The sequence below is a fragment of the Musa acuminata genome, chromosome BXJ1-4 (genome assembly GCF_036884655.1).
Source record: "Musa acuminata AAA Group cultivar baxijiao chromosome BXJ1-4, Cavendish_Baxijiao_AAA, whole genome shotgun sequence".
Classification (NCBI taxonomy): domain Eukaryota; kingdom Viridiplantae; phylum Streptophyta; class Magnoliopsida; order Zingiberales; family Musaceae; genus Musa; species Musa acuminata.
Genome location: NC_088330.1, coordinates 32156168 through 32226030, shown reverse-complemented (window position 1 = coordinate 32226030; position 69863 = coordinate 32156168). Strand labels below are relative to the sequence as shown.

The 69863-nt window shown below is 38.2% G+C and overlaps 9 protein-coding genes, 1 non-coding gene and 1 pseudogene across 11 annotated transcripts in view; 6 read left to right on the top strand and 5 right to left on the bottom strand.

Moving 5' to 3' along the window:
• The first annotated feature begins 911 nt into the window (after positions 1–911).
• Positions 912–3881, top strand: LOC135653281 (thioredoxin-like protein YLS8). The gene is made up of 2 exons (XM_065175090.1): positions 912–1086; positions 3402–3881. The coding sequence occupies exons 1-2, from the start codon at positions 967–969 to the stop codon at positions 3708–3710; spliced, it is 429 nt and encodes a 142-aa protein (XP_065031162.1). The 5' UTR covers positions 912–966; the 3' UTR covers positions 3711–3881.
• Positions 3882–4133: 252 nt separating this feature from the next.
• Positions 4134–4654, top strand: LOC103989975 (uncharacterized). The gene is made up of 2 exons (XM_009408999.3): positions 4134–4338; positions 4431–4654. Exons 1-2 carry the CDS (start codon positions 4134–4136, stop codon positions 4652–4654), a joined length of 429 nt encoding a protein of 142 aa, XP_009407274.2.
• A 379-nt stretch (positions 4655–5033) lies between these two features.
• Positions 5034–13089, bottom strand: LOC135653277 (probable rRNA-processing protein EBP2 homolog; annotated as a pseudogene).
• Positions 13090–14104: 1015 nt separating this feature from the next.
• LOC135653275 (prefoldin subunit 5-like) lies at positions 14105–17285 on the bottom strand. Its single transcript, XM_065175071.1, has 4 exons — positions 17044–17285; positions 16857–16960; positions 14913–14990; positions 14105–14329 (listed from the first exon to the last, which is right to left on the bottom strand). The coding sequence occupies exons 1-4, from the start codon at positions 17198–17200 to the stop codon at positions 14246–14248; spliced, it is 423 nt and encodes a 140-aa protein (XP_065031143.1). The 5' UTR covers positions 17201–17285; the 3' UTR covers positions 14105–14245.
• Positions 17286–17509: 224 nt separating this feature from the next.
• Positions 17510–17582, bottom strand: TRNAF-GAA (transfer RNA phenylalanine (anticodon GAA)). Its single transcript has one exon. It is a non-coding gene; the product is annotated as a tRNA-Phe (tRNA).
• Positions 17583–23072: 5490 nt separating this feature from the next.
• LOC135653266 (DEAD-box ATP-dependent RNA helicase 47B-like) lies at positions 23073–25536 on the bottom strand. 2 transcript variants are annotated; one of them, XR_010502382.1, is made up of 3 exons: positions 23719–25536; positions 23523–23604; positions 23073–23436 (listed from the first exon to the last, which is right to left on the bottom strand). XR_010502382.1 is itself a non-coding variant. In XM_065175061.1 (2 exons), the coding sequence occupies exon 1, from the start codon at positions 25408–25410 to the stop codon at positions 23740–23742; it is 1671 nt and encodes a 556-aa protein (XP_065031133.1). In that variant the 5' UTR covers positions 25411–25536; the 3' UTR covers positions 23073–23436; positions 23719–23739. The 2 variants fall into 2 exon arrangements, 1 of the variants encoding a protein (XP_065031133.1); XM_065175061.1 differs by lacking the exon at positions 23523–23604.
• A 6165-nt stretch (positions 25537–31701) lies between these two features.
• LOC103989574 (myosin-1) lies at positions 31702–50427 on the top strand. Its single transcript, XM_009408496.3, has 23 exons — positions 31702–32599; positions 33979–34080; positions 34190–34333; positions 34434–34584; positions 34675–34702; positions 35750–35915; positions 36132–36195; positions 36318–36331; positions 36408–36492; positions 38169–38272; positions 38359–38497; positions 39455–39573; positions 39649–39801; positions 39878–39967; positions 41939–42016; positions 43336–43494; positions 43581–43784; positions 46795–47000; positions 47085–47220; positions 47792–47921; positions 48062–48208; positions 48295–48374; positions 49425–50427. The coding sequence occupies exons 1-23, from the start codon at positions 32105–32107 to the stop codon at positions 50097–50099; spliced, it is 3669 nt and encodes a 1222-aa protein (XP_009406771.2). The 5' UTR covers positions 31702–32104; the 3' UTR covers positions 50100–50427.
• Positions 50428–51563: 1136 nt separating this feature from the next.
• On the top strand, positions 51564–52263 carry LOC135653254 (miraculin-like). Its single transcript, XM_065175043.1, has one exon. It carries the CDS (start codon positions 51592–51594, stop codon positions 52192–52194), a length of 603 nt encoding a protein of 200 aa, XP_065031115.1. The 5' UTR covers positions 51564–51591; the 3' UTR covers positions 52195–52263.
• A 3713-nt stretch (positions 52264–55976) lies between these two features.
• Positions 55977–57891, top strand: LOC135587082 (glutathione transferase GST 23-like). The gene is made up of 2 exons (XM_065175034.1): positions 55977–57296; positions 57381–57891. The coding sequence occupies exons 1-2, from the start codon at positions 56973–56975 to the stop codon at positions 57753–57755; spliced, it is 699 nt and encodes a 232-aa protein (XP_065031106.1). The 5' UTR covers positions 55977–56972; the 3' UTR covers positions 57756–57891.
• Positions 57892–63491: 5600 nt separating this feature from the next.
• Positions 63492–67209, top strand: LOC103983387 (alpha-galactosidase). The gene is made up of 15 exons (XM_009404362.3): positions 63492–63670; positions 64023–64081; positions 64511–64567; positions 64694–64728; positions 65127–65230; positions 65383–65458; positions 65548–65606; positions 65748–65813; positions 65944–66027; positions 66092–66156; positions 66231–66313; positions 66383–66473; positions 66537–66586; positions 66677–66817; positions 66886–67209. The coding sequence occupies exons 1-15, from the start codon at positions 63525–63527 to the stop codon at positions 66970–66972; spliced, it is 1203 nt and encodes a 400-aa protein (XP_009402637.2). The 5' UTR covers positions 63492–63524; the 3' UTR covers positions 66973–67209.
• A 1138-nt stretch (positions 67210–68347) lies between these two features.
• LOC135653245 (WAT1-related protein At3g02690, chloroplastic-like) overlaps positions 68348–69863 on the bottom strand; it is a 6229-nt gene continuing 4713 nt past the window's right edge. The window contains exons 5-7 of the mRNA XM_065175015.1: positions 69416–69587; positions 69136–69196; positions 68348–68923 (exon numbers count right to left, since the gene is read on the bottom strand). Of these exons, the coding sequence (XP_065031087.1) occupies positions 68815–68923; positions 69136–69196; positions 69416–69587 (342 nt within the window). The 3' untranslated portion in view covers positions 68348–68814. The remainder of the gene's footprint in view (positions 68924–69135; positions 69197–69415; positions 69588–69863) is intronic.

The following is a 69863-nucleotide window of genomic DNA, read 5'->3' as shown; positions in this document are numbered from 1 at the left end:
AGCATTCATGACAAAGGAAAATGCTTCTTCTTCACTGACACTCGTAAAATGGAACCTAAGAACATCAAGTCTTAATTGCAGAGGCCAATTTGCTATTCCTCGAGTCCCCAGTTGGCGTGGGGTTTTCTTACACTAATACGACCTCTGATCTACGCAATGAAATGTTCAGATCAACTTCTTGTCCGATGCAACTGTTTGTAGCTGAGGACTCCTACATATTTCTTCTCAACTGGTTCAAGAGGTTCCCACAGTTCAAATCTCATGACTTCTACATCGCTGGAGAAAGCTACGCAGGTAATCGACATATGGTGGTGATAAGGGTGAGAGAGTCTTAGATTATGATATTATTATTGAATATTGGGGAGGACACTCATGTTATAAGGGAGAATCCTCCGAAGTAGAAAGAGAGGAGTTTCTTATGACAATGAGAGGGTGGAGGAAGAGGAATTGATGAGAAGGGCGATGAGAGAGGCAAATTTTGGGACTTCTATATTATTATTATTATTTAAAAAATATATTATCTATTTTTGTCTGGCATTTGATATGTAAAAATAATTAAAATCCAATTAGAAATTGACACGTAGCTCTCGGGCGGTGACAAATTAACATCATCAATCTCATCGTTTTCCTCTCTTTGCTACCTGGATTGTAACTGGAGGATTTAAAGTGGACCCCAAAGCGTTGGACTATCTGGCGGCCCGAAAGGAACTAATTGGTGGCGTCAATTAGCAAGAAAGCGAATGATACGTTTGGGAGATTGAATGGACGATCATAGCCATTAATTCGGACAAGATTGATATATCTGACGGCTGCGATTGTCTGGGAGCTTCGGTGGGCCCACGCTCTCCCTCATTGCTAGATGATTCTAAAGTTAAAAATATTATTATTTTATTTATATGCTGCTTTCTCTGCTCGTTTGGTTCTGTTTTCGCAGAGAGAGAGAGAGATAGACGGCGAGCGAGGGAGATGTCGTACCTTTTGCCGCACCTGCACTCAGGGTGGGCGGTGGATCAGGCGATCCTGGCGGAGGAGGAGCGCCTGGTCGTCATCCGCTTCGGCCATGACTGGGACGAGACCTGCATGCAGGTAACCCGGTCTTTATTCTCCTCTTTCTTGATTCTCTTGATCTGGGTCCCTTTTATTTCTCGCTTCTGTTCTTGGTCGGAATCGGCCATCAATTAGGGTTTGCGTGCGAAATCGTATGACTCGTCCGTTATATTTCTGAAATCCACTTGAAGTTACAATCTTTTCTTTTTCTGTTTTGGACTAACCCTAAGTAGCAGCATTCGTTTGCCGTTGTAGTAGTCTTTACCTGATTTCTATAATTGGTTGACTAAATGTCAGTCAAGAATGGTTCCCTGCTGATCTCCGCCATGCTTGGCAGTGTGGTTGGACATGCAACCGATTTGGGTCAGGGATTAGAGTTTGGACACATTCGATTGTACGGACTTCGATCAAACAAAGTTTCAGATTTGTACGTAGGGGAGTTTATGCTGAGTTCAATTGGAATAGATTGGCGTTCACATATAATGAATGAGAATAAATAAGCATCTTTCTTATCATCTTGTTTGCATTATTCTCTTGTATCACAAGATGACTGTAAAATTATCCCTCTGCTTCATCAATATATTCATTGTATTATAACAACTTATTCTTAATCCATGTGAAATCCCATGGATTTTTAATCAGACTTCCGAAAAAAGGTTCTTATTCCGAGAATGAGAATAAATAATCATCTTTCTCATCATCTTGCTTGCATTATTCTCTTGCATCACAAGGTGACTGTAAAATTATCCCTCTGCTTCATCAATATATTCATTGTATTATAAGAATTTATTCTTAATCCAGGTGAAATCCCATGGATTTTTAATCAGTCTTCCGAAAAAAGGGTCTTATTCCGAGATGAGTTTGGATTGCTACAATTTGGAAGAGATTATCTTTAAGTTGGTGCCATATTCCACTCTAAGAGATTAATAGTGTGAGTTATTATTTATTCTTTAGTAGCTCAGTGATGTATCGTTGGTATCTTGATGTAAGTGAATAGTGAGGGTTCAGGTCAACTCAATCGGGTTTATTGGATTGAAAAAAGAGTATTGTTTCTGGGAATATATTAAAAGCATAAATCAGCAGCCAGAGGATTTATGAGAGAACAGGCAAGAGAATTCGAAAGTGAAGTTTAACTGGACAATCAGATGCCATTACTTCCCAAAATTACTTAGAGAGTTCTATTTTCTGTAGGCATATAGCTCAAACTTGAAGTCCCAATAGACAAGTAACCATTATCTTTCTCTGTTTTGGGTTAGCTGGATTTTAGCTTGGTTTAATAAGGATGAATGGCTTCTTTAAAAAAGAGAGATAGGCAAACTGCTGAACTTTGTTGCTTAATTTGGCTTCTTCTTGGACTTGTGTACTATGAAAACAAATAAGAAAATAGTAGTCATTGAAGAAATCACATGATCTTTTTTTTTATACTTCATAATTATTTGTTATTTGAAATAGTAGCTGACTGAACTCCTACAATCACATACCTACTCATAATCTAGCACGACTCAATTTTTAATCTAGTTGATTTTTTAATGGCATACCTGAAATCCATGACAAAGAACATGCTGGAACCATTTAAGGATAGAAAACAAAATTTATATGCCTGAACCTAGTTTATCCAATCAAAGGCTAAGTCATAAACCTAACACATCTGAGCTAACTGAATATTAATTTAAACTAAAATGTGCACTATATCAGTAGCTTCTATCATATCCAGCTTGGCCGGAGGCTGAGATGTGCCAGTTCAGTAATCCCAACTTCAAGGTCTGATGATAGAAGCCAACACAATATTTTAATTTTCTTGATCGGCAAATTGAAGAGGTTTTTTTATAGATCTTCTAATATGAGTTACTTGCAAAATTGTTGATGATTTCCTTTATATCTGAAAACCCCTAGAACAACATAAAGGAGTGTTCATGCATATGTTTCAGAGATATATAGGAATATCTGGTGACTTTATATATTAAAACATAAATATATGCTCAATTTATACTGAATATATTCAAAGTTAACTTATGAATGTTATGGTTAGATAGAGTGAGTTGATTAGGATTAGTGGTGTGAGGAAATGCAAACAGAAATAGTAAGTCTTTACTAGAAATAATAAAAATATATTTGAATACTCTTTAATCTAATGACAGATATTGTCATACATAGAGTGTGCATGCAGCTAACTCCAAATAATTAGAACCTAATGGCTTGCTTTTTGTTCCTCGGTAGTGTATAATTGATTTCAGGGCATGCACAACACTTTGACGTAAAGGGATTAATACAAAATTTTGAAAACTTGGCATGCATGTATCTGTCATATGTAGTCACCCAATGGAACTTAGGGTATCTGATATTTTTGTCTGCAGATGGATGAAGTGCTGGCTTCTGTTGCAGAAACCATAAAGAACTTTGCAGTGATCTACCTGGTTGATATCACCGAGGTGCCGGACTTCAATACCATGTACGAGCTGTATGATCCCTCGACCGTGATGTTCTTCTTCAGGAACAAGCATATTATGATCGATCTCGGGACAGGGAACAACAACAAGATTAATTGGGCCCTCAAGGATAAGCAGGAATTCATCGACATCGTGGAGACTGTGTACAGGGGTGCAAGGAAAGGCCGTGGTCTGGTGATTGCTCCAAAAGACTACTCCACCAAGTATCGCTACTGATGGATATATATTACTTCCTTGTAACTAAACATTGCATTAAGGTAATGTTGCAATGACGGTAATGCTGCAATGCTCATGTCTGGTCCTCGAAATTATTATGAATATTTATTCTGGTTCCAAAACTTGAGATGTTGGAGGATAATTTTTTAATGAATGCTGTATTGGAACTCATATTCAAGTTTTTGAAGCAACGAGGGCATAATAGTCTATTGATTTCGTCCATCACTCGTGGTATAAGAAAGTGGAACACAATTGGTGTTGGATGGTTGTCACACCGCGAAGCTTCCGCTCCAATTCCAACCAGGTGTGATATGACAGCAACCCCCTTGCGGTCTCCTCCTCTACTTGCTATAAACAAAAAGTATAAGCAAAGCAAAGAGAAAAGATGGTCACTGTGACAAGTCTTTTGGTGTTACCCTCATGATGGTGTACGAGTCGTGGTTGGTGGAGAGGGCGAAGGAGGAGCTGGAGATGCTGGAATCGCAGCATCCCACCCGCTTCCACCATCTCAAGCTCGATCTCAAATCGTTCATCTCCCAACCCAACTCCGGCGCTCAACTCTTCCCCCGTGCTGTCGACGATGACGCCTTCGGTCCTCCTCTGGCTTCTGCTGCTGTTCCCACACAAAGTATCTTATTCCCCTCTTTTCTCCATTCCGACCGGTTGTTCATACATCGTCTACCACATCGATTGTTCTTTCTCTGCTCTCTTTCCTCGCAGCGTCATCTACTCGAAAGAGGAAGACTGAGACCGAGCGGCGGAGCCTGCAACAGAAGAACAAGGCACAGAAGTCGTCATCAGCATCAAGACAAACCGGTGGTCGTGATGGGAGCCGGAAGAAGAGCGACAGCAGCGTGGAGGCAGCCATAAGGCGTGCTCAAGCTTGCCTCAGGAGGATTCAACAGGTTAAGCAAAGCTTGCTTTTTGCTAGCAAAGGCCAGTAAAGGTGACATGATAGGCCAGCCGGGGTTGTTCTTTTACGATGTTTTGGAGTGTCACATTCTTTGTAACGTTTTAAATGGTTCATGAAAGTGTATATATATATATATATATATAAGGGTTAAACAACAATTATTTCAGCTTCACAATCCACATTGTTCGAAAGAAAGAAGACAATCAAATCAAACCCGAATTGTTCACAGCTTGGCTGCCTGACAGTCTAAATGAGATTATATCTTCTACAAGAGCCTGAAGAGGGGAAACATACATACCTTTGGCTTGACACCAATAGATGATAGATGATGATGTGTACTTTCTCAATCAGATAGCTCGCGAGGAATATTTTTCAGATTCAGACAGCACGAGTTGCTCTACACTGAAGAAAAACACATCATTAAGGCATATCAAGCGGAAAGCATAGAATTTGTGTATGGTAGATTGCAATGGAGCACTTCCAAATGGAGTAACAAGTGCCTTAAAAGTTTCATCCTACTCAGAAAGCCGATATATGATGAGAAATTTTAATGAAAATGAGCTAAAAAGTAGTTTTTTCACTTCTCACATACAAAAATGGGATTGCATTTTCTAGTAATTCCAAGTGCCAAAACGATAAACCGATCTCGCTAAATTTCAGAGCTCATACCAAGCAGAAGGGTTAGATGATATCTATATCACTTTTTCTTCCTTTTGCTTTCACGGAATTTGTCCTTGTTGAAGCCTCTTAAGTCATTGGTTGACACAGCAGTATTTTGTTTTTTCATACCTTTCCTACCTCCATGACCAAACTTGGCTTCTCTGAATTCCCTTTTCTTCCTACCCTTCTCATTGCCTACTTTCCTTTTGAACCCCCAAGTCCTGTCACAAGGAGCCACCCCGGTGCGCCTTTTCTTCGACCTCTCAAAACCTTTTTCCTCGTCTAGTGGCAAATCCAGTTCCTCGTTGTTCCCTCTAGCAAATCCACTTTGCTGCCGTTGTTTCCTCCAATTTTTTAACTGATTCAATGTCCTCTTTCTTGCGCTTAGCCCTCTCTTTAGTCTTCTGGGCCTGGACCTCCTTTGCCAATTTCTTCGAGTCCCTTGCTTTCTTCCTCTCTTCGTCTCTCTTCTTCTTCTCTACTAAGAGCTTGCCTTTAACCTTCAACATGTGAGAATCACTCTTGACCATCTCCGCATAGTAGTCTGGAGGCCTAAGAAATGGAATCCCCACGGCCTGTAATTTTTCAAAGGCCTGCCGAGTGCCATCTAATGCTTGGGTATAAAATGTCAACTCTCATGCCAGGTCATCATTTACATCAATCTCTTGCTCCTGAGCATGATCAATGGTTAGCTTGTGAATCCATTCAACATTTTCCGGCCAAGTTATATCATTAAGCTTCTCAAGAAGAGCCTCCTTGTTGTAAACAGCATTCTTTGAAGGTTCACTCAGTGCCACTTCCTCAGGTTCAGATTCTGATCCGGACTCAGATTCCTCACCAACATTGTCATCCTCCAGTATTAATTCATCTGGCAGAAGTTCTGCACCCCTGAGTGCAACCATTATGGACTGTCCATGAGAAACACAGTCACACCATATAATTTTTTTAGTTTTATATATGAAACAATTTAGCTGCATTAGTTTCCAAGTTCTCAGCTTTTGAAACACAGGATGAAAATTAAGTTACTAACTGGAGAAAGAAGAAAAGACAACAAAACCAATCATTCAGTAATTGTCCACATAACAATAACAAGATAAGCAATGGAAACATGGAAAGATAATCGACAGTAAAAACTAAAGAAAAGATGAAACAGATGGATTTGTATCTAAGTAACACATCTTGCCAAACCATCCTTTAAGAAGAACAAACTGAAGGTACAAATAGAGAGAATTAAAAGGAAGCGAAAAATCATAGGAGGAAAAACAAAGAGGGAAAATGGAGAAAACATTCTTGGGCACTAGCATTTCATGATGGATAGCATTAGATAAACATCTACCAGAAGTTAGAAAATGTACAAGACACCAAAAGGTACATACATTATAAACAGCAGCAGGCAAAATATAGAAAATAAAATTAAAGCACCGATATGATGATGCTCTAGTCGTAATTCCCCTAAACACAGATAAATTTATTGAAACTTATTTTGAAAGCAGAACATATAAACCTAAAAAAGGGTCATAAAGTTAACAATTAAGCTGTTGTGCAGAATGATATGAAACTGGAGCCATAGTTTTAGATTACACATCTTCCTCCGAGAATTCACTTCTCAAGCTTGTTGGACCGCAAAACATATTTTTCTGGACTTACATTAAACAAGCAAAATTTAAAATTCTCCTATTCACTTTCGTATCTCCCGACTCAAGTATCTTTACAATCTTTACTATCAAGTTTATAACCTAAACAAAATCGTCATTCGACGACATAAAAGATGTAATCAGAAAAGTGGCAAAAAAAGTGCAAAAATCTCAAAAACCTTCATTTCCATATATCCCCTAGTTAGTACACAAGACACAATAATGTCTGACACTAAGTGAACGATCTAGGGTTCATCTAATCTAATAGAGTATAAAGGCCCATCCAAACCGGTGAGAAACTTGTAGCTGCTTTCTAGAAATTTCGATTTTCATAGGCAGATGTAGCACAAATTGTTTTGTGGAAGCGAATATTGTTGAGAGGAAATGCCTAAAAAGGTGAGAGACTATTAGGAAAATAAGTGAGATGAAGATCAAACAAGCTGATAACGTCTAAAATCTGAAGAGCAGCATACCCAATCCAAACTCAAAAGAACAATGATACAACACGAAGCAAACACAAAATCACACGGGAATATCTAATTTGCTACAGTCTGTTCATATGGACCATGCTGATAATATGATATTTTTCTTCGGCCAATAATATTGCCACATAATCTTCAACTCAGCCTACTCAGATACGACAACTCATCAGGATATTCCCTGCATAAATGAATACATTAATGGAGTTGGTTGGCAGCTGTAAAGTTGCATCATGGTGCTTTTCTTCATGGCTAAGGAATACATTAATGGAGTTGGTTGGCAGCTGTAAAGCTCTTAATTTCGAAATTTCCTATGCATGAAGGGTTGTTTCATGCAATAGTATTTATTTTGGGGTTTAGGTCTTAGATATGACTTTAGAAAACTAAGGATATTGGCAGAAGCTCTCTTGGAGTGCTCTTTTAAACTCTGTATCTCTTGGATGCGTCCTTGAGTGGTGAGTCTTTTGCTTTCAGTTCTGTATCCTTGTTTATTATCATTAGGGTGGTGATCTTCTGTATCCCTTTTGATTTTTAAACTTGGTGGTGAGCTATATTTCGTTTTACCGAAGTTTCGTCAAGAGTTCGTTCATTGCCTTCTGTGATATTTTCTATCTGAACAACTGTTCTATCGGTGTTCTTTCGAAATCCATTCTGCATTTTTACCCTCCCCGGTATCAGTTTGGTATCAGAGCTAAAGGCTAGAGATTATGGCAAGGCGAAATGGAAAATATGTAGTTGGTGAAGGTAGCGACCATGAAGATGACGCTGAGTCGTTGAGGCTGCAGCTACGAAAATTGCTGCGTAGCCTACAAGAAAAGAATGAAATAATCGACGAACTTCAAAGTAGACATAACCAACATGAAAATGAAGCTCGAGAGTTTTCTTCAGATGATGATACACCTCTTCCAAGGGAGTCGAAAAGATGTCGGAGAAGAAATGAAGTCCAAGATGAGTGGCAGAATAAATATAACCCCAGATTAGATATTCCAGAATTTGAAGGTAAAATAGATGTTGATGACTTTATCGATTGGCTTAATACAGTAGAAAGAATTTTCGATTTTCATGAACCACCAGAACAAAAGAAAGTCAAACTTGTGGCAGTCAAACTCAGGCGGAATGCATTTTTTAGTGGGAAAATCTGAAGAAACAAAGAGAACGTGAGGGGAAGAGTAAGATCGTTACATGGGAGAAAATGAAAAGGGAGTTGAAGAGAAAATATTTACCTCATAATTATAGGCAAGAGATCTTTCTCAAAATACATGATTTCAAACAAAAAGATCTTAGTGTGGAGGAGTATACTACAGAATTTGATAATTTAATGTTAAAAAGAGAACTTGTGGAACCGGAAGAGCAAACAATTGCAAAATACTTGGGAGTTCTGAAGTATGAGATTGCTAAAGTTGTTCAGTTACAGTCATATTGGTCTTTAAATGATGTGAGCAAGCTGGCATTAAAAGTTGAAAAGCAACAGAAGTTTGAAAAGAGTTTTCGGTATGACTCAAAAGAAGGCTACACAAAAGGAGGAAGTTCCAAGCCTACTGTCCAAAGCAAGGTGATATCGAAGGTGCAAGAAAAGGGTGAAGAATCTGCTGGCAGCAAAAAAACACCTAATTCTTCTACCCCAAGTGGCCGAAAATGCTTCAAATGTCATGGTTTTGGGCATATTGCTTCGGATTGTCCAAATAGGAGGATTGTAACTTTGGTTGAAGATCATAGTGATGGAGGAGAAGATGAAGCTGACGACGAACCAAAATACGATGATGATGAGGAAGAGATTACTTATGCTGATCATGGTTTGTCTATTGTATTGCAACGTAGTTTACAAGTGTCATATGTGGCCGACGATGAAAGTTGGGTGAGAAAAAATGTGTTTCACACTAAATGCACTTCTCTTGGCAAAGTGTGCTTGGTGATCATCGACAGCAGCAGCTTTGAGAATGTGGTATCTTTGGAGATGGTGCAGAAGCTAAAGTTGGATACCATCCCTCATCCACATCCATACCAGTTATGTTGGCTGCAAAAAGGAAATGACATCAATGTAACTAAAAGATGTTTAGTTTCATTTTCTATTGGCAAGTATTATAAAGATGAAGTATGGTATGATGTTGCTCCTATGGATGCTTGTCATTTGCTGTTGGGAAGACCTTGGCATTATGATAAAAGGGTGTTGTATGACGGCTACAAACGTACTTATTCTTTTAAGGTGAATGAAAAGAAGATTATTTTAGCTCCATTACAACCATCCGAAATCAGTGCACCAAAGAAGAAAGTTAACGCTTTTATGTCGTATGGTGAATGCAAAGGTGAATTAGACAATGGTGGTCATGTTATGGCTCTACTAGTAGTAGAAGAAAATGAACAACACGAGACACCAGAAATCATGAAACAAATCTTTGAAGAGTTTGAAGATGTTATACCAGAAGAGATTCCACATGGCCTTCCACCCTTGAGAGATATCCAGCATCACATTGATCTTATTCCGGGGGCTGTTCTACCTAATAAGGCAGCATATAGAATAAGTCCCAAGGAGCATGAAGAACTTCACAGGCTTGATGAATTGGTTAAAAAATGGTTAATCCGGGAGAGCATGAGTCCTTGTGCGGTTCCTGCCTTGTTAGTGCCTAAGAAGGATGGTTCTTGGAGAATATGCGTGGACAGTCGCACCATCAACAAAATCACAGTGGACTATCACTTTCCTATTCCAAGGTTAGATGATTTACTTGATCAATTGTGTTGTGCTTGTATTTTCTCAAAAATTGATTTGAGGAGTGGCTATCACCAAATAAGAATGAGGCCTGGAGATGAGTGGAAAACAACATTTAAAACTAGAGAAGGTTTATATGAATGGTTAGTTATGTCATTTGGCCTATCTAATGCTCCTAGCACATTCATGAGATTTATGAATCACATACTTAAGTCATGCATTAGAATATTTGTTGTAGTTTATTTTGACGATATATTGGTATACAGCAAGAGTGAAGAGGAGCATATGAATCATCTGAAAGAGATCTTTCTTATTTTGAGGCATAAAAAACTTTATGCTAATCTAAAGAAGTGTGATTTCTTTACTACTAGTGTGGTGTTTCTGGGGTATGTTGTTTCAAGAGATGGAATCATGATGGATCAAAGTAAGGTAGAGGCTATTCTAAGTTGGCCAACACCTGCTTCATTGCATGATGTGAGGAGTCTCTCCAGTCACCGAATGTCTGAAATGTGATAAAGTCAAATGGACTAGTGAAGCTAATGATGCTTTTGAGCTTTTGAAAAGAAAAGTGACTGAAGCTCCAATATTAGTTCTACCAAATTTTGATAATGTGTTTGAAGTTGAATGTGATGCATCTAATGTGGGAATTGGTGCTGTTTTGAGCCAAGATGGAAAGCCCATTGCATTTTTTAGTGAAAAGCTAAATGATACGAGAAAGAAATACTCTACTTATGATAAGGAGTTTTACGCGATTTATCGAGCTTTGTCTCATTGGAGTCAATATCTTCTTGCCAAGCCATTTGTTCTATATTCTGATCATGAAGCACTAAAGTTCATTAATCACCAGCACAAGCTAAACAAGAGGCATGCAGCTTGGGTGGAGTTTTTACAATCTTACAACTTTACAATCAAGCACAAATCTGGTATTCAAAATGTAGTTGCTGACGCATTGAGCAGAAAGCATTCTTTATTATCAGCAATGGAAGTCAAAGTGCTTGGATTTGAAACATTCAAAGATCTATATGAGAATGATGTGTATTTCGGCTCGATATGGCAGAATTGTAAATCAGGTTCCTTTCAACAATTTTTTTATCTTTGATGGTTTTCTTTTTCGAGCTAATGCTTTGTGTGTTCCATCTTGTTCTTTGAGACAAGTAATTCTAGCTGAAGCTCATGGTGGTGTTTTGGGAGGACATTTCGGTAGGGACAAGACTCTAGCTCTTGTTCAATCAAATTTCTACTAGCCTAAAATGTTCAGAGATGTGGATAGACATGTGAAGCAATGCCGATTATGTCATTTGGCAAAAACAAGAAGTCAAAATTCTGGTTTGTACACTCCATTGCCAGTGTCAAATGCTCCATGGGAGGATATGTGAGTCTTGATTTCATTTTGGGACTGCCAAGAACTCAAAGGAACAAGGATTCTATCATGGTTGTTGTTGACAGATTTTCAAAAATGTCTCACTTTGTTCCATGCAATAAATCAAATGATGCATCTCATATTGCTGATTTATATTTTAAGGAGATTGTTAGATTGCATGGTATTCCAAGAACTATGGTGTCTGATAGAGATTCGAAATTTGTTAGTCATTTTTGGAGAACTCTTTGGAGGAAGCTGAGTACTTCTTTGAATTTCAGTAGCTCGCATCATCTACAAACCGATGGGCAAACTGAGGTAACAAACAGAAGCTTGGGAAATTTGCTTAGAAGCTATGTTGGCAAGAATATTAAGCAGTGTGATATCATTCTTCCACAAATTGAGTTTGCCTATAATCGTTCTATGCATCATAGTATTGGTAAGAGTCCTTTTGAGGTAGTTTATGGTACTAATCCTACTGGTCCTTTGGACTTAATCCCTCATTCTACAACAAAGCAATTTAGTGGAGATGCTGATGAAAGAGCTAAGCAGATAAGGAAGCTGCATGAGGGTGTGAAAGCAACCATTGAGAAACAAAATGAGAGGTACATGAAAGCTGATAACAAACACAGAAAACATGTGGAGTTTAATGTAGGTGATTTGGTCTGGATTCATTTAAGGAAGGAGAGGTTTCCACCGGGCAAATTTAGAAAACTGAAACCAAAGGCTGATGGTCCATTCACAGTGCTTAAGAAAATTGGCAAAAATGCTTATGAGATTGAGCTACCTAAAGATTACGGAGTATCCCCAATATTTAATGTGGCTGATTTGAGTCCTTTTTATAATCATGATGACGAAACAAACACGGACTTGAGGACAAGTCTTTTTCAACCAGGGGAGATTGACACGGGAGTATCTAATTTGCTACAATCTGTTCATATGGACCATGCTGATAATATGATATTTTTCTTCAGCCAATAATATTGCCACATAATCTTCAACTCAGCCTACTCAGATACGACAACTCATCAGGATATTCCCTGCACAAAGGAATACATTAATGGAGTTGGTTGGCAGCTCTTAATTTTGAAATTTCCTATGCATGAAGGGTTGTTTCATGCAATAGTATTTATTTTGGGGTTTAGGTCTTAGAAAGGACTTTAGAAAACTGAGGATATTGGCAGAAGCTCTCTTGGAGTGCTCTTTTGAACTCTGTATCTCTTGGATGCGTCCTTGAGTGGGGAGTCTTTTGCTTTCAGTTCTGTATCCTTGTTTATTATCATTAGGGTGGTGATCTTCTGTATCCCTTTTGATTTTTAAACTTGGTGGTGAGCTATATTTCGTTTTACCGAAGTTTCGTCAAGAATTCGTTCATTGCCTTATGTGATATTTTCTATCTGAATAACTGTTCTATCGGTATTTTTTCGAAATCCATTCTACATTTTTACCCTCCCCGGTATCAAAATCTACCATCAAGAACTACGTGAGACGGTAAACGACTTAGTGAAGATGCTGAAATAGAAGAAAAGGGCGGAAGATTACCAGCAAGGCGTATACCTGGGCGTGATGGATCGGCGGTTTCCGCTGGGAATGTCGCTGAAGAAGAACGAAAGGACCGTCGGGAGAGGGTACGGTTTTACGGCCTCTGGAACTATATAACGCCCGTCACAACGACCTCATAATGAAATAAGACCAATCTCGGATAAGTTATGTATGTATCGTTTTGATATATAGCAGTATGCCGATATGCAATTATCATGACCCGTTACAAGTACTCGTAATGGGCCTGCAACAGACACTCGGCCCATTTAGACTCCATGGGCGAACTATAACTAGTGGATCAGGAAAAATTATTTTACGTATATACACCCTTTCTTAACCATACCTTTAGGTATGGTTTTGTGGATTATATTTCCTTATTTACTTTTTAAAGATTATAAAAAGAAAAGAAATATAAGTTTGAGTTTATCTTTGGTTTTGAGGATTATATTTTACTATACTACCTATTTATTCGACCTTTTTATTCTTAATTTTATCTTAATATTAAGAATGTGTTTAGGCGAGTTTGCTCACAAGCATATACATTTGCATCTAGTATTGCGAGATATGTCTCTGTTGTGTGTGTCACTCACAGAAGATCGAATTTACAGATAACAAATTCACGGAAACCCACTGCTTCAGTCGAACCAAATACCACATCTCAAGAACACGTGAATCTGTTCGGTAGAGGATGAATCATGCTTCAGAATCATATTCCCAACATTTAAAGGCGTAGTCCATGGTAGCACAAAATCATGACACCATACTTGAGAATTCATACATTCTTTTGTCAACACTGATCATTTACCACCTCACAGTGTGACTTCTGCAGATATATCGTAAACTTGTTTCCATGTCTTGACTGTAACAGCTGAAATCAATTCACCCTCTTTGGCTGGCTGCAGTGGCAAAAGGCTGGATTTATATCTGGATTCAAAACTTTGTTTTGCAAGGAATCTCGTCCAGAGCCAATCACTTTGTTTTGCGACTTCAATGATAGTTGAGCCTCGACTATTGGTTTCGATTGAAACCCAGTGTAAGTAAATAAATAAGAACATGTAGATAAGAAACTTGTCGTAAAAAGTAAACACAACACAACACCAGAGAGTAGAAAAGTCAGTTTTGCTGATCAAATAACTACCGGAAAGAACAACCTATGTGTTTGCCTATCTTGAGCAAAATACATTGCAAAATGAAGGTGCAGTTCTTAAAAAGTCCTGGTGACAAAAAGTGTTGAAACAATCTGAACTTATGTACTTGTGGATGCCTGCCTGAGTTTTGCTTGTAACAATAGACCAGCTTCATCTGCCATGTGTTTCTTCTTGGTAGTCATCTGCATATCAGGAAATGAGGGTTACGTGGTGGAGGGGATAGAAACATGCAACCGTATATGCAAAACTTCCAAATTCTAAAAGGAAAAAAACTTGTAACAGAGAAAAGATGCTAGAGAGCTGAGGCTAATGACCTAAAAGGTACATGTGATGTAGGCCTACCACCAATAAAAATGTTGAACAGGAGAATGATACTTGCCGATGATGACATCATAAAAGATTCAACAAGAAAGTAGATCCACAAACAAAATATCATATCAATTGCATGAGGATCTTTGGACATGTAAGGTAACGTCAAATTGCAAAGTGTTGAACATAGAGGGGAAAAAAGAGTTCAATCCTAATATTGGCTTAACTAGGCTAATTTTGTATCTACAAGCCACTTATTTCACGCAAACACAACTTGTAGACAGCTTTATTTCAAACCTAAACCAATGAACACTACACGAAAGACAAAACATGTTTGGTTTGATTTGATTTCAGTCTAAATGGATTTGCTTTTGCCAAATTGAATGATGACCTTGACGATTCTAGTCAATTTTCAAGAAGCATATAGACAATAAATTTTTTTAGATAAGAACATACCTCCGTGAGTTCATCATGGTTTGATTTTAGCAAGGAAAGTTTTCGTTCACAATAGTCTTTGCCCTCAACCATGGTTTTCTGCTATGAATAAAGTGACACCAATTAGAAAGGCATCACAAGGAAGATCATGTAAAAATCCACAATATACAAAACAGACAATGTATGTAACAGTTCTTAGTTAAAATAGAAATATGGATGATGAGCAAGGCATACTAGCAAAATATGTTTCATCAAGTGATCTAGATCAGCCTAATGTACACAAAAGATGGAATCATATGGAAGCTGGATGAGTTTTCTACTCTTCAAAACCCTTTAGTGGTGATCCCTTCCCTAAACTCAAAAGTCATCTACCATGAATATTGACAGCTATATACACATTCCCTTTGTCATTGGAAACAAAGATCCCTTCCCTAATATCACGCAACTTGCATCATTGTGATATCATCAGAACATGAACATTAACAAAGCAATTAAACTATGATTACCTTATCAACTCCAGGAAGTAGAGCTAAGCGGTGTTAACAATAATAAAAGCTTCCATGCACCAGATGACGTTCCCTCTTCCCATCAATTGTAATTTCTGAAGTGATGTTCACTGAATAGAAGATTCAGCTTTAAAAAAGGTTTTCCTAAAATCCTTGGTGTGAATCAGAATTCTCGCTACATGTCCAATAATTTACTAAACTATTCTTTTCACAGAGTATATAGAAGTTAGGCTGCGTACATTGACCCTTCCCAGACCTCACATTGGCAGGAGCTTCGTGTATATGTCATTTTTGTATATATCTTCAAAATGATGGATACTTCATGGACACTTCTTCAGTAGATTGTTGACACTTTGACGTTAATTTTTTTGATAAAGGATAAGATAGGCTTATGTTATGGATATATTGTTTGATGTTGTTTATATTCCATATCAGAATATGAATAATCAACTCTAAATGTTAATGTCATCTTACTTTGTCATTATGAGGGTTTGCTTCCTCATATTTTTTTGTTAAATTATTAGACCCAACTTCGTTCCTAATGATAGTCTATAATGAATGATATTTACTTGTAATCATTTATCGATATCCATAACTACATATTTGAGTGTTATACGTAAGTAACAATTTTGTCATATAAAACCAATGTGTTTGAAATATTTCTAGTTGTCATATTTATGCTATGCCATATGTTAGATCCTTAAGATCTCATGATTTGGCACACCAATCTACGTAATCAAACCATTCCACAAGCCCAAAATCTCTCCAATTCCACTTCTCAGTCTTTTATTTTGCAATTTCCATGTCCATCAACAAGTCGAAGCAAATGATCCATCTAAATCTTTTCATGTCATGCTCTCTTATTAACCCTAGCTTCATCTTCCATTACAGAAACTGTCCACTGGTAGGTGTAAATGCCAATCGAAGTGTATTAAAGTGACATTGCATTTCAAATCATGATAATGCAGAGAGAGAAACAGGATCTTAAAACTTGGTAATCCAACAAATTCCGTATAGACTGGAGGACACTACCATTAGCTCATCCATTCAGATGTTGGGACTTAAACAAGAAAGAAAATCTTACTTCGCAAGTAGTAAAAAATGTTGGTTTCTTTGCATGCCAAATAGATAGGCAGAAGATGGGTTTCTTCAACACAATTCCATGGAATGCCGGTGTTTTCTCGACTGAGATCAAATTATTGTTCAGGTCTCCAACTCAAATAGGACGCAGAAAGGAACCAGCCTGAAGACTAACTATTTGATTATGCTTGTGTTTTAACTTTGTTTCAGGACTCTAGGCAACAACAAACAAATTTTTGGCAGAGGCATAGCAGTAGGATAAAACGGCTTCCCAACAACCCAGTAGTGGCGCCAAAAAAATACAATCTTTACATAATAAAGAGCAAGAAAGCAGTTGAAAGATTGCATCTTTATCTATTAGCAGGAGAACAGGAAGAACCTCGATGAAGTATCCAGTCCCGACGTCGACAAGAACCTTCTCGGCATCATCGAACTTACCAGGAACATAAAGAGACGCCGTGAGCGGGACCAGCAACTTCTTCCCTACGTTGCGAAAAGACGGGTCTCGCTTCAGAACGATATGGGAACGGAAACAAAGAGAGAAGGATACATAGAGGCAGCGGTACCTCGAGGTCGAAGGGAGAGGTCGTGGAGGGCCGCGGCGGCATTCTCGAGGCGGGCGGCGGCAGTGCGGATCTTGGTGAGGCTGTCCTGGAGGAGATTGACCTCGAGATCGGACTGCTCCTTGAGGGATCTGAGCTGCTCCAGGCTCAGCTTCTCCATGTCGGAAGCCCTAATCGTGGTACCCGCTGCCGCGGCTCCCTTCGAGCCTCCGCTCGACCTGGTAGAACGCTCTCAAGTATCGAGAGAGGAGGCACGATCGAACGGTCCCAAATTAGGGATGTTATCGGGTCGGATCCGGCTTTGGCTCCATTACATTGTATAATGATAATTTTAAAACCATTCAGTTAAAAAATGATTTACTTTTATTCGAAAGGTATATTAAATACAGAAAAGTAAAATTATATATAAATATATTTTGATTAAAAAATTATATAATTTTAATGTTTTTTAAACTTAAAAGAATTTAAATGCGGTGAGCGTGGATCGAACACGCGACCTTCAGATCTTCAGTCTGACGCTCTCCCAACTGAGCTATCCCCGCAATGTAAATGTTTTTTGATATAATGATATATAATGTAAGTTAGATAGGTGTCTTCAAATGAAAAGCTTACATTACACTCGAATCATTTACCCTACTGGGCCTGTACACTGCAATACTGCAGCTCCAGAAGGAGAAGAATAGGGGGGAGGACTTCAGCAAGGCCAGTGTTGAAAGCAGCACAAGCAGTATCTGAGTAGGGCAGCCAGAGCTGCAATCCCAGTGAAACATCCGCAGAACACCCCCTCCCTCACAACGCCCGGCGGCGTCGGCACTCCGAACAGGGGTGAAGGTACCAGGTACTGTTGGTACGAAGCGGGGGCGCCAGAATGAGCCGCCGACGTCAAGATGGACGTGAGGTCCAGCGGCGGCGCCACGCCAGGAGCTCGGAGCGCCTCGGTCGCGCGAGCTGCGGGGTCGAGCTCCGCCCACGGCAGCGGCAGCGGCAGCAGCAGCGGAGCGGTGGGCTGCCTGGCCGAGCAAGAGCAGCGGTGGCCGGAGTGCGGGCCTTGCTGAGTCGTGTTGGCCGGCCGTCGTCTCTTCTTCAGCATGGACCAGATCTTAAGCTTCTTCAGAGATCTTATCATCTGTACAAGCTCTGGTGAGAGACTTGGAAAGAAATGACTCGAGAACAGACGATATAAAGACGATTCAAAGCTAGAAATGCTTCCCACATGGCGTTTTCAAAGCAAAGGGAACGTTGCATCGCAGACCGTTGGCTTTTGTCTCCCTCACATGGTCGGACACTGTGGCTTCTGACTTGGCCGTGAAAGGGAAATGAGGCTCACTGACCAAAAGCCACCGTTTGCAGTGTATCATGTCACCTTTCATGTTCTAAGAAGCAAGCAGAAACTTTTCGTAATAATTATATTTTTACTTGCATTCACGTTGTGCATTTTAACTAAAAGTTTTCTCTTTTAGCCAATGACACCCTCGTAATTAGATTTTTACTTAGGCATCCAATTTTTTTAAAAAAATAATAAATGGGCAAAAAGGTAAATCATAAATTATATTGATTAAGCATAACCCTAGTGTATAAGGTGGCGACGAGATCCTCTCTTTGATGATTTATACATGATAACGATATTCTTCGATGATGAGTTCTCCTCGATATTACGAGACATTTCTTTTCTCGATAATTTGTATTCGACAACAATATTCCTTGACGATGATTATTTCTTAAGAAGTAACTATGTTCTCTTCCTTCGTGATGGTGGCCGGTGGCTACGTATTGTTCACAACGACTATGATGACAGTAACTCTCGATGGTTCCTTCCCTTCCTCGATGGCATCGCTTTTCGATCTTTGGTAACCTTTGATGGTAACATCTTCTAAGATTTCCATTATCAATGATAACTTCTCTTCGACGATTTGTAAGTGAGCATCTCATCCTTTATGATTCATCAGAGGAGACCAAGTTGAAACAATTTGATTGTTAACCATAAGGAGGTTGATTACATTCTCCTATATATATATATATATATATGGGCATTTTACCAAATGAAACAAGGGAGATCAATTGATAATAGTTTACCTAAAGTCATATTTTTTTTGTTAGCTAATAAATAGTTTTCTAATTATTTGTTCCTTATTAAAATTTGTAATGCTTAATTAATTTATAGTGAGTACCATTAAATTATATTAAGAAACTTACTTTATGATTTTTATTTCCTATAATGAAAATATTATTTTGCTCTTGTCCTATTGATAATATTTCTTTTGTATGCAAATAGAATGATTTTGTGTAGATCCCTTTGACTCCAAGGTGATAAAATAAATACAGATGAGAATTACAATATGTAATATATTTGATTACTCAATGATATATAGGAAGCATTATTATGTTATTTATAACTAATTTATTATATTTTTTTGCTAAATGTGAAGTCACTGATGCCGTTATCATCTCTCCTTCGCGGTTCATCACCCATCACCTCATACACCCAATAATATATAGGACATTGATTATTTTAGGATTTTTTTTCTGCACAAGTGGTAGGAGTATTAGATCATATGATCTTTGTCGCCGGGGTGGTGTTATGTAAATGTGTTTAAGATGACTTCATTTGGTCATATAGCACATATTTTTTATATTTAGACATATCAATATTTTTTTTTAGTATCATCGAATATTAGAGGAAGAGCTACATTTTTATATCCAATGTCTTAACTTTAACCCCATCAATGTAAATTTGATTTTTTTATGTTTCGAACCATAGATAAGTAATCAATATCAAAGATGCGGCGAATATATTCTTCAAATCACTGTACGATCTTCTGCATGATCTTCCTCTCGACATGCACCATGTGATCAAGAAGGGACCGACCCTTTTTGTTATCCACATACCCTAAACTAGGCTATCGGTTGAGGAGAAAATAGAGGGAGGAGAATATGAGGTGACAACCAAAAAGGGTCTACCCTATGCCCTTTTTATTCCCTCCTATTTCTAAAGGTCCTTATCTACTTAACTCTAATGGATCAAATCTTATTGGGTACTGAATCTCCATCCAACTACCCAAGCATATTGAATTAATGGATCTCTATCCAATAATCTCTTATTGCATCTTATTAGATCTCACCTAGAAGATCCAATAATTGAAAGATTTTGTGTATGACCCTTTAAGCCAGCTCACCCTATACATAGTGATTTTGACAATTATACATAATTATAATATCTAATCATATGTGTATGACCCTCTAAGCTCAATGATAGAGCTCACCCTATACATAGTGATTTCGACACTTATACATATCATATGTGTATGACCCTCTAAGCCCAATGATAAAGCTCACCATATACACAGTGATTTCGACACTTATACATAATTATAATATCTAACCAAAAGAAAAACACAATCACACGATATATCCAATGCTACATCGATCATCGTCTATATAGATTGCATTAGAATAGGCTCTCACGTGCTCACTTCTCTACCTAATCACTTGGATATGATACCTAATATATTTACTTATAAAATAAAATATATAATAAATAATCACTCAATCAGCATAAAACTTTATAGTTTTATTTAGATGAACATATATCATATCATATATACAATACTTTTAAATTATCAACATAAGATATAAGATATTTAACAGTAAATATTTCACCCTATAACTTTTTTTTAGTAAGCATAATTCTACAAGATAACATATGTAAAAATAAAAAGATAATTTTTTATATTAAAATAATTCAAAATACTTATATCTGACACCTCACACTTCATCTGATGATATGATTTGATGATGCAACGACGCATTTGTCGATACAACCGAGGGTTCAACAGAATAGTTTGGCAACAAGAACGACACTCCACAAACGCTTCGCGAATGCAATGGTGATGTAGCCTTGCATGTTATGAATGCAACGAAGGATTAGCTAATACAGTTGAGGCTTCATCAATGCTACTAAAAGAAAATTTGAGTTAACAATAATCTAAATGAGATCGGGCCGATTCAACAACAAAACAAAAAAACCTATAAATTGCTTTTTAGATAAACACCATAAGTAAAAATGAATTAGGGGATCATCATCCACTAAAAACTGAATAACAGAGACTTTTTCGATAAATTATCCATTCACTTTTCCTTAGTGGACGCTAATGATTTACATCTTTGGATTTTGACATAAAACAATAAATTAACATAGACATAACTACAGAAAAGAATTTAGCTGCTTTATGGAAGAACTTTTATGATGTACAATGTAGATAATTTTCACCAGTGGCTTTGCCAGCAGTTCACAATGATCACAACAAGAAAATATTACCAGCCCAAGCAGACAGATCTTGAAAAACTTGGATAAGCAACGTTGGTTCTTTAGGAGTAACATGGCTAAATTAAGATATAAGCAAATTTCTTTCTTGTCAAAATAGACCATGAGATCTCTTATGTGACCTTTTTCTGAATTTACCAGGAATCAGTGTCATGTACAAGCTGTAGCATTAAAATTCATGTGGTATGTTGACATCCAGGGGAAACATCTCACAGGCAACACGCGATAACAAACTAGAATTACATGAAATGCAAAAAGTCTTGAAAGGCAAAGAAGTTTGAGAGCATAACTAATTATATAAAGACCTCAAAGTCACCTTCTTGAACAAAAAGGACAGTTATAAGTAGATCATAACATTTATGCTGCCGCTGTGATAAATAGACCAAGACAGAGTCCAATATGGATTGATCATGCACCTTAACTGGGATAAAAGATACAGATTCAAAGAGAAGACATACACCTTAACTGGAATAAAAGATAGACAAAATGGCCATATCAATATGGATTGATCAAATTATGGCAGTAAAGTTGTCATGAGTTCAGAGTTAAATTTTGAAGTTATGTAAATACGACCTACTAGAAAAATGTAACTACTTGATCAGTATTCTAAGCAACATGGCAGTACTGGAAGAGTAACATAAAACCAAGGAAGACTAGTTCGATTTCTCTGCCTACAATTGATATAAAAGTATGCTTGTTTCATATCTACTCATGCGTTATAATGTGCTTAGCCAATGTAAGTAATCCATACAAATCTGTTTAGTGAAAGAAGTGTTTGCAAATGTAGCCATCGATATACTGTTGGTTTTATGATGCAATGTTATTTGAGAGGAAATAACTGATGCTACCTCTACAGAATATCCACAACTGATAACAGGCTACAACATGTCATCCGTCTATAAGCTGGAGTACAAGTATAGAAATGCCCATGCAAGCCGTGCAAAATAAAAAAAGGAACACTATAAATGCCTCCAATATCCCTACAGGTTTTATATTGACTACAAGTGTTTATATTGGCATTTGAGATTCAGACAATACAGAAGTTCCAATTTTCATTCACTGAGTTCTTTCATGGAGATAATTGATGCAACATATAAAAGATGCTTAGGTTTACAACTCTTCTTCTGAGCCTCTTTGCCCATTAAAGACCTTTAGATTGCCACACTTTTATATAAAAATCGACTGTTTCAGGGAGATGACTGATGCAACTTATTTAAGGCTTCTTAAAGCTTCAAACTTTTCTTGGACAATGCATCTTCACCAGTGCATTACTTTTCTTTTGTAGGCATACTGTATCAATTTACTGTGATAAATCATAAATGCCAATATTTAATCATCATATGATATATTGTGTCAATCTTTTTATTTCACAAATTTCTAATCTTGACACTAACTTATCTATAAAGTTCCTAATGCTGTATTTATTTTCCAGCCATCTGATAACTTCTTCATTTTGTCCTCTCTTCAAATTATTCTCTATTTTAAGTTTATCATTCATACACAACCAAATGTTGTGAAGAGGGTGGTGTAGAGATAGAGAATAATGCAACATATCCAGTGGATGTTTCATACTGATTTAAACACACTTAAAGCCTAACATATCATAATATCTATTCCATATTGTCTACGAAGCATAGGCAATTGTCTTTACCAACAACTCATAACTATTAGAAAGAATTTATAAAGGAACTACAATAAACAGCAAAAGTCATTTAGTTACTTTGGGTGGAAATTTATTATAGATGATATTAAAACAACATGTAGACCACTGAACAATAAGAGCAGAGAACTTATTATATAGTTATGTTACAAAAGGTGATGTCTTTCTAATTTCTAGCACTTTTCCCAAAAGCTGACTGCTCTTTCATTTGCAATCATTTGCCAAATCCATATCAACCTGCCGATATTGTGAAAACTTTACCATAAGTTCACCTTACAAGTTGGGAAGTCCTCACAGAAGTCTATAATTCACTGTAATGACATGTATCTTCCCCAAAGTTGGGTTGTGCAGAAGAAAATAGGAGATTCTCCATGCCAAGTCATGCATTCCCATTGCCAGTAAATCATTCAGTGTGCTGCATCAAAATGACAAGAACCGCAGTTAGTACCTGGGTGACCCAGAGAAGAAAAGGAGTTAGACCACAGGTACTTGCAACCAGACTTTTAGGAGTTCATGGACTGTTGCTTCTGGGTGAGGTAGTTAACAGTCTCATAGTGCCAGGAAGGTGCAAAGTACCAAACATCTAATACAGCATGAATAGCAAGATGAGAAACATAATGGTTGCATACAATGTTGAGTTCAGTAATAATTAACATAATATAGTAATTAATTAAGTCGAATTGAATGGTAATATTACCTCACTGCTCGGTAAATTGTCTTATTCTTCCTCCTCGGAAACAACAAGTTTACCTTCTGTAAATTCACAAGGTTGGATTCCTACACCTAGATGCCTCCTCAATTTTTTCACAACAAAAACCTCAGGTTCTTCACAAATAGTGACCACATTACCCTTGCGACCAAGGCGTCCAGTCCGACCTGCCCTATGAGCATAATGAATAGAGTCTGTTGGCAAATCCAGATTGACCACGAGGTCACATTCAGGCACATCTAGTCCCCTAGCAGACAACTCATTCGTCACCAGAACTCTGAGTTCACCTTCCTTGAATTTCTTCAAAGTTGTTGCTCTAGCAAGCTTGCTAAGATCGCCGTGTAGTTCTTCCGCTTTGATGCCACGAGCCTCCAGCTTAAAAACAACATCCTTTAATGGCTTGGTATTGTTCATGAACACAATCACAGTTTGTGCGTCCAGTGCATGGACACATCTCCTTAAGGTGTCAACTTTGTGTTGTATTTTAGAAACACAATAGTAATGTTTCAAGGATGGGGGCAAGCTTTCAGTTGCCCCTTGAGTTACTGAGCTAGTGGTAGAAGTCGTCTCGGAATCGGATGCTAAAACACCAGGACCTGGAGCAGGCAGTGAATCAAGAGGTACCACACTCTTGGCCCTGACAAGTAGAGGATCTCGTCCCCAGTTCCTAGCTGCCCGCACAACCGAAAATGGTATGGTTGCAGAAACCAAGATTGTCTGACGATCAGTTCGCCTAGCAAGCGGCCCCATTATTCCACTGGGTTTAGTTCCTGACTTTCTTCCCACATGCTCCAGAATTCTATGCATATCTTCACGGTAATTGAAAGACAACAGCTGGTCCACTTCATCCAAAACCAAAAACTGGCATCCATGAGTGTGTAGCTTCCCAGCTGCTGAAATCTCAGCGATACGGCCAGGCGTACCAACTACGATAATCGGCTTGTTCTTCTTTAGCGCCTCCTCCTGTCGTGACCGATTTGCACCCCCAACAAGCTGCTGAACGAGCTTCTTATCCGCAGGACCAAGCAACCTCTCCACCTCCCTCACTATTTGCATGCCTAACTCCCTCGAGGGGGCAACGATAACAGCATCGATTCCCGGTTTCTGTTCAGGCGTCATTCCATCATCGGACACCCTCTTCAACGGGCCTACTTCGGAGAGTATGGGGAGAAGGTAAGCCAATGTCTTGCCAGAGCCTGTGTACGACTGAACGACAACATCGTGCTTCTGCGCGATGGTAGGGATGGCAACAGACTGGACGTCGGTCGGAACGGTCAGGCCGGCCTCATTTAGCCGATCGATCAGCCGCGGCGACAGGCCAAGCTCGGCGAAGGACTTGGCCGAGAACAAAGACTCGTCAATCTGAAGCTTTGCCTTTCTGAGTTTGATCGGCTTGTCCCTCGCCGGAGAGACCTTCGTAGCGGCAGGTTTCAGCGTTCCAATATCAACAAAGCTTCGATCTTTCTTCCTTCCCGACTCGATTTGAGGTTTGAAACCAAGGCTTGAGAGGGCGAGGGAAGAGTCCGGGGCTTCGGTGCGGTTCTTGGGGTGGGCCGCTTTATGGAACCCCGTGGTGCGTAGCGCAGATAGACACCTCAACGCAAAGCGGCCGCCGAGGAGGGAGCGAGAAGACGCCAATGCAAGCACGCCGCTGTGACTTTGCCCGATGATGAGCTCCATTTGAGCCCTCTAACAGAGGAGCAGATACAGAGCGAGGAAATGGTGGCAGCAGCTTCCCGCGTGCGGAGATTGGGGCGTTAGGGTTTTAGGATAAGAGAAACCTGAATACGGTTCCAAGGAGCGGCGGTGAGATGGGACGGATGACGTCAGCTTAAATGAGCCCAAATTGTTGAGAGAAACAGACAGCTATGCTTTGCACTAAAGCCCAATTTTTTTGACCCATTTTATCAAACATGTAGTGGGCCTCTTAGGAGATGATAAACAATCATCTCACTTTCCTCTTCTTTTTTCTTAGTTATTTATTAGAGACAAGTGATGAGGCCCATTAGAGGACAGATTAGATTATGGCATTTAATCTTCTTATAGATCCACATGAATCTCCTCCATCAACAAGTAAATAAATGTGTATGATGCTGGAATCATTGCAACCATCAGGAATGGAGCATTTGAGACATTTATTAGGTGGACCAGAGGGGAAACATTTGGACAAAATCATCAAAATCTTCATAGATTTCTTCTTTTTTTTTCTAAAATAAAATATTTGATTTAAATATTTAATAGTCATATCTAAAAATACCCCATCTGAAATCAATTTGATACTATATTTGACAGTTAATCAGAATTATTGCAGTCATCGACAACGGAGCATTTGAGACGTATATTAGATATGAGTGGGGCAATATTTGAATAAAATCATCAAAATCTTCATAGATTTCTTTATTAAATTTAAAAAATTGATAGTTATAATTGAAAATAGCTTATTAGAAGCTGCTCTAATATGACTAGATTTGATAGGTACCGAAAGCTAAAACCACACCAATCAAGTTTCAACGTATGCATGTACTTAGACCTTTTTAGTATATCTATCCTTAAACTTAAAAATTTACAGTGAAATCTTTATAATTATAAAAATAAAATATTTAATCTTATTTATCCGAATGATGTTAGTTTTATTGATGAAAGATACAACATGTAATAGTAAATGCATGAATGACATGAAAATAACGAATAAAAAGATAATTTCAATAGTGGTGCGTGGCAGACTAATTATAAGTTATCCTTTATAGTTAGACTTCTTTAATATTCTGATTCCTATACTTAAAAATTTATATTAAAATTTAAAATAAAATATTTAATCTCATTTACCCTAACTTTACTGACTAAGGATATAATATGTGATAGCACATGTATTAAATAATTTATATTAAAATCTATATAGTTATAAATGTGAAATATTTAACCACATTTACCCTAATGTCGTTGGCTTTACCAACGAAAGATACATGATAGCATATGCATGAATGACACAAAAATGATGGGCAAAAAAATAATTTCAATAATGATGATGGATGGTGATAATGTGGGAGACTATTGTGGTGGTCTACTAGTCATATGTGCCCTGCATGCCAATCACGTGAGTGATGATACACACTCTTTTTATATATTATATTATTTGATATTTTATTATTTTATATTACTCGTTGCATAAATATATATTGTGATGTCCATTGATCTGTGCAATGAGAATCGGATTGTGATGAAATCACGATAATGAGACTGATTCACCTTTAAATATATACACTAAATAATCTTGGTCATAGGTTACTCGAGAGAGATATTGAGACAACCGAATAGACTAGTATACTATATACACGTCCATATGATGGAGGCAACTGGTCTTATAGTTGCTCATGTGAGGATACTAGGGATACAGTGTAGGTGTACTAGTTATAGATGCCCTACAAGCGAGTGATGATACATGTGACTTGATACATAATCTTTTTATTTATTATTATTATTTGATATTTTATCACTTTATATTACCTATTGTTTGAATATATTGTGATATTTATGGGTCTGTGTAATGAGAATTGAATCGTGATGAGATCACGATAATGAAACTGATTCGCCTTTAAACACATATCCTAAATAATCCCGGTGATAGGTTACTCGAAAGGGACATCGAGATAATCGGATAAATTGGTGTGTTGTATACCCGTTCATATGATGGATGCAGTTGGTCTTATAGCTACTCGTGTGAGGACATTAGGGATACACTACAAGTACTTATTGGAGAATGAGTTTACTGATTGATCTGCTTACGGAATACTAGATGACTGATGATGCCTTATTGTCAAACAGTGATTCTGTAGTCTCAATGATATATATGGTCCTTAGACTTGAGATACCAAGGATGTCTTGTATGAGTACTTTTGAAAGTTTCAAATCTAAAACAACTAGTTATTGGGAGTGACGACCAACCTTACAAGCGCTGCCCAAATCTCTTCCTCGTGCGCATCACGCAATGAAGAAGGGGCTACCCCTTATTGCTGTCCACATGCCCCAAATAGGGGCTACAATACGAGGAGGAGAGGGAGATAGGAGAATAGGAGTAGGTAACTAAAAAGAACCTAGCTCATGGCCCTTTGGTTTCCTCTTATTTATAGATGCCCCTTGTCAACTTAACCCTAATGGATCCTGTCATATTAGTTATTGGATCTCTATCCAACTACTTAAACCTCTACTTAATAATATCTTATTGGATCTCATCCATATGATCCAATACCGTGTGGATCACCACTAGAGAGGAGGATAGTTGACCTCATTTATCCTCTCCCACAAACTATAGGTTTTCAAGGATATACGATTTTCCTAGATAACACATCTTTCTTATATACGTAGTTTTTCAATTTTGTGGGTTTTATGTACTAATCTTTGTATGACAATGAAACCTTTATTTTTCTACAGGAATTTTGAGATTTTATTTTTTATTCTTCCGCTGCGCATATGATGTTGCCCTAGACTTCCTAACATGGTCAGTAATAACGACATGGTGGTCGGTTTTGTCGATGTCAATCTGAACATTGATTATGAGGAAAATGAGGAGTCAAAGTGATGAGACATGTCCATCGACATTGGAGGAGGAAGAGAAGAGAGGTGAAACATTTGCATCAACATCGCACCGCTTTGCCTCCTCTAGCGTCGCTTTACATCTGCGTTGGTGCCAGAGGAGGAGGAGGAGGTATATGAGGCATTTGTATTTGCCGATGAGGAGGGAGGGGGTAAGTGAGGCAGAGTAGTGCGATATCATTCATACATGTACTGTTACGTGTTATATCTTCCATCGGTAATGTTTCATTTTTATAACTATAGAAATTTGAATATAAAATTTTTAAGTCTAAATATCAAAACGTTTAAGAGGTCTAACAATATGAGATAATCTATAATTAGCTCACCAACATCGTTGAAATTATTTTTTTACATATTATTTTTGTGTCATTCATATACTGTCACGTGCTATATCTTCTATTAGTAAAACCGACGACATTAGGGTAAACGAGATTATATATTTCACTTTCATAACTATAAAGATCGTAATGTAAATTTTTTATATATTTCTATCTGTAAAGGATAATATGTAATTAGCTTCGTATATGATGGTTTCTAGGTTTACCTAGTCAACATGGCAATCATGTGATAGAGTCTATTCATGTCCAATCATTTTGAGATATTCCTCATTGATACACCAGCTTAGCTTATGACTATTAAAAGAAAAACCTGCCATAGTATATGTATTCGCGTTTAAACACTCACAATTACAATCATCATTTGAACTCATTACGGGCATTATCGAACATGATATAATTTGACATGATCCTCTAGCTCATGCTGATCTATCGTCATTAAGATAGGACGAGAAGGAATAATCAACTCAACCATCTCAAGAGGCATTTGGTTTTCGGACATAATAGCATTTGAAAACGGGTTAGGTCGATCAACTTTATCGTGTTGACACTAAGATGTTGCCGCTTTCTATTCGATGAAATGTTGCTTGCAGTTCCATAACTTGATGCTTCAAAGTAACTTGAGTTCTCGAGCGCAGCATGACTTCCTCACCCGCTGTATCATATCTCTGCTGATTGGATTGGATGTCGTCTTTATTACGAGCACATATATAAGAGAACAGTAATGGTGAAAAGCCAATGAGACGCATTTCCGACAACGAGTTAACAGAGAACCAACCTTCCATGGGCCAAACAAGGATCAGCTTGCCTTCTAAGGTTCTCAGGCAAGCAAACCACATGTTGTTGCCTGATCGCCATGATTTGGGGTGGCAAGTTGGCCACTCCACCTCGCTCTCCCCATCAGATGCGTTGTGCAGGTCGATACCCCCCGGGGTGTAGTGGCTTGAGGGCATCCCTTTTGGTGATGTGGTGTCTGCTTCACGTACATGGGAAGGCAGTGATGCAGCACACCCTTGCATTATTGCCTCGTGGCATGGGGTCACTCATGCCGAGACTCTGTGTCAGCTTAGCCCACTTTTCCTCCTCCCCTCCCTTTTTCTTCTGAATCTTCTTCTTCTTCCTCCCACCTCCTTCCCTTTTCAATTATGCAACTCATATGCTCACACATGGATGGGGCAGCTTCTTGTGCTCCCTCCTCCACTGTTCCCTGCCTTGTCACTGTTTGCTTTTATTCCATCGAGTTCGAGAACCATTTCCATGGTGTTACAGAAAAAGGCATGCGGCAAGCTGACGTATTTGACTATATTGTCTGATGCAGTCTTCTTCGTCAGGCCTGGACCTGGTCCAAAGTCTACTACGACCACAATACTTTTCTTGGTAGAACACAGCTAATGAACGTTATCACCACTTTAATCTGCCTCAACACCATGGTGCTTGCAGCGAGAGTCAAACTAAGCTGCCTGTCAGCTTTGCCTTGGCCTTTTGACAGGGCCAGCCAGAGGTTTGGGTGAGATAGCAGAGTTCTCTGCTATCACATGACCTTCGAGTCTTTTTCCCATCCATGCATGCATGTGTGGCTCATGGCAAAACACACAAGCGTTAAATGTGTATAGCTGAATGCAAGCCATCTGCTCTTTATGCCACAGATTTAAGTGGTGAAGGCGTTCCGAGGATAGACTGTCTCATTCAAGGCTGTGGTAATAATTGCCGGGTTGTTGTGGAGAAGAGGGTTTCATTGTCTCTAATTTATGTCAGCTTCAGTCCTCTTCTCCCACAAAAGGAGGAATAGAAAAAGTATGGGAATGACAAGAGCCTCCCTGTTCTTGAGAGACCTCAACTAACGAAAGAGCAAGACAACTCATTTGGACGTGGACACAACGGATTGAAGCAACTTACCCAACTGTGTTTAACCAGAAGAATAAACTCTTGATTTGATAGTTAAACTAAATCGAATGTGAGCTTCCGGAGAAATGGATGCATGGATCATAGATGCTGTCACTGACATCTGTCAGAAGGCAAACACTCATTGCTCTGTGTGCTCTGGTGCAGGCAAAATGGCCTCTCACTGGGTACAAGGATTACAGAGGAGACTTAATATTAAAACCTGGAGGTTTGGAGGACCATACCATTACAAAAGATGCACTTCTTTTGAAAGATGCCATGGTTTTTTATGCTTCTTGTTTGATTGGGTTTGTGTTCTATGTCATACAGACAACAATATATCCTGTTTCTTCTACATTCTTTCACATGAGAATGAATCAGTTTTGTCCAAGCTCAAATGATGTGTGTGATTAGGTGAAATCTCAATAATAAAATCCTTGCCTTTGAATCGTAGGAAGGCGAATACTCGATGTATAATCTACAGGTATGCGCGCATTTTAAAGCCTACTATCTACTCGGTGCTTGCTTAAATGACAAACGATGGGATGGGTATTTGGCAAGCATTAAAAGTCATTTTCTCACCCAAAAAGAGGAAGAAGCGGTGACGGAATCCGCTCCAAACGCGACGGCAACAGCGGACAATTCAAACGGTGGCAAAGCCTTCAGCAGGGCCACTTTTGCCGGCTTTCCATCAGAAAAGGCGGCAGCAGAGCCGTCCGATTCGAATCCAACGTCTGTCATTTAAAACGGGCCCGTGACGTTAGCCCGTCAGCTTCCTCTCTTCCCTCGCTTGCCTCTTTAGTCAAAGATGCGCTTTTGCCATATCCCTCGGATTACCCCTTTTATGCCCTTCTCTTTAAAGGAATAACATGATCGTTCCTTCTTTATGCTTTGGGATATTGGAGATAAGTAGGGGTATATCAGTCAATGTAGAGTAGCCGTTTAACTCCGTCACAAGCTCTCCAAGGGTTTTGTGGTCGGAGGCCGCGTTCGCCCGTTCCCATTGAGAGATCTCCATAAAAGTGAGCTTTTTTGGCAACAATTTAAACAATTATTATATCCACCGAACGAATTTTTCCCATATTTTATGGGGAAAAAGAAAAGAGAGACGGCGACAGCCATATGAATTTTATATGGTGGTTAAAAAATAATAGAAGAAGCAAACGATTCTGGTCTCACAGCGGAGGAAGAAAAGACCGCTTCTTCCCCCACCTCGACTTCCCCCTCTCTCTTTCCATCCGTTTGATCTCATCCAGTTCTTTTGTCATTGTTGTCTTGAAGACCACCGAGATCTTGCAAATTGCTCTTTTTTCCCTTTTTTTTTGCTTGGATTCTAGTCAAAAAGTTCATTTTTTGGTTGTTTCTTGGATTGTTTGTTCCTGGACGACGTTTTAGACTGAGGGATCGTCCGAGCTTGTTTGATTTGGATCTCTGGCTTCCTTTTTCCCTTTTAGGTTTTCTTGATTTTTTTAGGGGTTAGGATATGATGGACTGTGGTGAAGATTAAGTATTTCTGCTGGGTGGAAGCTTTCAAGATTTGTTCTTGGGATCCCTAGATCAGGCTAAAGATGGCGTCTGTGAGAATGTCGTCGCCCAGAACGCGGGAGCCGAAGAAGACGACCCGGCCGGAGCGGCCGAAGGTGAAGCCCCGCACGCCGATCTCGCTGCAGTCCGTGAAATCGCTGCCGCAAGATTTCAGGTTCACTAGCGGCTCGCCTTCAGCTTCCGAGGACAAGAAGGTCGACTCTGGTTCGAAACTTGCTGTCTTGAAAGAAAATGATAAGAAAGAGAAGGGTGCGGAGGATGCCACAGGGGAGGAGGATTCACCGTATAGCTCGAAGGCCAGTTCTCGTGAGGAGAGACCTCCGGAGGAAGCAACGGATGTTGAGGGGAACGATGATTCGCCGTACAGCTCTAAGACCAATTCTCGTGAGGAGAGACCTGACGAAGAGGAGAAAGGAGAAGTTATAATGTCCAAGTTATCGACTTCTAGAATGCCCCAGATATCGCCGTCGAGGTTTGAGTCTAACTGGGGAGATACCAGCTCTTACGTTGCAAAGAAGGTTGGTGTTATGCTTCTTTCTTTAGTTAATCATCTGTGATCATTGCATTCGATTCAGGATTATATATACACATTATGATTGTTGACCCTAGAATTGTTCTGCTTAAGAATAAAATGTCTGACTTTAGTCATTGTGGGTTATCATTTTTTTCCAACAATGTAACAAAGCACAGTGTAACTAATAACAGGTAGCTGGCACTTTTTTTTTTTTGCTTAATTATCAGAATGTTAAGCCAAGAAAATGTGAATGGATGGAAAGGACAACTGGAGTGATTTATGATTCTTTGTGTCTTACTTAGAACTCTGTGCTAGGATTCTCTAGTTCAAAAGTTTGAGCTATAGTTAGTTTGTAGTTGTGATGTTCCATATTTATATTGTTATCTTAAAACAGCGAATGTATACTGCATCAGGGTTTTGAATACCAATCCGTATTGGCGTATTGAGCTATGCTCGGTATGGTATGTACCGGTATATACCGTCAGTATGTCATGGCATACCGATAGTACACCGTAAAACCTTAAAAATGCCTTTACCTACCAGGTCGGTACACCTCGATAACGGTTGAAATTCGGGATGATACCAGTCAGTACACCTCGGTACCGATCGGTACGTCTCAATATCGATCAAAACACTAGTACCGCTCGGTAGAGGGCGGTCTTCATACCGGCATCTTCTCGGATTGGTACATACCGCCTATACCGGGCGGTACACATCGAATTGAGAACCCTGTACTGCATAATTACTCTGTGTCTAATATTTGGTAGTTCTCTCTCTCTCTCTCTCTCTCTCTCGCTCTCCTCTTTTAGGATTTCCTTTCTTTAGATACAGGGATTTTTATGCCTTGGCCTTTTATGATTTGAAAAATCTCACATGACAGGCTTCTTAGGAATAATATTACTGCTTATGATTTTAAAGTTCCCTTGGCCTTTAGGGAACTTAATACATCTCTTATTTTCTCAACTATGCTATGACATAGAAGTTGCTGGGATAATTTGCATCAAAATTATGTTACTTGATAAAAAAAATAAAGCTCCCATTTTGCATTTCAAATAGATCCATGCATAAGCATGTCCTCTGCCTTTGGTATCATAGACCAGAACAAGTTAATTAGAAATGTTTTACATGCATATTTGGACATTTTTTTAGATCAATGCTCTATGCAATATTGCTGTCTTAGTTTCTTAGATGGTCACCACCACTAAGTAAATGAAGCTGGCGGCTGATATCTCTGTTTCGGAATACCTGGAATGCATCATAATAGACATATCTGCTAAATACATTGATGCTGCCTCTCTAACTTCTATAATATTTGTTAGTATGACATGATCAACATGTCATCTATTGATTCAAATACCCACAAGTTCAAGTGTATTCTTTCAGAAACATCAAGCTTGGTGTCAACTTTCTAATGGTGACTGGGCACTAGGGACCATATTATCATCTTCTGGATCAGAGTCTGTCATATCACTTCCTCATGGTGGAGTAAGTATTTCAAATTCCATATCAGGAAAAATAAATTGTTCAAGCTTCTAGGTGTAATGCTCTATTATTTGTTCTGGATACTTGAATCAGGCAACTTCTTTATTTTCAGGTTATAAGTCTCAACACTGAAACATTGTTACCTTCCAACCCTGAAATACTTGATGGGGTTGATGATCTTATGCAACTTAGTTATTTAAATGAACCATCGGTCTTGTACAACCTGCAATTTAGATACTCCCGAGATATGATATACGTGAGTATTTACACTCAATTCTATCTGTCTCCATTACGAAGCAAAGCTTTATTGGGTTTCAAATTACCTCAATTTATTTTATCGTACACTTTCATGTTAGACTAGAGCAGGACCAGTTTTGGTTGCCATCAACCCATTTAAAGAAGTCAATCTTTATGGGAATGAGTACATTGAAGCATATAAGCATAAATCTATGAACAGCCCACATGTTTATGTGATAGCTGATACTGCCATCCGTGAAATGATACGAGGTACTCCTATCATGGTTACGATTTTCTTTGATGTATAATTCAGTTATGTACATTATTATCTGATTCATGCTTTTATTACTTGAATTGCAGATGAAGTCAATCAGTCAATTATAATCAGGTTGGTATTTATTTAGTTAATTAGAGCCTGGTAGTCCTAATTTATTATTCTTTAGGGATTGTTATTCTTTCAATTTTGTTCCTCTTATGTTCCATTGCACTGATGCAACATAGAAACACATGTCTATCTCAGAGAGCGAAATATTAAACTTTGCACTCATTATGTATTAAGCTGAACTCAACTACAAATTAGGTCCGTAGTGCTGTGCTACCTTTTGTAGCATTAAGTAACAACCACTGGTTAAGAAATAAAAAATTCAAGATAAAGCAGTTAGTCATTTTACCTTTTGATTTTTCCTTCCCTGTTAAGTAGCAACCAGTTAAGAAATAAAAATTGCAACCCTAAACAGTTAGTTCTTTCTCGTTTTAATTTGTACAGCTTCCTTCTGATTGAATCTTCTGTTTAACTATCTGGAGGAACTTTGTATCATACATGACTTGGACATTTGTTTACCTAATTGAAGGAATATTTGGCTGTTGAAGGAATTTTTCTCTAGCTTTTCCTACCAAAGGTGTTTCCTTCTTTTCATTGAAAGTGATGTTACATAAGAAGTTGCTAGAAGTATGCGGGTGTTTCATGCAATAAATATGAAGAATCTTCATCTTCAGTGCATCTAGCTAATTATTAGCTTATATATAAAGATTAAAAATCTTGACTTGCATTTTGTATTTTATTATTTAATCTTGAACCTTTACATCTGTTATATTCTTTTTATGTGTATTTTTCTTCCCATAGTAACTAGGGTTTTGTATTCTGATGCTGGGTGGTAAAGGGGAATAGTGAAATTGAAGGATGAATAATGTTATATTGTAACAAATTTGTTTTGTATGTATTGCTTTCCATGAGAGTTTTTTAAAACCTTGTCTTATATTTGGGTCAAAATTACATCAACCTTGATCAATCCTGAGAGTAATATAGAATCTTGTTATCTTCTTTCTTCATCAAAATTACATCAACCTTGACATATTCTTTCTAATTTGTAAATAAGTTATGAGGCAGCACATATTCTTGGGAAATGAAATTGACTAATTCTGATCGGCTTGGTAGTGGTGAAAGCGGGGCTGGGAAAACTGAAACGGCAAAGATAGCTATGCAATATCTGGCTGCCCTTGGAGGAGGTAGCGGCATCGAATATGAAATTCTACAGACAAATCCAATTCTTGAAGCATTTGGGAATGCAAGAACATTACGGAATGATAATTCCAGTCGCTTTGTAAGTTAATTAGTTCTTTATAGGCTGCTGTTTTCCATTTAAAAGATTCTTTTTTAAAGATTATGTTGGGAAACTTCTATTGTAACATAATTGAAAAATATAATGATTTCTGGAATGCACAAATCTGATTTTTATATTGCTTATTTTGGTTATGAAATTTCTATGAAACTCTTTCCCATCCAATATGTTTCACAAAATCGTGGTTTTTTATTACAGGGCAAGCTGATTGAAATTCATTTCAGTGTGACTGGAAAAATATCAGGTGCTTCAATTCAAACATGTAAGTGCAGTGGTTTGCTGTGATCTGTTAAGTTCCATTAAGAGAATTTGTTCTTTGCTCCTCCACACCGGTCTTATTAGTTTCATTCTTTCTGTTTCTTTCTTCTATGAACGTGTCGGCAGTTTTACTTGAGAAGGTACGCGATCTGCCTGCTTGCCCCTTTCCTTGATTTTGTTTACTGTTCATTTCTGAATTGCCTTACTATTATGCAGTCAAGAGTTGTACAATGTGCAGTGGGTGAGCGATCATATCATATATTTTATCATCTATGTGCTGGTGCTCCCCAATCTCTAAGAAGTATGCTACTTTGTCCAAAACTTTGCTTCTCATATCAGGAATCTTTTGTACTAGTAACCTTATATTCTTACTTAATGTTAGCTACAGGCAAGATGGTACATCTTTTAAAGTGCATAATACTAGATAGTCGTATAATAGTTAGCTATAATGTTGTCAGTCGTTTGGAAAAAAAGGAGAATATTGTTATATATGATTGGAGCATTTATGGCATAGAGTTTTACAAAAGCAGTCATTTTGAGATCCTTGAATGCTTAGGTTTGTTTATATTATACACTGCAAGAAATATAATCAATACAATTACAAGTTTGGATTAGTGTGTCTCATGTTTAACTATTTGGCAGTCTGTGAAATGTCAAGGATCCTTCACCAACAAAAAATGAGAAGTGGACTTGTATATACTATATAGTATATACAACTTCATACTAAGAATCCTGAGCTTAAACACTCTGGGCCACGTCGTTGAGGCTTATTTCATATAGTTATTAGCATTGTAGTTGATTTTGCTTGTGACAACTGGTCTTCTAGCAATTATTTGATTCTTCTATTAGAGCTGACAATGCCAAGATTGTCAAGGTTTCCCATACCTCATTGGATCCACAATTGGGGTTCCTTGTCCTATTAATTCTACTTCCTAGGATGCTATGGCATGTAATCCAAGGTATCAGACAATGACCCATAACACATAATGTTATCCTAGATTGATTCGGTATATCTTGTACCCACACCCATTCAGTGACCGTTTAAGGAACTGTGCTTTGGTTCTACATATTGTTGTGGTGGTTGAGCACTGGTATATAAGATTTCTCTTCTGGGACTTTGGTGTTAGTGTCTTTATTGTTGTAAATGAAATATTGACAAGTAGGGTGGAGGTTTCATACATTTGACTGTTTTGTAGCCCTTGCACTAGGGTAAACCTTGTGCACTTTGCTGATCTATTTATATTAGAGTTGTGTATGCATATCATCTATGTATGCAGACATCACAGCATGAGCTGTTATCCAAATATTTGTGTTTATTAATTTTATAATCTATAATTCTACATTTGGTACTTCTCCACAAAACTTCTCTCAATTGTCTGTTGAAACACATTTCAGCATGTCTGAAAATAGAGGCCCTTGTATTGTCCATGAAAGTTCTTATGTCCACTAGTCATATAGATGCCAATTTGTGCTCATCTTCCAGTAAGTCAGCTTAACACAAAATTATTGCTTATATTTTCTGCTATTTGTCGAGCCTCATTATTGACCCTTCATTAAATTATGTAATTAGATGAAAGGAAGAGATCATCTAACCCTATAATGATGATATCATACGCCCGATAAATTTCTTAAGTTATCTGTATAATCATTTACTGTTAAGTAATGTCTTCTGATGTTTCTGTAATTACTAATGGAATCTTCAATTTGCGTATTATACTGTGAGATTGGTTGCTTCTCATATAACTTAGATTTTACATTTGACTATAATCTTTATAATCAGCTTTCCTGCATATATATTGAATTGTGTTTTTACTACTGAGTAATAGGTATCCTGAAACCTTTGATTCATTTTTCACAGTTGGTCTTTTTTTTTCAGATTGCATTGTTTATGTATGCAGGGCATTTTGCTCAAATTTTATCTGCAGATACATTCTCATGCTATCATGTCTTGCTAATCTGTTGCATTTCTGGATTCAGCAAAATTGAATTTGAGGAAAGCAGATGAATATAAATATTTAAAACAGAGCAATTGCTATACTATTTCCAGCGTTGATGATGCTGAAAGGTTCCATGTTGTTAAGGTAAATCTTCCAATTGTTATAAAACTTATGTGTAATCTTACAAGGAACAGAGCTTCTTTGGCTAACGTGCTCACATATTGTTACAGAAAGCTATGGATGTTGTTCATATCAGCAAAGAAGATCAAGAAAGTGTATTTGCTATGCTTGCTGCAGTTTTATGGTTGGGTAACATCTCTTTTACGGTGATTGACAATGAAAATCATGTTGAAGTCGTTGCAGATGAAGGTAAGCCTTTTAGATTTAATAAAGTTAAATTAATTTATTTATTCTTTTTCTTGTTTTAGTTTTTGCTCGTTTTTAAAATTTTTAGTAGAAATGTTCCTTGTTATTCCTTTTTGCTTTATTTTCTTTCTGTTTTTTTTATAATTTATAGGAAACTACCAACCTGTATCCTTCAACCTCTTTTGGTCCTTTTAATTATTTGCTACTTATAATTTGGCCATGACAGTTGCCATTTACTAATTCCACTAACTTATACTTTAGACATTCCCCATGCTTTCATGTGTAATGCTGCATTGTAGTGATGGATTCTAGAGCATAGACTCCACAACATATTACACATTGTTACCCATTATACACGAGGCCATTTTTAATGGATGGTGCTTAATGAACTAATTGGGAGTTTAATGTATCTTTTTGACTTTTTTCTTTATATTGTCTAAGATTTCATATATTTGGTCATGACACTACTAATGTTAGTGTTTTATTATGAAACTTTTTTCCTTATATTGTCTAAGATTTCATATATTTCTCTTCTTAGAATTAAGGAAAACTCTGACGTTATTTACTTTTTTTCTTCCAATCTTATTACCATGCTAATTAATTTGAGATATCATTTATGAGGAGTTATTGTTTTATTATGAAACTTTTTATATAAATTTTCATTTTCTGAGATAAAGGCAATCAGGCATAATGTGAATTTATTGCTATTTTATGCTTTCTTCTTCCTAAATTTGTTCTCTTTTCTGCAGCTTTTTCAACTCTTAATATCTAGTTATTTATCCACATAAGTATCAATCTAAGTAATATTCAGCAATAAATGGGTTCAGTAGTCTTCTGCAGAAACTTCAATTTTTCTTCTCGCACCATCTGTTGAAGCCTCTGATAAGTGTAATGTTAAAATTTGTTACTTATGGTGTGACATTTTTCTTTCTTTTTTGATAACAATGAATGTTGATTTAGGTGCCCAAACGGTTGCTAAGCTCATCGGATGCACACTTTCTGAACTCAAGTTAGCCTTGTCAACACGGAAGATGAAGGTTGGAAATGATAACATTGTCCAGAAGCTTACACTTTCGCAGGTTTGTTGTACTCCTCTCTTTGAAGTGACATTTTCAACTATGGGTGACTCATTTGCTTCTCTGTCTGTTATGTAGGCAATTGATACAAGAGATGCACTGGCAAAATCATTATATGCTAGTCTGTTTGAATGGCTTGTAGAACAGATCAATAAATCACTTGGAATAGGAAAGCGTCGCACTGGCAGATCAATCAGTATTCTTGATATCTATGGTTTTGAATCCTTCGATGTAATGAACTTCTAACTTGTTGTACAGCTTCTGCTTACTGATTCAGCTGAACTCATAGTACATTATGTTCTTGCAGAAGAATAGTTTTGAACAATTTTGCATCAATTATGCTAATGAAAGATTGCAGCAGCATTTCAATCGCCATCTCTTCAAGCTGGAGCAAGAGGTATGTTTAATCAGATTGATAGATGATTTATTGTAGTGGAGTGTACACACAGAGGTAGGGTGTTATGTTTGATAACAGCTTGGCAGGTTAAGGCTGATACATTGACCTCAGTTTTCCTGTTACAGTTGAAAAACTCCATCCGATTTTCATAATTGTTCATCTTTTGCCCAAAGCCACCAATACTTATATATGAACTGATGAAGATGCTGTAGTAATCCTGATTATTCTGATTTTTTTTTCCTGTTAATCTAAGGAAAAAGATCTGGCATCATGTTTTTAGTGCTTGCTTGCAAAAATCATTGATTTTAATTAGGATGAATTGAAACCATATAAGCTGAAGTAATTTTAAATAACTGAAAAATGTGAAAATTGCAAAATAAATGAAATTTCTGAAACCAAAATGCTTCTGATGGGCCAAGAACCATGCAATTAAAATCATTTTATTAAACACCACTTTACAGTGGATGCTCTGCTCATCCACAATCTTAATTGCTTTGAGTTTCTTATATTTTCTAGTATAGTAATCCATTATGTGGTTCAGACTTGGTATGTTAGTAGTATCGTTGTCAAAGACCATTAGATCAAGCATTCCACGAAGGCTAATTCCTTTTATGGTACTAAAATCTTTTATCTTAAACCATTCAGTATGGTTTTTAGTTTTTACTACCATTTTATTTGTGGCTCCATGCCATGTTAAGACCATATTTACAATTACAAGTTGTTGAACAAAACTCTTGAAGACAATTCAGATGAGTAATATGCGATTGTGAGCATTTTGGAAACCTGATCATGTTGAGTAGAGAAACCTGTTTTTGCACATGTTCTGGTTCTACATTCTTTTTGCCAGAATTCCATTTGTAATGTTAGTTATCTTTCCTGTATGATTAGAACTATATTTAAACATGATCGAAACTAGTTTTTGAATGTTAGTATGTATTGTTAACATAATCATACATTGTATAGATTTTCTATTTCGGCAACCTGATCAAAGTTCCTTGAACCTAAACTGAAGTGATTCATCTGGCTTAATTATGAGGATTTGTTGTCAACCTTTTAAATTATGAAATCCTTTTCCTTGTTATGCCTATCACATAACCTCTATTATGTTGGAGTTCGAGTCAAATGCTATACCTTGAGAGGCAACTTTAGTGTATTCTCTACATATTTAACATGTGGGTGTCAATTTAATTATAGTTGAAGGCTGTCACTCTGCCACAGTCATCATGTGGCATTTCAGATGAAGCTGATGAACCACAAAGGATATTTTATTGTACTACCTTGCACGTTCTACATGAAGAGTTTGTTGAAATGCTTCAAACTTGGTAGTTCTCCTCTCCCACATACTCTGAGAGAAAAAAAGTTGACTTCCTGAATTAAAGTAAGGTGACCTGCTGTCTTGGTATCCAGACTGGATCATGTCCAATATGATTCTTCTAATTGCATGATTTAAACAAAACTTATCTCCAATTAAACAATGATATATTATGAAAAATCTATGTTTTGTTTTCGCTTATGTGATATATGCTAATATCATGTTTTGTAATAAGTTCATGTAAAGTGTTACCCCATTAATATTTTAAATTTTTAGCTCGCTGATACTGATGAAGCAGATAGAATGAAGCTGCAAGTGGCATAAGATGTTCATCATGTTATGCACATTCTGATTTGCGACTCATGTTATAGTTGGGCATCAATTTTAACCTAGTGCCAAGGCCTTTTTGCCACCTTACTGGCTCTGTACATTTCATTGGCAAATTCTGATCATACTACGTGCCAGGCATAACAAGTTTTGCATTTTGAAATTTAATTTAAAATTTCTTATGTGTTCTATATTTCTCGAGTGCTTGCTTTGTTATTTTTTCAACTATTATTAATTTCATTGACAAATTTAATATTATTACCCTTTTTTTGCATTGGGTTTAAGGTTCTTGGTCCTTGTGTATGTCCATATTTTTATGATTTCTTTACCAGGAATATATTCAAGATGGCATAGACTGGGCAAAAGTGGACTTCGAGGATAATCAAGACTGCTTAAATCTTTTTGAGAAAGTATGTGTTATTTCTTGTCTTCCTTAAGTCTCTCTATATATTTATTATTCTGTCACTACTAATAGATATCAAAGTAAGTTCCATTTCTGTTTGAACCATCACTGTCTTTCTGTGAATTATGACAGTCATAATATGGTCAAGGAAACCATGGAAGTAGAATTACTGTGGTAGCCTTCCTATTAAGAAGATTTTCTTTCATCTTTTTTTTATTATTTTATAGATGAAATGGAGGTAAATTAATTATTAGAAAATGGAGGGTTCAAACTTTTCACCCACTTGCAGTAATCATAGATGTATGATAGGTAATTCATAAAGATTCAAGGGCTAAAGGGGTTTAGAGAACTGTTCTTCTATGCTGTTTCTGTATGCTTTCTGGCAGAGCAGGATATTTAGTAGAAACAAGATACAAATGTGTCGAGTACAAACCAATCCTAGATTTTACATTTGACATGCAAATATAAAGAATGATGGAATCAAATTGGATATATCACATATTTGATGGGCTATTATTATGTAATTTAAAGATCTCAAATATAAAAAAAACACCCTCTTTTTGAATCTGGTTTTCACTTTATCATTATGTTTGTGATTGTATATCTTCATGCACTCTAGTTGTTTGATTATAATTTAGGTCATACTTGAGAATGCAATAGGCAAAGATATGAGGGGCTTTTATAATTTTATATGAAGAGCTTAAATATCAAAGAGAACCTCTTCGTTGGTTTTGGTCATAATTTGATCATTATTGTCTTTGTAATTTCTTATTGTAAGCAGATAGTTGATTGATTTTAACTACGAATGATCTTATCCTTGGGAATGCAGTACAGATCTTCAACATGACTTGAGATAAAATAACAATTGTTCTCTGAGCTTCTATCTTATTAGTTACAATAAACAATATTTTGGTAGGACAGTGTCATAATTTGATATGCTTTAGAAGTATCCATCTCATTTGAATTTTATCTCTTGTGTGATTTTTGAAACATGATAATTATTAGTATTGCATTCTAAGTTTAAAAGGCCTATAATATATTTTGTCACATGTTCTATTAGTTGTCCTAAGGGTCATGTTAGAAATATTATGTTAGATATTGCATTCTAAGTTTAGAAGGCCTATAACATATTTTCACATGTTCTATTTGTTGTCCTAAGGGTCATGTTAGAAATATCAAGTTAGATTATACAATCATGAGCCATGACAATATGTGACTGTGCTTGTTGCATCAGGAGTTCAACTATCTTTGCTTGCCATCTTTATTTCAAACACTTAATAAGACCATTGAATATTTTTCATTTTAAGATAATTCTACTTGTTGCAGAAACCACTCGGGTTGTTATCTCTTTTGGATGAGGAGTCCACTTTCCCAAATGGAACTGATCTTACATTTGCGAATAAACTTAAGCAACATCTTAATTCTAGTCCTTGCTTTAGAGGAGAGAGAGGCAAAGCCTTTACAGTACATCACTATGCAGGGGAGGTTGCTATTTAAACTTTATTTATCTTTTTATTTGACATTCTTTGGTACTTTGTTCAAAACTTTCTGATGGTGCATAATTTATTTAGGTGGTCTATGACACAACTGGGTTTTTGGAGAAGAACAGGGATCTATTACACATGGATTCTATCCAGCTTCTTGCTTCTTGTACATGCCATCTTCCTCAAGCCTTTGCTTCCAAAATGCTTTTTCAATCCGAAAATGCAGCATCGAATCCATATAGATCTGGTGGTGCAGATTCCCAAAAGTTAAGTGTTGCTTCAAAGTTTAAGGTAAAGATCTTATTCTTGAATACAAAATTTTCATGTTGTGCAGTGGTAGGAGATAGTTAACTATTTGGTTTTCTTTTGAAACAAAAGAACCAGCATAGCTAATAAAAGGTTATATGACAAACTCATTGGAGCTGGCACTGACTATAGTAGTATGTGATGGCTAAAACTGTTTGCGACCTGTGTCACCACCTTATTATGGTCAAAAATCAGTTTCTCAGTCTTTTTATATTAATCCATCAGTTGTTTATAAAATCCAGATTAAAGCAAAGAGCGCACGAACGGGAATAAGGTGTCCAGAGCTTGATTCCCTTCAAGGTGTTGTCCATATGGACAGTAGCGAATTGAGTAGGTGTTTGCCATATGGATAGTGTCTTCCACATTGACAATAAGAGAACATTATGTCTGACAAACATAAATAAGTAAAGGCAACATCTTCTGAATACCTACCTAAGGCGCTTATTCAGCCAATCTCTTTGGCCAACCTTTTCTTTTAAATGAGATGAAATTATTGTTATTGCTTAGGTTGTTTGAAATTACTCTCCAAATAATATATCTGCTTATAATGTTTTTCTAGTTTCAAATTTTCTTACAATGGCAGATCTCAGACTGCAACTTTTTCATGTAGAAATAATAGTGAGGTTATATTATATCATCTGGAGCAATTTTTTGTAATTTGAACTTGCATGTTAATCTGTTTGATGATTTGATCCCTCTCCAGAAATGATAGTTTTTTGGGGCCATTTTGATCCATTTTATTGCATTTTATGCTACATTAAAGATGATGTTCTACCTTCTTTTGCAATTAAATGCACTGTGAAGAGCCCTAATTTTTGCTGAAATTCATTTTGTTAATTATTTTGGTTTTCTAAACCAATTTTTTATCATTAAATTATTATCAGATTCTTATGCGTTATGTGAGATGTGCTTTTAATTCTAACATAATGAGGACTGATATTTAAGATTATTTAGTTCTGGTACTGACCTTAAGGAACACTAACCTTGCCACTAAGATTTCAGGAACCAAGTTTGAATCCAAATCTTTCACAGGAGATCAAAGTAACCTGCCATCTTGACTTGTAAACATATTGTTAAAACAAAATTGTAGCTTGTTCATCATGTATCTTAATTTTTTAATTCTTCAACACATTAAGGATTCATAATCTGTCGAATAGTATGTAAGACATGATCATTGCATCCTATTTAAAGCAGCATTACATGCCTAACTTGGGAACATTTTAGAAACTTCTTGTCATCCAGTTCCAAAGCCAAAATTTCATGCCAAGGGTGCCAAAAGTTATCTTTCAAAATGTTTAAACTGGTAATACAAACTTGTAATCTATACATCCAAATTTTTTATTTGTTTTTGAAAAAGGATCAATGGTAGACATCTTTCCTGTTGATAGTCAGGGATTTCAATGACCCTGTTGAATGATACTAAGTGATTGAGTCTAAATTGGACTTAATATATAAATAACAACTAGTTTATAGTATTATAATTTAACATAAAGGCCTAAAGTTTTTAATATGAAATGTGCTTCTGAAACTAATTGTAAGGTATAAAATATAATATGTATAAATAATTATGAAAATATGTTTGTGAAAGAAGACTCATTCTAGGAAGATGAGGTGATAGTGAGGTTTATGATCCTGAGTTGAAGACACAAACACAAAGGTGTTGAGTTGGAGACAAAGTCAGGGACATTGGATATGTGATTCAGAAGTGCAGCAGCATGAGACAAATTAAGGATTGAGTCTCTTGGCAAGGGTATTTCACGTGGAAACGGTAGAGCTTTTTTTCTAGTGAATACAAAAGCCTGATCTTTTTATTGAAAAATTCTCTCTCATGATCTTTTTTTTTTAATTTTCTGACATGTTTTGTGTGTAATTTGACTGAAACAAGAAATTTCTTTATTTTTTTTCTGTTCCAACTCTTCATGAAAAGAAGAGATCATGATTCTATGATCTTATACCTGAAACACAGCTCATCAGCTTGAGGAGTGAAGTTTGGTTCTTGTTTATCAACACTGATGGGGCCCACAGGTGGTGCAATGGTGACTAAAGCTGCAAAAGGTTTATTGATATTCAAGTAGACGATGGTGCCTAAATAAGCATTACACATGAGGTTGGGTCCATGGCATGCAGGCCTCAGGGGTAGTGGAAGATCATTGACATTGTGGGTGGTCATGTGTTCCACCTTTCTCAATGAAGCTTCACCCTTGCTGTCATTTTTGTTTTTGTTGGCTGATGCCTAAATAAGTGGATCTGATAAAGGCCATAACGTAGGTTTCCTCCTTCAAAAAGAAACAATCAAGTCTCACACAATGTTACATCATATACCTTTTGATGGAGGAGCTCTTTCTTTGGCTTGCCAATTAAGAGTAGCCTGTTTGACTTCTTTTGATAATAGCATAGTTTCATGTTGATTTTGAGGGTGCTATTTCTAGGAAGACACTGGGATTTTTTTTTCTTTTCATTAATCTGGCATAGAAGCATACTATCTCAGGTGTTGGTTGAGTAGTGGTTCTAAGTTATGATTATCTTTTTGAGTCTTGTGCCTATAATTGTAAGTGGTCTTTCTCTAATGGCATGCTAATTGCTTCGTTTTGTGGCCCACTGACTCGATTTGGCACGTAGTGGTCAGGCATCATGGTTTGTGCATGCGACACGTGCTTTATGCATAGCTCCAGACAAGACATTTTTTGCAATTTTCTTCTAAATTTCCCCCATGTGTTGACATCTTTTCTAAAGTCCCTCTGAAGGCTTTATAATTGATGCAATATCTTTAAAATTCCATTTTCTGAAATATGACATATTCTCTTGATACATCATTGTGCTAAGTTTTGTGGTTGAGTTCGAATGTATTTTTGCACCCTTTTACCATAAACATTTTATATATGTCTTTTAATGAACTTTCTTTTGCCTTCTGTTTTTATGGATGTATTTTAATATTTTTCCTTTCAGATGGTTTTGTTTTACTCTACATTATTCTTCTTTTCTCTTTTTTGTTCAGGGGCAATTATTTCAACTGATGCAAAGACTTGGGAATACAACACCTCATTTCATACGCTGCATTAAACCAAACAACTCACAACTTCCTGAAACATATGAACAAGGACTTGTATTGCAGCAGCTTAGGTGCTGTGGAGTGCTAGAAGTGGTTCGTATATCAAGATCTGGTTATCCTACGAGAATGTCTCACCAAAAATTTGCTAGGAGGTAAAACGATATTTCATTTTCTGCATTTCATGTGCTGCATGATCCTTTTATTTATTTATTATTTTAACTTCTTAACTCTATCAGGTATGGTTTTCTTCTTCTTGAGAATGTTGCATCTCGAGATCCATTAAGTGTCTCAGTTGCAATACTTCAACAGTTTAACATTCTTCCGGAGATGTATCAAGTGGGTTACACAAAATTGTTCTTCCGAACTGGACAGGTGAGAGGAAAGCCTAATATTTATATCATGATTCGTCTTACCGATCTATACTGGTGTACTGATCGGCCATCGGTATGGTATGTACCTAACCATACCAACGTATTAACACATGGTATGATAGGGCGTATCGACAAACTGGTATGTATCGCCCATACCGGTCTCTTGTCGAACTGATATGTGCTGTGTGTACCGATTGGTATGCCGCGGTATGGTGAACCTTGATTTATATGTGTGGAGTTGAATGATGCAAATTGCTTGTTTCATTTTATCCTACTCAATGTTCCTTTATTCTGAACTGTTTTAAACATTTACTTTTGCTTTTCTATCGGGTTTGGCATGTACCAAAATTTGTTCCTTCCCTTCTCTATTGTCTATTTTCCATTCTAAACTTACTATGAACTAGTCAGTTTCATGCAATTTAACACCCTTCATATCAAATCCTGTATGGAAGGAATACAGGACATTTATAGTTAATGTTGATTAAAAGCGAAAAAAAATGAAGCTTAACTTTTTTTTGTCTACAGATTCTGTTCATTTCTTTTTGACTTTCTTGTTGTGGTATTGTGCATAGATTGGTGCACTTGAAGATACAAGAAATCGTACTCTTCATGGCATTTTAAGGGTTCAAAGCTGTTTTAGAGGCCATCAAGCTCGTCGTTATGTGAAAGAGCGTAAAAAAGGAATTGTTGCATTGCAATCATGTAATTTCTTCTCCCTTTTATTATAAGGAGCGATTCTTCTTGCAAGAAACTAGACTGTTATATTTAACTTGGTGAAGATATTTTTGATAGGGTTAACAAGCAATAAAATCTGACAATTACGTCTTTGTATCATCTTATAGTCATTCGGGGTGAGAAGACGAGACAGACATACGTAGTTTTGCTTCAGAGGCACAGAGCTGCAATTGTTTTGCAGAGAAATATGAGATGTAGATCTGTTCGGAGAGACTTTGTCAGTGTCCGTAATGCTTCGATAGTAATCCAATCTGGTACATTTGTTCACATCTTGGGTTTGATTGGGAATTCTTGTTTCTGGAATATTCTATTGTGTACTGATCGTACATTTATTTAACAGTTATTCGTGGGTGGCTTGTTAGGAGGTGTTCTGGAAACATTGCTTTGCTCAATGCAACCGAGTATATTGGGGTAACAAAGGTAATTCACTGACACTTGTTTAATTCTGCTCCAGCGTAACAATCTATACTGCATTTTTCTAATATTAAGCCCTTTCTTATACTCCAGTTGATTACTGGAATCAAATTTATCTGAAAGAATCCCTATCGACACTGTCGATTTAGATGGAGGTTTATTTAGATTATTAATAGTAGCACCAGTAGATTTGTCAACTGTAGGCCTCTGGTTTCCAAAGGGTTGGAATATAATACATGACTAGTTTTTTTTTTTTCATAGAGAGTTTAAAGAAATGACCAATCTTGTCAACCATAAGAAATTAGTTCTGATCAGAAGTTGTGCATTTGGATCAACTTCTAAGTTCCAGTTGTTTTGCCATTTGTGGAGGGCCACAGATATTTTGATGCATGAAATTATGACCTATTTGTCCAATTGCTGAGTCATGTTGTAACACAACCAAGGTTCGCAATACCGTACCGTACCGATATTTCGACCTGGGCTCGGTATGGTACGGTATGGTATACCGAGTGGTACACCCAGGTGTACCGAGCAGTACACTCAGGTGTGCCGAGTGCACTCGGACCGGTAACAGGCGGTCCACGTACCGACAATCTGTCGGACCGGTACGTACCGCCCGTACTGGGCGGTACAGCTCGGTACGGCAGACCCTGAACACAACACATATAAATTATTGCACACATTTTTGTTTCCTCATATATGATGTGCTTGACGCAGTTAAGGTATGACTGGGAGAATGTGGATCACATTGGTTCTCCACACAATCACCATGTGACCATAGAGGTGGTCTGAAGACCGGAACCTGCATGACTTGCAGTTATCTGTTGCAATTCCATGTTGTGCTGCAGTATATTTTTTTTCATGTTTATTTAATTTTCATTTATGTCCTTTGAGGTTAAATATACAAGGACATGTTTGTTTCGTGTTCATCCTCGACATTATATTTCTCAAGTACCTGTCAAGATGATACTTGAAAATTTTCATAAGCAACTCGATTTTTCTGTTGTTCTGTTTTGTTGTTCTGCTCTCTGAAGGTACATCTGTATATATTTTCAGGGTGGAGAATCAGAACAGGTTTCAGTGAAGGCCACTGTCCTTGCAGAATTACAAAGGAGGATCCTAAAAGCTGAGGCTGCTCTGAGAGATAAGGAAGAAGAAAATGACATACTCCACCAGAGACTCCAACAGTACGAGAGCCGATGGTCAGAGTACGAGCAGAAGATGAGGTCTATGGAGGAAGTGTGGCAGAAGCAAATGATGTCCTTGCAGTCTAGCCTCTCCGTCGCAAAGAAAAGCCTTGCTATCGATGATGTTGAACGGAGTTCTGATGCCTCGGTTGACCATAGCTGGGGCAGCGCAGAACACGTTAGGACCAAAGGGCGGGAGGAGAATGGAACGCCACGATTGGTTTCGCGAGTGCTTGACAGAGAAATGAGTGCTGGGCTGAGCGTTATCAGCCGCCTGGCGGAAGAATTCGACCAGCGGACGCAAGTGTTTGCTGATGATGCGAAGTTTCTGGTGGAGGTGAAGTCTGGTCAGTCGGAGGCCAGCCTGAATCCTGACAAAGAGCTGAGGAGACTGAAGCAGAACTTTGAACTGTGGAAAAAGGACTTCAGCTCTCGGTTGCGTGAGACCAAGGTGATCATAAACAAGCTCGGCACCGATGATGCGGGTTCGGACAAGGGGAAGAGGAAATGGTGGGTGAGATTGAACAGTGCCAGGATAATTTGAAAGGCGATAAAATTTATTATATTTGCTGTTCCATTGGCCTTTGTGATTTTTGTATTTATGTTGGAAGAAGAGAATTCTGTTGTGCATCCCTGCACAGTAACAAAGAGTCTGACGGGTAAAGAAGGTAATAGCGTTGAGGTACTTTGGTGTATCAGTTGTATATGGTCACAAAGCATCATGTTCATGTAGAGTCATATACATATGATGTGTCAACTGGTATTGAGCATCTGCTTTGTAGATTTTTCCACTTGAAAGATGATGTACTATCTCTCTCTCAACAATGCCTACTACTACCAATTCTTATGATATTGTAGTGGTAGTTTTCTTCCTTCCATTTGGTGATGATATGTTAGAGAGGTGTCTACACAGACAAAGATCAGTTTATTTGTCTTATGACATTATGGTTCAAATCACACACTCATCTAAAGATTATAATCAACAGCATGCAACATATTTCACAGCTTCAACTATAAAACCAAAAGGTAGTGTAAGAAAATTACGGCACATTGTGGCAATTGAAACAGATAATTTTGTGACAATAAATCATTGGGACCAAAAACAAAGCAGGTTCGACAACTGTTCCAAAACTCACAAGAAGATAATAGTCTTCAAGACCAATGGGTTTTATGAAAGAAAAGTGTCCAATCAAGAAACCAAACACACTGTACATGGATAAATTAAAGCAAACAAAAGATGATAGTCAAATCTTGGAAAGAAAGGATGTGGCCATATCCAACATGTAGCTGTAATCAGTAAACCCTCAGATTTGAGCATAAGCTCAATAAACCAATCAAATAGGTTCCCATAAAGACAGCTGGTGGATCGGTGGTTCTCAGCAGACCAAATGAAGAGAACTGTGAACAGACTTCTTTGATCATAGCATTGTAGATGAGGATAAGCATGGATAGAAGCTGGCCAATCTATAAGTGATCGAATTCAACTTAGTTGACCAGTAAACCTTCAAAAGTCATGCATGAGCCATAAATTAAGCACACAGTTACGTGCCTCTGGAAGCAACAGATGACTAGTTCTCCTCTTCATCTACTTTTATCTTGTGATGAAGGTTCTCACAGCCTTCTCTCTCTGCTCTTCGACCATGTCTTACATACGTCAATGGTGATTAGAGTGACAATTAAGTGTGGAAACACAAACGCTGTAATGGAAAAGAAGGATGATGATATTTGGATAAAGTAATGAGCTTCCACCTGGCTTAAAATCCACGTCTAATAAAGTTCTTGTTATAGATTGCTTGGTGAGTACGACAAATACTTTTCTATCTACATCTAATTCAAAGCTGTGTTCTTCATCAGCTTCCTGCAATTCGGCAATCTCTGATGGTGTCCAACTTGCATTTTGCTTTCTAGAACACAAAATGTTGTTTACAGAATCCTGGTTTCTTGTGAACTCTGCTCACCTTTAACACCTACTTATCGTAGTATAAATACTGCCTGCATGGATCAGCTTCCTCTCATCTCTCCCGCCACCATCAGCCATGAAGCCGACTCGATTCGTCCTCTCTGCTATCTTCCTTGTCTTCTCCGCCCTCGCACTTCCGGCATCTGCGGACGAGCCGGTCCGTGACACGGATGGCAACGTGCTACAGCGCGGCGTGGATTACTACATCCGGCCCGCCGTCACTGACATCGGCGGCGGACTAACCCTAGCCGGCCGGAACGGCTCCTGCCCTCGAAGTGTGGCCTTGGCGAGCTTGCCCGCCGACAACGGCCTGCCGCTGCAGTTCTCGCCCGAAGACGACGGCGACGACACCGTGGAGTTATCGACGGACACGAACGTCATCTTCTCGGCGTTCACCACATGCGTGCAATCGACGGTGTGGAAGCTGGAGCTTGACGAGGGGGAGGGGCGGTACTACGTGGTGATCGGAGGAGTTGCCGGGAACCCGGGAAAAGAGACGCTGAGCAACTGGTTCAAGATAGAGAGCTACCAAGGAGTCTATAAGCTGGTGTTTTGCCCGACGGTGTGTGATTATTGCAGACCTGTGTGTGGATCTCTGGGTGTCTACGAACAAGGTGGAAGACAGTGGCTCGGTATCAGGGATGACACGCCATTCCCGTTCGAGTTCAAGAGGGCATGAGCTTCGGTACGTGAATACATCTACTATCATACATCTATATATCAATAAAGGATGCATTGTCTTCGGTTAGGGCAATAGGTTGTGCTCGTTCGTTGATGGTGGAGGCTTGCATGCTTTGTTTGAGCCCCCGCGTATGGTGGATTGGCATTCTCAAACTCTTTGTGCCACACTCCCATGAATCATAGGTTACCCTCAAACATAGGAGAATGAATCTCTCTATCAACATGAGTGACTCTTTTCCTGCTGTGCAAAAGGATAATAAGTTATAGATTCTGTCTCATTAGGATATATATATTTCTATTATTATGATATTTAACTTTTTATAATGATGAAATCATTAAATAAAATTAAATTAGCTAATGGTGGGTTACCACTAGACTTTTTCTTACATGTATTCCTGACAAAATGAATTTTTATCCATTTCCCTTTTAGAGGTCTAATAGAAAAAAAAAAAAAAAAAAAAGGTGTGGAAGAAAATGAAAAATAAACATGGGTTGAGTTGTGTCGAAGAGATAGATCTCGCGGAGGGTTAATTACATATTACCTCTAACTATCTTTAGCTTCTCGATCTATACTCTTATAAGAATTATATTAGGGTTTCTATATCTACAAAAGTAAATTATTGAAATCCTTATATTGGGTCAGAAATAAAAAAAATTTATTGAATCAACATGATTAATATAATATCTCAATGTAATTTTTAAAAGTATAAGGATCGAAATACTACGATAGGATGACAACGGATAGAAAAACATTAGACGGGGTTACCGATCAACAAGGAGTAAAATGATTGAAATAGGACTCAACAATTGAAATATTTCATGGGTCCCACCCACCACTAAATACTGCACGTGTAGGGAGCATACTTGTCTCCCGTCGATGTGATGGCGTTCACCATCTCACATCAAATCAAAGGATGATTCCACCAATCTATCAAAGTTGTTCGTTTTGTGCTTTAAAAAAAAAAACAAATCAGTTCTTTGTTAATAAAATTAAGGTAACAAAGATATGAAATCAAAATAAAAATATTATTATGGACCCTGTCACATCTGATTAATGGAAAACTCTTATATTATGGTGGTATGAGATTCCCATATCATGTAGCTTTTTTAGGTTTCCTTGTTAATTTTATTATTTTATATATCCGATTAAAAAAAATTCATTTATTCAATCAGAGAATTATAATATGGTGATGGAGAAGGAGAGTGAGATAGTAAGGATAGAGGTTCAAAGGCACCACAAGGAACATTGTAATTATCTTTACCAGAGTGTTGGAAGTTTGAGAGAAATAATATCAAAATAAGAAAAATCCATAAAGAAAATGGAGGAGAGTCTCTCTCTCATCAGAACTTTCCAAATAAAAACTTAATAATATTAATTTTTTTTATTATTATTCTTATTGTTATTGAGGACGATAGTCAAATTAAAATTACTATCTCATTTAGAAGATAATTCCTTCTCTTGTGATATAAAATATATGTGAAGATGCGTCATTTTAATATTGTTGACTTATTTAGATTCTCAAAGTGCATGGATATATTATAATTTATTATAAATAAAAAAAGAATAAAAAATGACACATTGTTTCGATGCTTAAAAATTCATAAAAATACCAAAAAAATTAAAATAGAAAATTAGTGACATATATATCCATAAGTATTTGATTCGAAGCTTACCTAAAAATTTCAAATCATTTTGAATAGTGTATTTATGCAATGCACTATTTTTATTAGTCCTCAAAATAGTGTATTAGCTATTAGGATTTTTTTTCCAAACTTTCTACATATATTCTTAACATATTTAGAAGCTCAAATATAAAAAAAAATATTGCATGGAAACACTATAATTTATTAGCATTACAAAAAAATAAAAAAAAACACATTGTTCAGATGCTAAAAAAAAAAAAATCTCACAAAATTTCAAAAATAGAAAATCAGTGATATATGTCCCTAAGTGGCCTATTCAATTTTTTTTAAAAAAATTGAGATAATTTTAAATAGTACATCTATGTGATGCACTATTTTTTATTTTTCCTAAAAAAATTGCATCATCTATTTGAAAAAAAAATTACTAGACCAGATTTTCTACATATATTATTGACCTATCTAAAAGCTCAAATTAAAAAAAAACATTATATGGATGCATTATAATTTGTTAGAATATAAAAAAATGAGAAAATAAAAAATACACTATTTAGATGCTAAAAAAATTATAAAATACTAAAAATTCAATAAAATAGAAAACTGGTGATATATGTCCAAAAATATTCTATTCAATACTTTTTTAAACTTTCAGATCATTTTAAATAGTGCATCTATTTGATGTACTATTTTTTATTTTCCCCAAAAATAGTGTATCACCTATTAGGATTTTTTTGAGCAAATTTTCAACGTATATTGTTTATCTATTTAGAAGCTCAAATGTGGAAAAAAAATATATATACCTACATTATAATTTATTAAAAAAACAAAGGGAAAATTAAAGAAATGACACAATGTTCAAAAATCCATAAAATTACTAAAATATTTCTAATATAGAAAAAAAAAGTGACATATCTCCATAAATATCCTATTCAATATTTTTAAAAAAATTAGATCATTTTAAATAGTACATTTAAGTAATGCACTATTTATTATTTTCCTAAAAAATAATGCATCACCTTTTAAAAAAAATTTCTAATCTAATTTTTCTAGTATATTGTTGACCTATTTAGAAGCTTAAATGTAAAAAATATTGCATGGGTGCATTATAATTTATCAATAATACAAAAATAAGAAGAAAATTAAAAATGACATATTGTTTATATTCTTAAAAATCCACAAGAATATTAACAAAAAATTAAAAAAGAGAAAACCAGTGACATATGTCCATAAGTGTTAGAGGTTTCCTAAAAATTTAATGACATTTTGAGTCGTCCATCTATGGGATGCACTATTTTTGATTTTTTCTCAACAATAGTGAATCACCTATTTGGAAAATTATATATATATATATATATATATATATATATATATATATATATATATATATATATATATATATATATATATATATATATATTGTTGACCTATTTAGAAGCCCCAATATGAAAAAAAAAATTGCATTGATGTATAATAATTTGTTTGAAATACAAAAGACAAGGAAAAGAAAAAAATGACATAATATTCAGATGCTAAAGAATAGAAAAAGTATAAAACATAAAATAAAAAAAAATCAGTGGCATATTTCATAAGTGTTATATTCAGGGTTTTTCTAAAAAAATGATATCATTTTGAATCGTGCATCTATGCAATACATTATTTTTAAAATTTTCTCAATAATAATGCATCATATATTAGGAATTTATTTTACATATATTATGGACCTCTTTAAAAAGCTTAAATGTGAAAAAATATTAAATGGATAAAATTATAATTTATTAAAAATAAAATAAATAAGTCAAATATAACATTATTTTGGAAAAAAGTTTTACTTTTAAAAAAAATCTCAAAAAATTGATAGTAAAATAACAAGTTGTTTTGCTCAAAATAGTAAACATTAATGCAACCTAGAATCTAACTATATATCAATTTAGTAAATATTTTTATAAAAATCAAGACATACTTTAAAGATCACAAACAATATTGGTTGCTTTATAGTCTTGAAAATCTAGAAGTTGGAATTGTAAATCATAGAACCCTCCTTACCAAAGGACACGTCGATGCTTGGATATTATGAAGTATACTATCATAATAATCCATCAAAGATGAAAAATCAGACAATATAGGTCGGATCGATTGATAAATGTGAAACATAGATGTAAAATATATAGTAAAAAATTAATTTAAGTTAAACTATTTTTTTATTTAGTTTAAATCTATATGAATGCAAACAGTTTTTTTTAATTAATATTTTTTTTAAAAAAAAATATACTGTTTGACCACTTTGAAAGACGCGTACAGCCCAATAAATTTTCAAATCAATATTACTTTACTTAGTTTGACTTTTCTTTTCGAGACTAATTTTCTAACGCCTACAACATCATGTCAAATTATTTAGTCCTTGATTTTTGTGATGCAACGGCTGATTCAAGGGAGAGGGAGAGTGGTGGAATTTGTCTTGTGGATTCCCCCGTCTGACCGACGCCTTGTAGTCTTTTTCATCGTCCTGTTCCAAGCAAATGCTTCATGTCAAATCTTCTAGAAGAGAGCTGGTCATCTCGGACTTCCCATGCACCCGTCACCCTCTAACATATATTTAACATTGTTTTAGTGCATTTGTGTCCATTTGTTTTGATCTCTTATTTTAAACTTCAAGTAGGACAGACGCAATGGTATGAACACATCGAACAGTCTTAGATGCCATGCCACCATTAGTTTTATTTGTGATATCTTTATGAGTTCGATTTGATTCGAGATTGATTATAAGAAGATCTAAGAAGACAAGCCGATGAGTTTCCCACTATGAGTCTTACATGTCATGACTGGACTACATGCCATGGTATGTATGACACATTGAACAGCCCTACATGCCACGTGATGAGCTACAATGATATGACATAGTCATGTCCTACATGCCATGCCGCCGAGGAGAAAACCTTGGAGTCGGTCTTCTCGTTCCAAGTGATTCGGTATCTGCTTGGAAAAGCTTCTCGGTGCACGCATACTTTTCGAGGATCTGTGTAATATTCTCCGTGGGGTTGATAGTGGGAATACTATAAGCACACTGGTGATTGTTACTATAAGGTCATACAGATACAGAGACTTTGGCGATCGAGTTGGGGAAAGCAAGCAGCGTCCATGGCGGATCAGAAGAGCAAGGGCGTCAAGCTGTACGGGACCTCGTTCAATGGCCACACCACCATGGTGGAATGCGCCCTCAGGCTGAAGGGCGTGGCGTACGAGTACGTGGAGGAGGACCGCAAGAACAAGAGCGAGGCGCTTCTCAAGCTCAACCCCGTGCACAAGCAGGTGCCGGTTCTTGTGGTGGATGGTAAGCCCATAGCTGAGTCGCAAATCATCCTGCAGCACATCGATGATGTGTGGAAGGACCCTCCCCATCTCCCGGAAGACCCTTACAAGCGAGCCAAGGTCCGATTTTGGGTAGATTTCGTCAACAAAAAGGTTACTGCCCCCTCTTCCATGTCTGTTTTCTTACCCCAATCCCAGAATACTCTGCCTGTTCAAGCTCATAGAGTCTAAGTGCAGGTTGTGCCAATTATGCATACCATCGTAACCTTGAAAGGCGATGAGCAGAAGACGGCAGCGGACGAGTTCGGAGGGTATCTGCAGACCATGGAGGACGGCATCCGAGAGGAGCTGTGGACTGGAGGTCCGTTCATCAACGGAGACAACCCCGGACTCCTCGACGTGGTGATGGGTTCGAGCTACACGTGGATCAAGTTTATCGAAGCTGTAGCGGGCGTGAAATTGGCGAAGAGGGAGGAGACGCCGCTCTTGTGCTCTTCCATGGAGGCCTTCGTGGAGCTTGATGCCGTGAAGGAGTTGATGACCCCACCTGAGGTGCTCCTACAGAGCAGGGGGAATCCCGGCGCGAAGACTACTGCAACATCTGACGATTGATCGAGTGGCTCGTACGCTCGTTTCATGTTTGTGTTTACGGTGAAGCGTAAACTTGGTTTGCTTTAACTACAAGTCCTACAAAGAAAGTTTCCACCTGCTTCTGCGCAATATAAATAAATGGATTTGTCATTTAGTATTTTTCTTCTACCATTTTAATTATCTGCAAATTTTCAACTGCATGAGTTCATATTAAATTGAGATATTCGAGCTGGTATCAAAAGGTTCACTGCCATTACTCTGCAATCAAGCTTCGGTTCCTTATCCTTAATCCAAATCCAAGAGGGTCAGCGAATGTTGTAAGCTGATTCGATACGATTTACATACAAAGAGCATGCAGAGGCAGCACAATGATTCAATCAAAGGAGCTATAATGGCCTTCTGCCATCCTCCTGTTGCTCCTGCTGCAAACACACCGTCAGTAGCAGAGACAGCAACAGTAAAGCCAAATTTAGTTGCTAGCTGCAATTAGTAGCTTGCTGCAGCTGGAGCAGCATAGCAGACATGATCTATCAAGAAGAGTTCCAAGTCAACGAGCAAAACATGAGGAGGAAGGCAAGAAGAGGTCCAAGTCTAAAGAGAAAAAAATGAGGAGGAGGGCATGTCTGCTATCTACTATGCTTCCGAAGAAGATGCGGTGCGAGCAACTGGAACCGATTACAAGAAGCATTCATAAAGAGAAGCAGCTACATAGAACATAGCACCCATGGATCACTCTTCTGCTGCACCAAGCTCTGTTTTCCTTCCCTCCCAAAACCCAGCTACATAGAACAAGAAACAGTCCCTCAAAATGAAACCAACCTCCCCACCATCGTCACAGGAAAGCATTCCCCTGTACTCTCCCCGAAAGGGACAGAGGAAGTGGAAGCTACAGAGAGAGGAAGCCGGAGCAGCCATCGTCGAAGTTGAGCGCATAGCTGAAGGGGTCGTAGTGGAAGCTGAAACGCTGCTTGCTCTCCCTTCCTTTGCCCAGCTGCCTCCTTATCTCCGCCCTGAGCTTCCAGTAGAGGCTCTTGAACCTCCTCTTTCGCGCACCCAGTACCGCTCCGGCCTCTCCCAGAACTGCCACCACTCCGACGGCCACAGCCATCTTCACCGCCACCTCACCACAGAATGCCAACGGCGCAAGACCTTTTAACCCTGGGGAGGATGCAAGACAAGCCCGAGCCTGAGAGGAGTTGTCTTACTCTAAGCTACCCTACTCTAAGAAGAGAGAGGGGGCAGGTGAGACAGCGAGGCTTGTTGCGCAAGTGTCGAAGGTATAGTGGAAAGTGAAGCTATACAGGACAGAAGAGGACGGTGGAGACGCTGCTTTCTCTCTCTACTTTGGCTCTGTTTCAGCCCTTGCTTTCGCAATGTTGCCTTATGCAACAAAGCTTTGGAGCATCAGATGGGACAGAGCCAGACTCCATCCATTAACTGATGGATATATATGGATGGATGAGATGTTTTTGTTCCTTCGTTTGGAATGTGGTGGGAGATGGCAATATTGTCTTTGGTGCTATGTTTAATATCAACAATAATATTTTTCCAAATGGAAACCTGTTTACACCTTAAAGATCTACAGAAGAATTCGATGAAGTAGTTGTCGACAACACCGGTGGAACGTTGATCCATAGGTCGCTGTGAGACAGGCTGAGGCCATGGGTCATGGGGATAGCAGCAGTAGCAGAGGTGCAAGTGGAATGTTGAGCCCCGCCACAGAGCAAGCTAATCTTGTCACAGCCTCGGAGCAATTGATCGAACGACTGGCGGAGGTTGCTGGGATCACCTTTTCGGGTTTTGCCCTGCCTCGGGGACCCAATATTCCCCACTTTTAATGCGGGCGTCGACAGAGATCCTGTCCCTCCTCGTCCTCCGAGCATGTGCTCACCCATTCAATTCCCAACTCTTCTTCTCTCTTTTACATTTCCATCGTTCGAGCCATTGGAAAGCCATGTTCGTGTCAAACTTACTTCTCTCGTCCTGTTGCTCAGCCTTTTTACCTTGGCGTACAGCTCAGTTCAATTTCGTCTCTCCTCTCTCTCTCTCTCTCACTGTCTCCTCCCTTTTACTAATATGAACAATTATTAAGGGTCAGCTGATGGCGATTGCAAATGGAAGAGTTGTATCTCGTGGCCTGTTAAGTCAAAAGGCTCACATTGCTCTGTCAGAGAACAGCAGACTGGGATAAGCCTATATGTCGCGTCCCGCTCACACATCCCTACCCAGTTTCCATGGGCACCTCACTGGTCCACCAAGCATCACCGTTCTGGGAATATTTTAGGCATAGGAACTGTGTGCGGGGCTCTATAAAGATGTTTCACGTCTAAGACTTCTTTTTCTTGTTTCCTTCAAACAAGAGTAAAAGCAGATTAGCTTCTGAGCCCAAAACATACTATTTTCTTTCGCATGTTTCCTCAACACCCCTTCTTGCGGTTAATTCCTTGAATTCCACTGTTTATATGATAAGATGGCTGGGGATCCTTTTGAGTGGAGGTCTGAGAAAAAGATCATGGTGATGATTAGGTTATAAGAGTTTGGAGACCGTCACAAGCTTTCTGATGGCCTGTGGACTGAACGGGAAGAAGATGGGATAGGGACGTCAAAAAAAGCTGCAGAATTGTTGTTGTGTAGAATGACATGCAGTGCACCAGTTTGACCAGTAGTCAAATTTCGGCCAACTAAGCTCGGAAAGATGCCATCAGAGTTCCTGCGTACTTGCACCAATAACCACGGACATATTTTACGCGCAAGGATTACGCGCGTGACTGCTCCTCTATCGGGCCTCGGCACGTCAGCGGCACGCACAGGCAAACGCGTGGAAACAGTGTCTCCGTTTGGGGCCAAGAAAATTGCTGTGTGAGAGAGAAAAGGCAGCGGGTCGGATTCGGAGCACATGAAAAGAATCCGATCCGGGAATTGGATTTCAAGTTGTATGGGCCTCGGACTCGGCCCAAAGGCTTGTCCTATTATGGCACGGTTTATGTATATATATATGATCTCAATCGATAATGTTTTAAGGTTGATACAACACATATTTCCCACCAATCCAAGCCTGACACGTGGATTTTAACTTAGACCGATCTTATTAATAGAATTAAATCTAAACACGAGATCACCCTCTCACATTGACGTCGATATACTAATTTAAGCATCGAAGGGATCTTCAACACCGATAGACTCTATCGAGAAGATGAAGTTGTGAGTTTTCTATGTAATTTCATCGTCAATTTAGTAACCTCTTTTTTAGTCAAATCGATTTGAACATATTAGATTAATAATTAAAAAAATAAAATTAAGACAGATCATGTCACACAAGTATCTTTAAATTCTTTATACATCATAATAAATTATTTATTGCATTTCATCATTTGACTGTAGAGGTCAAATGGATTGATCGTTTCGACGTCATCAGCCCTGACCTGGGTCCACTCTGTCGGCCATGACTAGTCATCAGATTGAGCATAAGTTCCGTGGCATTGCGGTCTCTTTTGGTGGCTGTTTGATATCATCATATCCATATGGTGCTTCATTTCCTAATCCATTATCCTTTTAGAATGAAAGAGAATACTCATATGCAACTCAATGCTTGGTTGACTTAAATGCCTTCTTGGATAAGGCTATACACTTCTTCTTGACTTCAGAATTATCTTATGCTGCTGACAAATCTTTCTTAACATCTTTGATCAGAAACAATGGCCCCATTCCTTCCTTATCAGACCACATCATCATGTGTTTTGCTTCTCCAGTAAATGTCAAGGTGGGCTGCCAATATATGTCCCATCTTTGGGTTATATAATATAAAATGTTATATTCCTCCATTCTGGATATGAACAGATCCGCTTGGAGTTCAAGCAAAGAAGGTAAAGAATGATGGAAACCTCTCTGTCAACCCAAAAAATATATCAAGTCCTATCTCAACTCATTGGCAAGAAGATATAGGCATTCTCATGGAAAACTGTTCAAGGGCACATAATAATATTCATGAAGTCCAAGTATTCACATTTTCTTTTCTGGTCATTTCTCACCTTATTAAACAAATGATCCATTGGTGATTGCCCAACTTGTTTGTACTCACTGTTGTCTAATTAAAATCTTACATATTGTTACTGGAGCTGATGAGTAAGAGCATAACCTGTTCTTTCTACAGCATGAGAGAGAAAGCTGACAGCAACAGTTGGACCTATTCTTCCAAGATGCTTCTCAAAACCTGTGTCATGATCTCCATCTCAAACAAGTATGTCACGGGTCAAATTACTTATCCTGCTGGTAGTTGATGAAGGCTACGTTTGTAATAGAAATAGACAGAACCAAAAGCATTGGTCAACAGCAGATAGCTATGTTCCTATTCTTTTCTGCTTTACCTGCTGTTAGGAATGGAGGAGGACAGTGGAATCACAGATTAATATATGCATGATGAGTCAGGCAAACCGTTTGATTTGGACTCATGTTCAAGCACTATGAGCTTTATTCGAAGGTGTTCATCTAGCAATCAATAACAATTATGATCTGAAGAGATGCGATACGCATCTGCAGCAAGCCATGCATGAGATAGCTAGACACGTAGCTGGAGAGTTCTTGTTTTCCTCAAGTCCTTTTCGCCACCACTGCAATGAATGCAGCCATATAAATCCATACAGATAAGATCGATGATCTTAACAAAGGAATAACCCAACCAGCAGACGAACCTTATCTCTTGAGAGAGGATCCATCTGCACAAGAAATCGATCGGTAGCCATGTGGCACACACCATATCGATCAACAGTCTTCCTACAACTGATTGCAGCTTTTCCTTAGGTCTGCTTGAACTTAAACACCTTTGTTACCGTAGTCCATATGCAGTGAAAGAAGAGACAAACCAACCTTTTCAACTATTACTCTCTGAAAACATGCTTTGTTCAGCTGAGCATTCAGTGAAAGCTCAGAGCAGGCATTTCCAGGTACAGCCATCGAAGCTCAAACTTAAAGCATTTAAGTAGACCTAAGCAACAAGGCTAATTCTAGATGCAATTAAATGCAGCAATCCCTTATACATCTCATCAACCCAACCAACGAAATAAATTGCAGGAATGGTAATGCGCAGCAACGTCAAACTCCTATTTAATCCTCTAATGGGTCGTCATCAGAAAGGCCAATCCTCTAAGCCGATCACGTCCACGCAACTGTAACATTCACAGGCATAAACCCTAACATTAAGTTGCAATGGAATTTAGAGCAGCTAATGAAAATCGTCGGACGGCAACGTAGCCCCGACGCAATCTGTTTTTGTCACCCGCCATGAATGGCCCACTTCGTCGTTAGGCGTCCTCGAGGCCGGCACCGGCCCGCCCCGCGTCACCCGTCCCCCACCCCGTCGTGGCCCGAGGAGTCATACCCTGGGTGGGCATGGACTGCGAGCGTGAACGTCTTCGGACAGGAAGAGGGTTCGTTGGCGAACCAAGTCCTCCCACGTGTTCTCCGTGACGGTGCTGTCCGTACGATTGGTGCGCGAAGGGTGTTTGGTGTTCGGTCCGAGGAGGAGTGGCGCAACGCCGGCGGCAGAAGCGTGCAAGCAACGGCGTGAGGCTGCACGTAAAAGGACGCGGCCTTTTTCTAAAGAACGGGAGTGCGTGCGTGGAGGATTGGCACGAAGGTAGGTGGGTCCCACATTCGTTCGCCCACGGCCTTTCTTCTCTCTCTCTCTCTCTCTCTCTCTTGGAGTCATACATGCGGCTTTGGGATCAACACTCTATATAACAGTCCGTGTGTGGGCGTAGTTTCAAGTGAGTGGGTGGCTTCGGGTGGGAGAGGATGGCTAGACTTGGAGGTGAGGCAACGTTGACATCCCGCCTACTCTTCTTCTTCTTGCTATCGACGGCGGTGATGGGTGGCAGCGCGACGATGGAGACAAGGAGAAGTGTTCTGGGGAATGGCCTCGGCAGAACTCCTCCCATGGGGTAGACATTCTCTTTGGAACTCCTTCAATTGTTTCTCCCAACCATGCAGTTTCCTTTCTTCTTCTTCTTCTTCACAGGCTGCATGCAAGCCTCGTTATCTATTCACTGTACTGTTAACTTTTCATCTTCTTTCTGTGTTCAGAATCCTTTTATTGATTTTCTTTGATCTATTCATCAGCCTCGATTATTATCTAATGTTTTTTGCTGCATTTGTGATCGAAAGAAACATTTTTATTCTATAGTTCGATGTTTCAATCTTGTTTGAGCGAGAACTTTGCTCTATATCAAAGATACTCAATTATTTCGATACATATAATCGATGAAGATGATATTTATCTGAAAATGAAATCAGGTGGAACAGCTGGAACCATTTCCACTGCAACATCAACGAGCAGCTCATCAGAGAGACTGGTATAACTCTTCTCTTTTGTTTAATGAAGTTTTAGGCTGTGGTCATGGTGATATACCCACTCGACCTAATCCATGATGTGATGTAAAGTCACGCAATAATCCCGTTAAACATAGATGCGTGGAAGCGAATCCCCCCATTTCTTCTGAGTCAACAAATGATCTTAAAGTCGTCCACGACTTTTGTCTGGACCCAACTCGTGTCAAAAACATTCCACGTTACCACGCATTAGAGAGAACAACTAATAGTAGACAAACGCCTTCAACACCTTTTTCTTCCTTGTGACCGACTGACTACCTAAGATCGAGAAAAGCGATGCAGTCTGTCATGACAACGATCATTTAGACACGTACATAAAAGAATGAAAAGCACTAAACACGGAAGCTTTCTTTCTTGACGAAGTATGACGTATCTTTTGCTGGTTTATGCAGCTGATGCATTGGTGCATACTGGACTTGCAGGGCTGGGTTATCGCTACGTTAACATAGGTCTCTCTCTCTTTCTCTCTCTATATATACTTCTTCAGTAGTTGTAAGTTAATCTTCTTCTTCTTCTTCTTCTGGTTCACTGACAAGGTTTTTCTGGTTTTGCTGTGGATGTTGGACCACCATCAGATGATTGCTGGGGAGAAGCCAATAGAGACTACCAGGTGAGAATGAAGTCCGATGTTGTCTCCTTTGCCATGGATTGTGTTGGCTATCATCATCTGTAGCTGGGGGTGTCTTCTCCCACTAAAGCACAAAAGTTGGGGATGTACATATGAGACACCCATCTCGGTACCCACTGGTTTGTCATCCCTGTTCTGCTGGACGCTACCAAGTGCATCGAAACATTGTCATCTTGCGCTTCTTCTTCCCTCAGTTGTCCCAAGTGCTCAACCAATCTACTGCTTTCCAAATTCATCTTTAATAATTATTCTATTGTATATATATATTTGATATAGAAAAGCTTAAGATGTTAGGAAAAAGATCAAAAGTACACATTGGAAATATTATAATACTCCTTTTGTGGTCCACACTAATCGCTATTGCATTTGTGGTTAATCAGGGAAATTTAGTTGCTAAGCGATCAACATTTCCTTCCGGCATAAAATCTCTTGCAGATTACGTGCATGCAAAAGGACTGAAGCTTGGAATCTATAGTGATGCAGGGTATTAATTTTCAGATTACAGCATCATAGCACATCAACAAAAGAGTTTTGCTAGAATCATGTCATGATCCACGGCATCGGTATCAGTTCCACAGTTTGCATCCATCGTAAGTCTGGAGGTCGCTTGACTGTCACCATTGTCGTAAATTTCAGGTCACAGACATGCAGCAGAACTATGCCTGGGTCCCTCGGATATGAACAACATGATGCAACGACGTTTGCCTCCTGGGTATGCATGCTTCTTTGGCTTGGATGTTTTAGCTGCTACTCTCTTCTTGTTATGTAGTCCATTCGCCGTCTTCTTGGTTTTGGTTTCAGGGGGTTGATTACTTGAAGTATGACAACTGCAACAACCCTGGTACTAGGCCAAGAGAAAGGTGGGTAGCTCCACGGTCAGATGTCAGAGATGATGTTGGTTCCATGTCAATTTAACATATACTTTAGTAGTTGGATATATTAGTAGTGATGCAAACTCTTGAACTGCTCCCTGAGTTGTCTTTGCTGCTCTGCCGACACAGGTATGCCAAGATGAGCTACGCTCTTCGGAATTCTGGAAGGAACATTTTCTTCTCCCTTTGCGAGTGGTAAGTCTGTGTTCTGATGATCCAAGAATCATCTTTGCATCAGGAAAATCGAGTATGTTGACAAGAAGAAAATAGGAACACTTGTCAACAGAGATTTTGACTTGTTTTCACTGGAAAAACTACATCACAGGGGTGTAGATAACCCAGCAACCTGGGCGAGCGGTGTAGGCAACAGTTGGAGGACGACAGGCGACATCTACGATAGCTGGGGCAGGTTGGAATCTACGTTAGACATCTCGGATCTCACTCGGAAACTGATGCATTTTACATCCTTTTAGCATGACATCGCGCGCCGATGAGAACAACAGATGGGCATCCTATGCCGGGCCTGGTGGTTGGAATGGTACTACTACTCTCTTCCCGAAACATTGCTGCTTATTATGGGTCACTGCTTGAGCCTCTGCCTGAATCATGCAGATCCAGACATGCTGGAAGTAGGAAATGGTGGCATGTCAACGGAGGAGTATCGATCGCATTTTAGTATATGGGCATTGGTCAAGGTAAGATCCAAGCATTAATCTGCATCGACAGAGACACATGACCAAATCTCCTGCTGCAAACTCTTTTAGGCTCCTTTGTTGATTGGATGTGATGTGAGGACGATTAGCGGAGATGCATTGGAGATACTGAGCAACTCAGAGGTCATTGCAGTCAATCAAGGTGAGAGCTCAATGACCGCTATTCTGGTAGTGTGTGATTGTTCTGATTGGTTTCTGTCATCAGACTACCTTGGAGTTCAAGGGAAGAAGGTATTCGGAGGAGGCAGCGAAGAGGTATGGTTCTTTCACTGCCTTAAGACATGACTGACGTCAATGACTCTGCTCTCTTAGCTTAGCTCACACATTTGTTGTCTGCTTGTGTAGGTTTGGGCGGGTCGGTTGAGTGGAGGGAAGGTGGCTGTGGTCCTCTGGAACAGAGGAAGCTCGCGGGCGACGATCACAGCGAGATGGTCCGACATCGGCCTCTCGTCCTCCACCGTCGTCAGTGTTCGTGATCTTTGGGCGGTAAGTATCGGTGACAAGCTTCATTGCTTACTGTGCATGAACCGTTCGACCTAATTCCCTTCTTGCAGCGTGCGACCATCGGGTCTGTTCGAGGGCAGCTCGCTGCGACGGTGGCTCCTCATGCGTGCAAGATGTACGTTCTGACGCCGCGGTAGAGCCAAGGCTTGGGAGTAGTGCAGACCTGCGCAAGCCCAGTCTGCACCAGTATGCACTGCAACTATGTAGGATGTGATTCCACTAGTAATTTCATGAACAGGATTCTAAATACGAGATCTCTGCACAGAGACAATCCTCCTCCCCCTCCTCCTCCTCCTCCTCCTTCTCCTCCTCCTCATCTTGAACTCTGTCCGTGAAGGCTAAAATAAGAGAAGATCATCGAGTTTCCTTGTTTACACGCACGCCGTTCTTTGTTGCCTCACTGAAAGCGATCAAAAGAGCAGACAAACTCGAGCAGTGGCAACAGTGCCCTTCCATCTCATGGTTGGAATCATTAGCAATTGGAGGTAGTGGGTTGAGGACCACCTTGGAGCCTCGCCATCACCTTGTGTTCGATCTTTTTCCTCGACAATAACGTACGACCAACTTTAGGTGTCTGTAAAACGAAAGGACGAGGAAAGCGTCGTTGGAGCCTCATTGCCACGATTGTCCTCGACTAAAGATCATGCCTTGCAGTGGCGAGCCAGTGCTACAAGTCTTCTCTTGCGGTCCACAAACTCATGCATGTTCTTAGCACAAGTCTCCGGTCCATTAATGGAGGTGGAATCTCGTCTTAGAGATCAAAACTCACCAACACAAACAAATAAACAACGTTTCCAGCACAGAATAGTATGGATTGGTGCCTTTGATCATGCCGTGTGAGTGTCGTTGAGACGTCGAGACATCAAAGCAGCTATTTGTTATGTGTTAACCAATTCTATGAAACCTTTGATCCCCACAGACAACTCATATAGCTTAAGCAAACTTATATGGAATGCCGAAGTCTCATTTGAAGCCAGTTGGTCAATCCCTATGGATATCCCTTTGTCACACTACACTATACTTGATTTCGTCAAAATACATTGGAACAGTTTGATGTCTTACATGAAAAGCTGTAAGATAGTGATTTCAGAAAGTTCAATATTGCTTTACACGCTGAAAGAGGTTTTGTCATACAGATGGAGTTGACTGCAGGCAAGTGAACAACATTTAGAGATTTTTGAGGAACTTTTCGGTTTGCTAAGTTCCCTAAGCATTTGTTCTCTAAACCTGCATCCCAGTGTTTTAACCATAAGCATATAGAAACTACAGTGCTAACTACAAGAATTCTCTGTTTACCAAAGCTGGTTTGCTGTTTACTGGGAAAACTCATGCACATAGCTGAATTGGCTATAGCAAATGCATGCATTACAGGACTCAGATTCATGATTACCTTCTTAAGACAACAATATGTTACCACTTGGTATAATCGACAGCATTCTAGACATTTGGGTGCTCCCTAAACAGAGCAGAAACCAAACAGTTGAGCCTAGCTCTCATCGGTTTACAATGACAAAAGCAAATGTTTCATCAAAATGATTATACAATTTCAAGAAACCAGAAAAGTTACATGTATGAACAATACAGTACAAAATAGATGGCCAAAGTCATCATTGGCATGTCATCACCTGTAAAAAAAATACATTATTAAGTGCAGAACCAACCAAATTGTCCACCACAAAACACAAAGTGCCTGATTCTTTATAAACCCTGAGCTGCATCGTTGGAGTCTTATCCCATCATAACCCAGTTTTTAACATCCAGCAACTAATGATTCATTCACAGCTGGAACCTTCATCAAAATCTTCAATATCCACTAAAAAAAACATATGGACAAAAACTTGTAACCTTTGATTTCTTCTATTTTACTCGCCTAGACTTCTGGTTCAAACTGCATCGTCAAACGTCAATGCAGTTCCAATTTACAAATAACTGCTCCCATAATTTCCTACCACCAATTGATGTATCAGCTGCTAATTTCTTCATGCTTTGTCAGATATGCCACGGTAGTTCACCATATAAATAGCTAGTATAGTAACTAAAGCACCAACCAACTGCAATGGTGAGAACGTTTCACCAAGGTATAGGTACCTGATGACAAATTTTGACATTGTTAGTTGAGAACATTATATATTTCTTAGCAATCACGCAATTATTTGTAGACTAGTGTCTCCATGAAATGGTAACTACTTTAGTAGTCCGTCCATCAAGTCAGCTATGGTTTGAAGATCAAGAAGGCAAAATAAGATCATTGATTCAAGTGATATGCAAAGAGACATCATTTTCAAAAATGGAACTCTTACCCAAAAATTGAAGCAAACATTGGAGTTAAAAATGTGAGGGAGCTGAGCCTCGTCAAGCTACCTGCATATATATCAGCAGCAGATGCCCCACACATTTAGCCAAGACTAGAAATTATCTCCAATTACAGCTAGAATATATTTATCAAAGACTTTGATCTTGAAGCCTCAAGGCGCCTCATTTTGTTTGCTACTAAATAGAATTTTCAGAGGTAGCACCCAGAAAAAGAAGCCTATACAATTGACCAACAACAAATCATAAATGAAGATAGAACAATCTAACCTCTGGTTGCATTGTAGAAAAATACACCATAGCTGATTGCACATCCAAATAAGGATGTGTAGCAAAGAGCTAGAATATCACTGGATGTAAGATCTACTAATCTCCCATTCATAGCAGGATCATGATTGAGTACAGAAATAAACAAAAGCGGAAGCCCACCAATAACCATGTGCTGCAAAAAAAAAAAGGATTAGCTTGGTTTGAATATCATTCAAAGCAACCAAAGACAAAATTTACATACTAGAAAGAATGATGCCAAAGTAACAAGACACAAAATCCAGTCAGCATTGAGGTTCAAACATAAGCCTTCTAAGGAAAAGGATAGAAAAGGTTCCCTAATGTGTTTAAGTTGTCCAAAACATATGCTGACATCATGAAATCTACAATGCGTTAAAGATTCAACTATGTCAGCCTACAATCAATGGTCACAATGTCCATTCACTACTTT

Bases quoted from the DNA above. Each gene is read 5' to 3' on its own strand.
- LOC135653281 (XM_065175090.1), top strand. From the start codon at position 967: ATGTCGTACCTTTTGCCGCACCTGCACTCAGGGTGGGCGGTGGATCAG. The intron at 1,087-3,401 runs GTAACCCGGTCT...TTTTGTCTGCAG, and splicing joins GGGACGAGACCTGCATGCAG to ATGGATGAAGTGCTGGCTTC.
- LOC103989975 (XM_009408999.3), top strand. From the start codon at position 4,134: ATGGTGTACGAGTCGTGGTTGGTGGAGAGGGCGAAGGAGGAGCTGGAG. The intron at 4,339-4,430 runs GTATCTTATTCC...CTTTCCTCGCAG, and splicing joins TGCTGCTGTTCCCACACAAA to CGTCATCTACTCGAAAGAGG.
- LOC135653275 (XM_065175071.1), bottom strand. From the start codon at position 17,200: ATGGAGAAGCTGAGCCTGGAGCAGCTCAGATCCCTCAAGGAGCAGTCC. The intron at 14,991-16,856 runs GTTCTTCCTGTT...TATTCATAGCAG, and splicing joins GGACTGGATACTTCATCGAG to AAAACCATGGTTGAGGGCAA. The intron at 14,330-14,912 runs GTATGTTCTTAT...CCTGATATGCAG, and splicing joins ACCATGATGAACTCACGGAG to ATGACTACCAAGAAGAAACA.
- LOC135653266 (XM_065175061.1), bottom strand. From the start codon at position 25,410: ATGGAGCTCATCATCGGGCAAAGTCACAGCGGCGTGCTTGCATTGGCG.
- LOC103989574 (XM_009408496.3), top strand. From the start codon at position 32,105: ATGGCGTCTGTGAGAATGTCGTCGCCCAGAACGCGGGAGCCGAAGAAG. The intron at 39,574-39,648 runs GTTTGTTGTACT...TCTGTTATGTAG, and splicing joins AGAAGCTTACACTTTCGCAG to GCAATTGATACAAGAGATGC. The intron at 47,001-47,084 runs GTAAAACGATAT...TAACTCTATCAG, and splicing joins CACCAAAAATTTGCTAGGAG to GTATGGTTTTCTTCTTCTTG.
- LOC135653254 (XM_065175043.1), top strand. From the start codon at position 51,592: ATGAAGCCGACTCGATTCGTCCTCTCTGCTATCTTCCTTGTCTTCTCC.
- LOC135587082 (XM_065175034.1), top strand. From the start codon at position 56,973: ATGGCGGATCAGAAGAGCAAGGGCGTCAAGCTGTACGGGACCTCGTTC. The intron at 57,297-57,380 runs GTTACTGCCCCC...GTCTAAGTGCAG, and splicing joins TAGATTTCGTCAACAAAAAG to GTTGTGCCAATTATGCATAC.
- LOC103983387 (XM_009404362.3), top strand. From the start codon at position 63,525: ATGGCTAGACTTGGAGGTGAGGCAACGTTGACATCCCGCCTACTCTTC. The intron at 64,568-64,693 runs GTCTCTCTCTCT...GACCACCATCAG, and splicing joins TTATCGCTACGTTAACATAG to ATGATTGCTGGGGAGAAGCC. The intron at 65,231-65,382 runs GTATTAATTTTC...CGTAAATTTCAG, and splicing joins GGAATCTATAGTGATGCAGG to GTCACAGACATGCAGCAGAA.